A 72,089-nucleotide genomic window follows, 5' to 3' on the forward strand; every position below is an offset into this window, starting at 1 on the left:
AATAAATTATTAAATTACGAAAAAATATATTTAATAAATTAATTTAAAAAAAAATAATAAATTAAATAATAAAATTAGATAATTAAATTAAATATCGAATTAATATAAACACAAACTAAAAGCGAAGCAAAAACAACAACATCATTACAAATCCATAAGGGCGGGACCACGATTGTTTTTTTGTCCAGTTTCAATTTAACCGCTGCAGAGGCCGCGGTGTTGTTGTTGTTTGTTCTCCCTCTATCTTACATATTCTTTTGTCCGTTAGTTTGTTGGAGTCATGTTATTTGCGGGCAAGCGTTTTTTAAACCCTTCTTTTTGGCTTTTTCCACCGTTCTAAAATAACCCAGTTGTTTCAACCGGCTTCAGCGGCCGCATGCCATTTGGCTCTTCACGTAATGCGTCTCTTCTTGTCGCGCCAAGAGCATTAGTGTAACCGTCTGGCCGCTTCTTCCATGGCACCCGTTGCCCAAGTCAGGTGACAAGTCCTGATCAGCAGAAGTCGATTCTGAGAATCCGCTTGGAAAGGTCCCAATCCGCATCTCCGCGGCCGTCTCTGTTAAAGCCAAAGGCTACCATTCAAAGGCAAAAATTCCTCCCCAGGTCCTTCATCAAGGTTTACTCGATCGGTCGCAAAAATGGCGCAAAGTGCGGTAGATGTCGCCCTAAAAAGGTTCATTGCCACGACGGACCGAGTTAGCTTATTCGAGGCTAACCTCCACACTCCGGGCGCCTCGGAACCTGAGAGATTTTCCCGGCAACTGTGCAGAGTCCATCTGGACGAAATCTCCGGGCCTTATGGGAAAATGTGAAGAAGGGCTATTATAGCTGCTCCGATTTCCTTTCCGTGTCCGCCGAGGATCACGACACCTTCACAGTTCTGGAATCCAAATACAGCTACTGTTATTCCGTCTATTCGAGGTGTGTTGCCAATCTTCAGGATATAATAGAAAAGGCGGCAGTCCAGTCCATTAGGGCTTCCGTCAGTGTTCCCACACCTTCGACGACCGCCGGTGGACACCGAAGTTTTCGCTGGTGATTATCTTGGGTAGCCCACATTCCGAGACCTTTTCACCTCGATTTATATCCAAGATCCCCGACTCACACCGGTGGAAAGGTTGTTTCACCTGCTTGCCAAGACCAGTGGCGATGCACACGTGATTGTGTCGAAAGAGGGTTTAGTTCAGCGTGACGCGGCCTTACGGATCGCTATGAAATCAGACGCTTGCTGGTTAACAGCCACTTGAAGATTTTACACAGCCTCCCAACTGTCCACCAAGAGTCCGGGACCGCCTTAAGAGACCTACAAAGCACAATTCGAAGTTGTTTTACAGCCTTGAAGACGTTTTCCATTCCAGTCGAGGCTTGGGATGAGTTTTTCTTCACTCCTCCAGAATTGACCTCGGGGTGAGGGGGATGCACACGTGATTGTGTCGAAAGAGGGTTTAGTTCAGCGTGACGCGGCCTTACGGATCGCTATGAAATCAGACGCTTGCTGGTTAACAGCCACTTGAAGATTTTACACAGCCTCCCAACTGTCCACCAAGAGTCCGGGACCGCCTTAAGAGACCTACAAAGCACAATTCGAAGTTGTTTTACAGCCTTGAAGACGTTTTCCATTCCAGTCGAGGCTTGGGATGAGTTTTTCTTCACTCCTCCAGAATTGACCTCGGGGTCGTCGCGTTCAAAGCGTCAAGTCCTTTCCCAAATTGCCAAGTTATTCATTGTCCGAGCACAGACGTGTATGCAGGACATTTGGCTTCAAGATTCAGGCTGGGACGATGTCCTCCCTCAAGAATTCTGCAAGAGATGGGTTGACTTCCGGGAAAATTACTTGGCGCTCGATCAGATCCGCATTCCCCGCTGGGTCGCATTCCAATCACACTTGAAGGTAAAACATCATTCTGTGACGCCTCGCAAAAGGCGTATGGCGCCGCCACTTACGTCCGAGTTGAGGTCGGGTCTACGGTACCGGTGAACTTGCTAACGGCAAAGACACGGGTGGGCCCAGTCACAAGACGGTTGTGCTCCCGAGACTAGAGTTGTGCGGAGCCGTTCTATTGTCCGAGATGGCCAACGCAATTCTTCCGAAGATGCCCTAGCCTGCGTCCGCCCTTTATTGTTGGACGGATATAATTATTGTTCTCGCCTGGCCGGCGTTTCATTGGACAACATTCGTGGAAAATGGGGTCACAAGGATCACTCAGTGGCATGGTCCTGCCCGGCTGCAAGGGCCGCGTTGCGAGAGACGGAACTCGAGAAGCGAGCAGTCAAGGTCCATGTTGCGAAGGCCCCCCCGGAAGATATTCTTGAGCGTTTTTCCACCCTCGACAAGGCGTTGCGAGTCCTCGCTTACGTTCGTCGCTTTATCCAGCGCGCGCGAATGATCAAGGCTTCGTTTGAGAACTACTTGACGTCTACTGAGATTTCGTCGGCCGAGCGTCTCCTAACTTCCGTCACGCAACGCAGGTATTTCACCCTTGAGACTGGCTGTTTAAGCCAAAAGTGGCCGGTGCCTGCATCCAGTCATGTTCAAACCTTAAACCCGTTTCTCGATTCTCAAGGGTTCGTGCTTGCGGCCGGGTTACAGACTCCGAACTTCTCCAATATGACGAACGGCATCCGGTAATCCTTCCGTACAGCTGCCATCTGTCTCGACTCCTCGTCCATTTTACTCATCGCATAACGCTGCACGGCGGTACTCAATTGAAGATCCATCTGCTCCGTTCCAAATTTTGGATTCCGAAGGTGAGGAATTTGGTCAAGTCCGTTATCTATTCGTGTAAGGTATGCGTTATTCACAAAAAGAAGTTGCAAACTCAACTCATGGGAAGGTTACCCAAGGAACGGGCGTCCTTCTCGCGGCCCTTCACCCATACCGGTATGGACCATGCCGGACCTTCGAAGAGGATGCCCCCGTCAAGTTCAGTCGGATAAAGGAAAGACATTTGTGGGTGCAGCGGCCCAACTCTCCCGCGATTTTCTTCAAGCACTGAAAGGGGCTGTGACGGGTGCCTATAGTCACCAGCATCTGCTTTGTGAATTCATTCCTCCGGGGGCCCCCCACATGGGAGGCTTGTGAAAGGCCGGCGTCAAGAGTTTCAAGACTCTGTTCTACAAGTCTACGGCCACGCGTAAATACACATTCGAAGAGGAGTCCCCGCTTTTGGCTAGGATCGAAGCGTGCTTGAATTCGCGTCCGCTAGCGCCAATGTCCGAAGACCGCGCGGACCTTTTGGCACATACGTCTGGGCACTTTTTTGTTGGAGGGCCCCTTTTCGCAGCGGTTGAACCCGAGATAACGGGGGATACAACGTCCATCATAAACCGCTGGCATCACCTGAAGGCTCTGCTTCAGCAATTTCGTCTGCGATGGAAGAAAGAGTACCTTAAAGAACTCCATAAGCGAAAAAAGTGGCGAGTCCCTATTAGAGACTTCTGTGTCGGGGATATGGTGGTTGTCAAGGAGGACAACCTTCCGTCATATGAGTGGCGATTAGGCCGAATTGACGCGGTGTTTCCAGGATCCGACGGCCATGTCCGTGTGGTCGACATCCACACATCGCGGGGGCTCATCAAACTTCCCGTAGCAAAGTCATATCAAGCACGATATCTCCACGTCCGCGCAGCGCCACCGCATTGGAAAGCAGATGTACTCGAGGTACCAACTCCTACCGTTGCCGAGTCTGCAGTGGGATCCACCCGTTACGGAAATGTCGCCAATTTCTGCGCTTGAGTGCAGAGAAGCGGCTACGGGCTGTCCTCGCCAATAAGTACTGCCCCCGCTGTCTGGCCCACGAACAGTCCGACGGAACGTGTCGGCGAGGGGACTGCTGCAAAAAGTGCGAGCAGGATCATCACACGCTGCTGCACCTCTTCGAGCGCCAGCCGCGTCAGGAAGCGCGCTGGCCGCAGAGCCACAGCCCGCGGAACGGTGGGCCCCGGCCGCTCCTCGGCTCTCGTCCGCCGCTCCACGACGCTTCCCGACGTCTTTCAGCCGCTCCGCGGCCCTCGTCCGCCTCACCACGGCGTTCCTCGGCCTCTCATGAGGGTGCGTCTGTTGCGCCTAGGCAGTTTTCCGCCGCGCGTCCGAGTAGCCCGCCGAGCGCATCCTCCGCTCCATCGCTGTCGTCCCTGTTACAGCGACATAGCGTCAACCTGCTACCGACTGCAATTAATACCGGGACTCAGGTCTTCGACACGGCGGCGCTCATCGACCCGTGCACGTCTACGAGCTGCATCGAAGCGTCGCTGGCGACAGCGTTCAAACTGCCAACGACCAGAGTTGGGGATGAGCAGGTTTGCTCGGCCACCGTGAGCTCCAAACGGGACAACAGCGTCCGGTTCGAGCTGGTTTTCAAGGTCGAGCCCCACGTGCGCATTCGCACTCCAATCTGGGAGCTGAGCGAGACAGTGCGGGCCCACTTCCGGGACATTTCCTTGGCCGACGAGCGTTTCTACCTACCCGCAACGATCTCCGTGGTCCTGGGAGCGGACCTATATCCGCGAGTTATGCAGCCAGGCTTCCTGAAGATCCAGGACGGACTGCTGGTGGCCCAGAGCACCGTTTTCGGATGGGTCGTGTCCGGAGCCTGCCACCAGCCATAGCAAGAACCATGATGCAACCCGGGTGATTGCAAGGGGGGGTGGAATGTTAATGTGAGGGGCCACTGTATGGCCTCTGCGCACAGAGCATTCGCTCTCGTCCGCGCTCGCCCCTCTTGTCAGCACTTACGCTCTCGCTCTCATCCGAGCTCGCGCTCTCCAAGCTCACCAAGCTCGCAGAAAAAAACCTAGTTACGGACAAAGTTCGCCGAAGTTAACTCCCAAAATAGGGAAAATCTAGAAATATGACTCCTAGGTGGGAACACCTAGACCGCTTCCAGGGGGAATCTCAGAAAAAGTTCTAAGCCGGAATAAAAAGACCGTGGCTCACCCATAAAGTAGTCAAGACTGTAGAGTCAGCTCTCGAGAGCCAATACTGAAGAGGCAATACTCAAGAGTCAGTAGTCTGGACTCAATTCTCGAGATTCCCTTTTCGAGATATAAAGAAAAGTGCCGAGAGAAGCGAGGACTCAATTCTACACCAACCCTCAGGACACCAGGACTTCGACTGGAAGGATCAAGGACCAACATAAGGAATACTCAAGATGGGCGGCAAGGAGTCCAAGGCATCATACAACACCGCCAACGTGATCAACACTATAAAAGTCATCGACCACAAAGATGAGATATTAGGTGTGCAACATACCCTTGAGTTCATCGCCGTGATATTAGTGTTGCTGGCCCTATTAAAACTATTAAGGATTTACAAACGATCAGTGCAGCGGCGTCGGGATCATCACCACACCCTGGAACGAATCGTATGCAGTATTCCGCAACACCAACAGTGCATAGCGCGGGAAACGGAGTCCGCTTAACAGATATGAGCAGTGTATCGGACAAAAAACAATCCGTCAATGAAAACTCACTCGCCTACTAGCGAACATAACATAAAAGCCGGCCAAACAAATAAACAATGAATAAGTGAACCGGTGCATTTTTTTTTTATGTGGATATCAACAAAGTCAAAATAACAGCAGTGAAGTGAAACAAGTGCACAATTCAAGTAATCTGAGAATCGGGTAGCGGCCGAAAACATTCGTTCAAACGTATACATATATATACATATCTATATAGATGACCTTTACTTAGTGTATGTATAATTCCATCAGTATACATATAAATAGCAACATCCAGGATCCAACGCGTCGAGACCTCATCGCTCCGGATGAAAGTGGGGTAAGTTTGACGGAACACTGTTCCCGTGTTTTCTTATATCCTTATATATGCATATATTCTAGTGCCATTTTTATTTTTATACGCTTAGTAAATATACGTATATTTTTGTAATAATGATAACCGAAGGGTGTCCGGTTAAAAGAAAATACTTTATTGTTAGCCTCTTCCAGGCAATATTTCATTAATAGACATTGAATGTTTAACGTTCAAAATTGTTTAAGCGGCGAGTATTCTCCTTGTTATTTATATGCAAAGACCAAAGCCCTCAGAGCGACGTTTGAAGTCGTGAATAGCCAACAATTTTTGTTGACGTGCGCACCGTTGTCCGATGAAAAATTCGATACTCCCCGCTAAAAACAATTATAGTCAACTTCTCATAATCTTAGTATGCTAGCCTTTCATTATACCCGTTACTCGTAGAGTAAAAGGTTATACTAGACTCGTTGAAAAGTATGTAACAGGCAGAAGAAGGCGTTTCCGACTATATAAAGTATATATATTCTTGATCAGGATCAATAGTTGAGTCGATATGGCTATGTCCGTCTGTCCGTCCGCCCGTATGAACGTCGAGATCTCAGAAACTATAAAAGCTAGAAAGTTGAGATTCAAAATGCAGACTCATCATGCTGAGACATAGACGCAGCGCAAGTTTGTCGATTCATGTTGCCACGCCCACTACAACGCCCACAAACCGCTAAACACTGTCAGTGTTGAAATTTCTCCTACGCACTTCCACTAGCTCAGTAACGAGTATCAGATAGTCGGGGAACTCGACTATAGCGTTCTCTCTTGTTTTTGTATTACACATGGCACTAGCCAACAATTTATTAATCAATAAAGTTATGCTTTTATTTTAACTACAACAAAATGAGTAGGTAAAAATTTCGAAAAGAGACGCAAGAAGTGGAGAAGGTCAAAAACGATAACATAACGTTTGACGAACAACCTTGAAAAAAGGGGATCGTATTGCGCGGCCCCAGACGATCCATCAGGCATGCGAACGCATGAAGGGGAGGGAATGTGGCCGAATCTAAGCTTGGTGGGCTGTGAGGTCTGCTGACTGACGAACTGTACGAACTTTTACTGGCACTTATAATATTTATTCTTATTATGTTGGAGATTCGAGGGGCTTACCAAGATCCGACGACCCAAAATCGACGAGCTTACGTTGGCAACCTGGTGCCTCAACATCGGGAGCCCCTCCCTCGGCCTTAGTCCTTACCCAGGACACGGGCACTAATACGTCGACGTAACAAAATGGGATAGGGTTGATCCTTGAAGACTCGAGCTCCTACTACTACTGGAAAGCATGCATCTTCACGATAGACATTTATTCTTGACCTTTTCTAACTTCTCCCCATCTTGTGCCGACAGGCTTTAGGACTCAGTCTTCTCCTTCGCTTCGTCCATGTTTTTTTACTTGCAGTAGTGCTGCTTACTTCACCGGCTTCGGCACGAATTTTTCCATTTAAATATAATCATTAAGCGAACCGGAATTATTTACGGACGAACTTAACGTTGAAAGATCAAAAAATCACTCTGCACAAAGTTCTTGCATTAGCGCTCTCGAGGTAATTTAAAACTATAGCGGGGATGACCCGAAGCTTATCTTGTGCCTGCCAAGCAGCTCGCCGTTTAATTCGCTTACTCTTATTTCTGATCGAGGTCTTGATTTTGTATACTTTGTTTTTCCGCTTGCAGATTACAACCGGATGTCCTTGGCGCGTTACACTTCGCGCCAAGTATTACGCTCGCTTTCAGCAACTTGGCATTAAGAGACCATATGACTCACTCAGCACGTAGTTCCTGCGGAAGATTTCGTGTCCTGGCTTCGTGTGCACTTTTCGGGCTTTCTTGTCGTTGCGTTCTCAATTACCTTCTGATTCGCCGGAGACATGGGATACCGGTTGTCCTTGAACACTAACTCTTTCAAAAGGCTCGATGAAATGGTTCTCTAGGCTGGTGGTCACAAACCTATGCTCCTAAAAGGTAAAAAACACTTTCTCCTCGTTATCATCCTCCTGGTTGGCGCAGTGCTCTATCTGCCTGAGAATAACCAATCATGTTTACATCAAGCTATTTTGCAGATGGGTATAATTTTTACACGCACACAAAATTCATGGCTCGAACTTTAAGAACCTAACGAGCTGGTTTTCCGCTAAACTAGAGACATTTTTTAAAGTGGTAAAATCAAAATTCATTATATCGAACAAAGAAACAATGGATTAAATAAAAGGGGACAGGGGACGACGAAAAATTAACTTTCTGCTTGTTATAGATAATGTTGAACGTATGTAAATACGTGCAGGGTCACCTACTCCATTTGCTGTTGCAGCCGACTATCGACATACAGCTGCAGTCAAAATAATAGTAGTGCCCACAGAGGTTTTCAAACAATCCAAAAAAACACCTTTCAAAACGTGTTCAGAAATTTTTTTTTAATTTTCAATGAAAGTTAACTCATAGTAGGTGATAATAATGAAAATTGACTTTGAAAAATGCATGACTTTTCAGAAAGAAATGAAAATGTTAAAATGGACCTAAATTTGATCGGTCAAAATAATAGTAGTGCATTTTTTCAAACAGCATCACAGCCAAATAAAACATTTTAAGTTTAAATGATAAAAACTATGTAATAGCCCTATATTTAATGTTTATTTTAGTATTTTGTTGAATAGCCTTTGTTGGCTATAACAGACGCACAGCGCTTATGCCTGGAATCAACTAAATTCTGGCATCTTTGCACAGGAACAGAGTCCCATGACCTTTGTACAGCTTTCCAGAGTTTAAAGCTATTACTCGGTTTTATTTCTGAGATTGCTCTCTTAACGTCACACCACAAATTCTCACTTGGATTGAGATCGGGTGACTCTGCGGGCCACTGTATGACTTCGACTTGATGGGCTGCGAACCACTCTTTGGCGAGTTTACTTGTATGTATTGGATCAATGTCCTGTTGAAAAGTCCAAACAAGTGGCATGTCCTCGAAGGCATATAGGAGCATCATCTCGTTTAAAATTTTTACATATAAATAACGATCCATGATGTATTTTACCCAATACACTGGCCCAACTCCATAATACGAAAAACTCGCCCAAATCATAATCGCTGAACCACCGTGCTTAACCGTTTTTAATGTATATTTCGGGAAAAAGTCAGATAAGGGTGGTCGTCTAACAAACTCCCGAGAGCCATGGCCTCCAAACAAAACTATCTTGGACTCATCCGACCACAAAATATTCCTCCACTTCTCCAAAGGCCAATTCAAGTGCTTTCTTGCAAACTTCAAACGGAATGTTGCATAACTTGCTGCATGTTTTTTTGTTAGTAACGGCACTTTTCGTGGACTTCTTGAAATGAGGTTTTCATCTCCGAGACATCTTATTGTTTCCAAACTAAAATTAATTTTACAAGATTTTTTTTAGGGCTGCAGTGGACCCGAAAGGATTGCTTCTTGCCTGTCTTGTTAAGCGATCTACTGACCTTTTGGTCAATAACTTGAACCGACCACGAGTTTCATTTGTTGGTTCATATTTGATTGCATTTCTAATCATTGTAGAAGAGCATCCGATAATATTTTGCACCCTGACATAAGTCTTTCCAGAAAAAATCAGTTTTTTAATGAGTTACCGCCTCTCGGCATTACAGTGTTTGCCACGCCCCATATATTCTGTACCTAATTTCAAAGAAGAGTCTAAAAATGATAGAAACTGTTAAAAAACACGCAAGAGTATTGTAAAATACCACAAACCTGGCTAAAAAGCGATTAAATTTAATTATTCTTGTCAATTTAGCTGGCACTACTATTATTTTGACTGGGTCAAACAAGTGCATCCTTGCAATTAAAGCCGAAAAAGAATGTAAAACGAAGAGAGAACCGAAAATAACTTTACGTTCTTAGAGAGCAAAGAATTAACGTCACTTGTGTGAAAAAATTATTTGAATATGTGAAGGCATAGAGGAAATAATGAGAAATAACGTGTTGCTTCACCGGCACTACTATTATTTTGACCGCAACTGTATCTGTCCGAAGAGTTCAATGTGCGTTTGCAATTTGTAATGGTTTGCGGTTTGTAATGGCGATTGTAATTGGCCATGAAAAAAATCATCGCTATAAAACTAAAACAAATACAGGGCAATGCTAACCCATTATAAAGGAAACTAAAAGAAAATATAAAGGAAAACATAATTTCTGTTAAAAGCAAAAAAAATAATTAAATTTAAATGTACTCTAATATTATTTCGTTTAATTTTTAAATTTATGTTTTAATATTTGTATGCAAACAAGCAACACTTTTATTAAATACCAAGTTAGTGAACAAGTAAGTATATCTTTACAAAGTTAACAACAATTGCAGCTCTCTACAAAAAATACTGTTTCGGATACGAGGGAACGTGAGGCTATTCCTCATTTAATCAAAATGTAATTTTTAAATTTCATATTTTCTGTAGAATGGGTACATTATTTTATTGGGATGTATAAAAAAACTTGCTCTTTCTCAGATATGCATTCCGTAGTTTATAGCGTATAAGGCACTTTTTAGGGGTGGAAATGTCAACAAGAATTCCATGTTACTTTTAAAACTTCTTCAAGAATATTTATGCTAATTTGATAATTTAACGTACATTGGTGACTGGCAGATGCCTCAAAACGATGATTCACGCAAAATACTTAAAAATCTAATTTGTATACTCGTTATTCGTAGAATAAAAGGGTATACTAGATTCGTGATAACAGGTAGAAAGTATATATATTCTTGATCAGTACGAATCGATTCGGCCCTGTCCTTCCATATGAACGTCGAGATCTAAAAAAGCTAGGTTGGTATTGAGCATACAGATTCTAGAAACATAGACGCAACGCAAGTTTGTTGACCCATGTTGCCACGCCTACTCTACGCCCACAAACCGCCCAAAACTGTTACGCCCACACTTTTGAAAAATAATTTGATATTTTTTGATTTTTATTAGTCTTGTAAAGTTCTATCAATATGCCAAAGAACTTTTTGCCACGCCCACAAACCTACCATAACTGCCACGACCGCACATCTGAAAAAAGTTTTTATATTTTTACACATTTTTTAATTCCTATCGATTTAACAAAAAACTTTCTGCCACGCTTACAAGCCGCCAAAAGCTGCCACGCTTACACTTTTGAAAAATGTTATGAGATTTTTAAAGTTGTTTCTTAGTCATGGAAATTGCTATCGGTTTGCCAAAAATTTGTTTGCTTATGGAAAATTTTTAAATTATGATTTAATTTTTTTATATTTTTTCCATAGTTTTTACCGATATTCTAGAATATGTTGTAATTTCTTGTTCGCACTTCCACTATCTGAGTAAAGGGTATCTGATAGTCCGGGAACTCGACTATAACATGCTATCTTGCTAATATCCGTTTCAATATATCGATAATATTAATATAAATCAAAAAATCGACCATATTAAATGCATATGCATATGCTAAAAAGTTGTTATTTATATTATTATATCACAAATACCACGATAACTAAGTTTGCCGATGGGTTTGAATAGGTCTAAATGCACATAAAAATGCTGTAGTCTCTTTTTTTTTAATTTTATATATAGTTATTTACCATAGTTACCAAAAGAAGCTTAATTTCACGTATCTTAGGCATTGGAAACCCCAAACGGGTGTACTTCCCATTGAGAATAGCTCCAGCAAGTGTCAGCCTCAGGATTACAAAATTCTGTTTATGGGTCGTTTAAAATAACTACAAATTCTTAAATATCTTAAATTTGTTTGTAAGAATGGTGGTTTCTATTGAAGCATAAGAGCATTAAGGTTACGCTGAAGTATTGTGTCCTTAACAGAATTAAATACAACATTAATATTACGTGTATCTATGGCTGTGGTAAAGTGATGATAGATCCTACTTATGCTGCTACTGCGACGAACGCTCATAAACATTTGTAGTATGAAGTTCTGAACATCTAAAACTGAGTGTGGATTTCCGTTGAAATGTGGATAGTACCAGCGAATATCAGTCTCAGGATTACGAACTTTTTGTTCAAGCAAGTCTGTTTTGTTCAGAAATAAAATAATTGATATTCCTTTAAATGTCGCATTGTTGACAATTGTATCAAATATATTCTTTGACTCTTCGAGACGATTGGTTTTTCTGTAACGATATTCGTTAATTATTAATCGTTAATTGATTATAATTTACCTGTCTTCCGCAAGAACTTGATCAAACTCCGAACTAGATACGAGAAATATAATGGACGTTACGGAGCTATCAAAACATCTTGTCCATTTTTGACGTTGAGTTCGCTGACCACCAACATCGACGAACACAAATGGAATGTTCTAAAAATAACCCAGTCTTTAGAGGTAACTTTATGTCATTATTTAATTCACACACCTGAACTTTCACACAAAACTCATAAACCCCTTTAGTTGCCTTCCGGCAATGCAAAATATCTTTGTGCGTTGGCACATAATCTGGTGTAGCTAGCCGTTCAATCTCGTCTAGGAAATAGCTAACAGAATCGCTCTAAAAATATTATTGTAAAAGTTTAAACAATTTGCGATGCAAAAAAGCTTACAATTTGAAATTCTCGTCTTCTTTCAAAAGCTCTTCTAATGCCGCGATCTTGCCACAGTCGGCTTATTGGTGGTGCATACTCCATAAACTTGGGTAGGTCTAGTGAACTACATTCCATCAATTTGGCATAATAAGCATCCTGTTCTCTGCCGTCACTTCCCCACGCAATGTTTAGCTTTTCGCGAGCGTCCAATAAGACTTGCATACCTTAAAGGTTAGTTTACTTAGACAAAATCTCCTTTGGTGAATTTTATAATTAACTACGTACCTCGTATAACGTTTTGGTATATGACACTTTGGTATTCCAGCAGCAGTTCATAATCAAAGTTAACCCCATGAATAATTCGCATCTGTTTAAGAAAAGTTGACTTTCCAGATTCTCCAGCACCTAAAAGCAGCAGTTTTACCTACAACCGAGTTTTGTGTTGTATTCAAGCGTTAATAATATATATTTGTTTAGCAAGGCTTGCAAAAGTAAGAATATTAAAACCAATCAAATTTCCTCACAATACCTGGATTCATGGAGATAGGTGTATAAAATTTCATAATTAAATAATTTTTTAATGTTTTAATCCGGTATGAATATTGCCTGAGAATATTGTGTCAAACTTTTAAAAGCTAATTCTCGATATTGTGGAGGATATGCCTTCCGGAAGTTAATGGCGCCGAGCCAGTCTTTCCATGACTTTAACTTTATATTAAAATTGCGGCCAGCATCACTTACACAAATTATAATGTCAGCGGCGATATGACCCTTGGAAATAGAACTTTCACTTTACAAAAAAAAATATTTTTGTTTTTGCCTTAGGCATTACTCTAAATAAATATTATAGGGATATAAAAAGAATTGCCTTCATATCCCTAAAAAGCTACTGCAAAAGACTTTCTCTCGGCCTCTGAATATTTCCACCTTAAGAACTCTTTTTAATTTAGTTGTATCAGTTATTAGTTTTGGGATTATTTAAACTTCTAAAAATAATACCTTTAGTTGTTAGTTAATAATGTTTGAATTATCCCACTTGGTTCGCTTCATACATGTAAATATTGCTAATGAGGTGGTTGAATGACTTAATTAGTAAACAAATTAACTGGATTTGGAAATAAAAGTAAAGACTGAGGAAAAACTTAAGTCCGTCGAATATACGTATATGTACATATGTGTACAAGAAATGACAATTTTTTTAAAATATCTATAGAAATTGGCAAGAAAAACCATAAAATCAAAAACAAGAGAGAACGATGTCCGCTACATAGTTTGTCTTAGGCACTAGCCAAAGAAATTTAACATTTTTTTCTTACAGGGCAGGAAATGCTTCCTTAACTACCTGCAACAAAGATAAAACAAAATTTGACTAATTTACAAATTTTATATTTACCAGAATAGCAGCAACATTTCTTTATACCATATTTTTAAAAAACCTTTGCCCGGCAGCAACAAAACCTCAATTTGGTGTCCTAAAATCAATTTAAACAAATTTAAAAAAACTAATCTTCCAACGCCATTAACTGCTTAACCCCGTGACGATAAAGACTTTTTATATCTATGACTTTTTTTTTTGTTTGAAATAGCAAATCTAAAATTTAAATCAAAATAAAGCGCATGTTCACTTTTTGGTTTTTATATTTAAAACTGTGTAGGCCCACAGTCCTTAATATTCAAAAATTAATACATTAATATCTCTTTCGGCTGGAAATAATTCCTTGCGTTCTTTAGAACACACAACTGCAGTTTCAGATATTTTATCCAAGGTTAATAAGGGTGATGGTAACATTTAAATGTGATTAAAGTAATTCAATGATCCGTATGTATGTTAACCAATATTCTATTCCAACTTTTGAATATGGATCGCATGTCTAAGGTGCCCGAAATAAGTTCATTTGGATCAGTTTGATTTTGTTAAACAAAAAAAATACTTTTTGCTTTAGCGGGAATCAATAAAACCAAAAGCGATCGCTATTATCGAAAACTTCAAATATCAGATACCACTCTCTGCGAGGGTATGCAAGCAGCAAAGCGACTGTTTCCGAGAATGCACACTTGCTCAAAACAGTGACGGTTACTTTCTTTCTTGATGTTTTTTCACTAATATATAAAGTTTTTATATAGATGGATATTGATGGGCAAAACAAAGCACCATAAGCACGTTTTCAACAGCTTTTACAATGTGAAAGATTTAGGCATTATAAAGTGGGCTTAGTCAAAATGTTTTTCAAATAACGGTAGGTATTGAGTACATAACTTTATTTCGGTTTAAATAAGGCGATACTTATATTATTGGAGGGGGTGTTTTGATTTCAGTCAGATGTTTTAAACGCAGGTGACCTTTGCCACATATAATGTATATATTATTGATCAGAATAAACAAGCGAATCGAAATAGCCATGTTTGTGTGTCCGTTTATAAGCAAACTAGTTTCTCAATTTTAAAACTTAGTGCATGCAACTTTCCATATTCTTTCATATTGCAGGTTGTATTATAAGGGAAGAAGTAATATTTGTATTGTGTGTTTTATGAATTTAATTAAAAAAATATTTGTGCACCAGATATTGTTTTGCTTATCACCGAACAGTCAGTCTAAAACAGGGTGCTTTGGAATGAGAGAGAACATGAAGTGTTTCATGTGGCAACCTTGATAAGTCGTAAAAGAAATATTCGGCTGACACACTTTAAAACTTGTCCGTATCCGAGAAAAATCGTTATAGTGGCAAAAGTAGAAAATTGAAGCTGTTTGGGGCACTGGTTAAAATCCAAGACATTTAATAGATATTGGCTGTCTGTCCCAAAGTCCCAAGTAAACTAAATAAACCCAAACAATAAATCCCCATAACTTATGTAACTATAAAAACATGCTCTTAAAGAATATGAAGTTATGTTTGGTTCTCTTCTTCCTTTTTATTCATTTATATAAATATTCATTTAAATCACTTTTAAACAAAGATTGTGGTATTTTACAATACTCTTTGGAGTTTTTAAATAGTTTCTACCATTTTTTCTACATTCAGTCCTGACTACATGGGGAGAGACATACACTGTAATGCCGGGGGACTAATATTATTAAAAACCCGATTTCTGTTGAAAAAACTTATGTTAAAGTGCAAAATATTATTGGGTTCTCTTCTACTATGGTTAGATACGAAATTAAATATGAACAAACAATTGTAACTCGTGATTGGCCCAAAAGGTTAGGTCATTGCTTAGGACAGTCAAGAATTCTGCCTTTCGGGCCTACTGCATCGCAAAAACTTGTATTGGCCCTTGGAGAAGTGGAGGAATATTTTGGGGTCAGTTAAAACCAGAATAGTTATTTTTGAAAAGAGTGACCACCATATTATATTATTGAGTTGAGCCAGTATTTATGGTCAAAACCATCACGGATCGTTATCTATACATAAAATGTTTTGACAAGGTGATGCTCCCATATGCCCTAGAGGACACTACACTTGTTTCGCCGTTCTAAGAGGACAATGATCTAAAACATACAAGTAAACTTGCCAATCAGTACCACCAATCCAGTTGATGTCATGGAGTGGCCCGCAGTCACCCGATCTCAATCCAATTGAAATTAATTTGATGCGGGAGACGATGGGAGAAATACAAGCAAGTGATTATCTTTAACATTTTGCGGACTTACAAAGGTCCTCGAACCCTATTCCTGTGAAGAAATGCCAGAATTTAGTTGCTTCTATGCAAAGGAGCTAAGCGTCCTTTAATAAAAACCAAGGATATACAACAAAATACTAAACTAAAATTATCATATACATAGTAGTTGACATGTAAGTAGTTTATAATTCAAAAAAAAAATTTTTAACGTTGCAACAGATGTTTTTTTTTAATTGTTGTTTATGACAATCTGTGGGCACAATTATTTTGACTGCTTGATCAACGTGGCTGGTTCTGCTGATTAATAATACATATAACCATCCTAGAATGTCTAGTCAAAAAAGGACTTCACTTTTGACAGTGCCTTTTTCGAGATATTTGCTCTTAACTGAGTATTGACATTACATTCAAAACAAAACATATAAAATTTGTTCAAACATTAACATGCATATACCTAATTCGTGTCGAATATCTCTTACTCACTTCGTGGTTACCTTTTAAATAAAATACCAACGGCAAGGATATAAAAAGCTATATCCTTAGATCACCTCACCTGACGCCGAAATGTGTGTTTTTCTTTTTCCAGGAACTTATCAATCTCCTTGGACTTGTAACGCTGATCCAGCTCCTCAGGTGTACTACGCAGCCTTACTAGATAAGTGATAATGTTTCCGCAACATCGAAAGCAAGCAAAGCGAGAGTTCTGAAGCCGACTTCCTTGAAGTCGCAATCGCTCTGTTCCATTCGATATTAGTCCGTCTGTAGACGTGGTAGCTGCTTCTGGTCCAGTTACCGCTCCCACCCGCGTGCGATGCTCTTCCATAAGATGAGTCAGAGTACCACTCAGCGTGTCACTGTCTATGCTGTTTTCGACGCCGTACGTGATGACATTGTTGTTTGGAATGGAAATTCGTCCTTGAGTTAATTTAGTTAATGTAATGCCAGACATCGTTGGCAAGCCAACGCCTGATGCTCGCACTCTATATACACACACGAACACCAATGCGTCGTACACTCGATACACTACAGCTTTCCTTATAATTTCTGGATTTAGCAAATGTACAAGCACTTTCTAAATTGATCATATTGAAAGCGTAGGGGTTTAATAGTAGAAAAGGCGATACTGCCATCTCAAAGCCGGTGCCACAAATGTTAGCATTATATTTCTACATGGCATCACAACTAAACGCAAAAATTCCGAAATAAACACCAAAAGGACGGTGAATGTGAACGTTATAAGATTATTACAATGTCGGCCATTACATTACCGTTTCTTTCCGAATACGATTGTAAATATATTTGCTGCGGTGATTTTAAATATATGCCTGTATATCGAATATATACATTATGTGTTATAACCTGTCCCCACAAAGCACTTGCCTGTTGGAAAACGTAGAGGTTTCATAATATGATCCTCCAATTCAATTAATAATTAGTTCTACTCAGATCGGTCAAATCGGAACCAAATTAAAAATTATAAACTTTAAAAAACAAAATGGAAATATAACAAATCGGTTGTTCCAGAAGTACAATTTATAAAATCTATCCTATGCCAAAGTCTGCCAAAGTAAGGAAGTCTAAGTTTAATATTACATTTTTGGCTTTTCTTTATTTTTACACAAACAATGTAAAATACATTTTTGAGCTAAAAACACACATTTTTTACTTCCGAAGTCTATTAAAATTATAAAACAATTGTTAATATATTGTTCACGCAAACGACCAAGTACAGGGGCAGCATATTTGAACAGGTATTTTAGTTGGAAAAATTTGTTTGCAAACACCAAATTGACAACTATATTTTGACAACGTCTTATCTGACTGATACTTTTGAGAATCTGAAAAATGATGGTTAAATACCATAAGTGGAAACTCCGCATATGTTAAGTTAATGAAGTGAAAACGTTTTGTTAAAGCAAAAATCGTATATATATATGCATATGTTATAGAACCGATACATGTATAAAAATGTATGTAGATGTTATGCGTCTTCTTCTTACTCTTCTTCTTACTCTCAACAGTTACAAATTTAAAAACACACTGGAGACATGGAGGGCTTTACTTCTTTTCAATAGTTGATTATTCGTTTAACAACAAGGAAAACACACACAATTATCCGAGTAACACATTTCTATAAAAGCTATTAATAAATTAACATTTTATATCGTTAGCAATAACTTTAACTTCCATGTTGTGAAATGCAGACAATTTATACAAAAATCAACATAAATAAGGGTCGTTTTTATGGTTAGTACTCATAGGAGGAGACTTTTGCTCATTTCGTTAGCTACTAACTAGTCCGTAGAACTGCAGAGCAACCCCAACATACCATTTAACTTATTCATTAAAGTGAATATTTAGGCATGCTCCGGTAAACGAATTTGTAAGAATTTTACGATTTAGATTTAAAATGGGAAGAATTGGTGGAAGAATCTGGTTTTCGAATTCGTAAGAATTATTCGATTTGTAAAACGCGCACTTTTGTCTGGCCGAAATGAAAGTAAATGCCTTCTTTCAAATCAAATCCGATCTCATTTACTAAGGGAAAAAAATAGTTTACTAAATGTCTATTGATGTTTATTCAACATCACCACAAAACTATTCTGCCACTTAGTTATTTTATAAAAAAAATTTTTTTCTTACCCCACCCATATGACAAATTAAAATGTTGCCCCAAGCTCCTAGTCGCAGTGGTATTTTCAAGGAAATTTATAAAAATATAAATAATAAATCCAGTTGAAAGCTGAAATCCCAGTGGAACCGGCAGACAATGTTGCAATGCGTGTAATGACTTATGTCGGTAATCAAAAGCCGAACGTAATTGCTCGCCGCGGAAAGACCTGGGATGCTGGAATAAAATAAACCACAAAGTAATTGGTCTTGAAACGAAACAGGAAGGTAAAAATTTTAAGAAGGGCCAAAAGTATTGTTTGTCAAAATGGTCAAAGTACAGTAAAAAAGTAATTGCGAATATCGGTATTAAAACTGTGAAAAAGGTGGCAGCTCTAGATTTCCTCATGTCCTAAAATTTCTGCCGTCTTCTGGCTTCAAAACAATCAAGTTTATGTTGTGTCCAAACCCCTAAGAAAAGCCGAAGTTTGGATGGTATGTGCGATCGGGAGAGGTAAAGCATGGATGGAGTGCATCCACGCACACTAAGATAGGAGCGGAGCGCAGGCCTTGAAGTCGGTTCCCGACCTATCTGAGAGCGAGAGGAATGAAAAGCAGGAAAGGGAACTGGCAGAACCGAGCCCATACATATCTGGGCAAGGTGACCGCCATGCGGGCAAGCTCAAAGTTTTAAACCGGACGAACCAACAGCAAATATAAACGGGCGTGAAAAATACCAGGACAGGAAGAGACTAGGCAGACGGAAGAAAAAGGCAAAAGTGAGTCTGTTCCGAATAAAAAAAAACATAAAACTTAAACCTAAAATAGGAATAAATAGATTTATCTGGGGTTCAGAGAGACAGAACCGCCTTCGAGCGGACCCTGAAAAACTTCTTTTGTAGCCGGGTTGGTTCCACTTTGAGATCGGGACAAAATTTATTTGATCCGGACACCCACGCCGTTCCCAACTTCGAAGGCCAAACCCAATCCCGCAGCAAAACCAAGCCAAGAAAATTGATGCGGTAATATTCATTTATTATTTAACAAATACATATATTTATTAGCTCACTTACATACACTTACATATTTATTTATTTATTAGCCCTATTTAACTAGTTATTTATTGATCATATTTATTAATTTATTTTGTTATTTTTTCAAGATGCAATACGCAATATGCCATAAAAACACACACAAAAATAACAAGAAAAAGACAACAAAAATTACAAAGAGAGCACTTAAACGATTTATTATACAATAGACATCTGCATGAGTGGCGAAAAAGGCACATTCAAATGCACAATGCCGAAAATGAATGGAATGAGAATGAAAGCAAAGTCAAACTGGTATGAGTGAGTGAGTGAATTTACGTACGACTCAGTCGCACAACAACGAAACAGATGGAAATGAATTGAATGGAATGAGAACACAGTAAATTGAGACGCTTCATTCGAATGATTCGAGTGACAACTGAAAACAATGAAAAAGAAATAAAATTTATTTTTATAGTTGTAAATAGTAAATAAAAACAAAACGTTACAAAAATGCATACAGATTTGTCGGCTTCTTTTAAAAATAATGCGTCCATTATTGCGTCTTTGAAGTACAGCTGTCAAGAATAAGCAAAGGAATGGACCGAATTCGCACGCAACAACTCGAATCATTCGAATGTTCTAGGCATTTCCAAATGTTTCATTTCATTTTACGCTTCATTCATTTACGTTCATTTCGTTGCAGGTAGTAAGCTATGAGTGGAATGATAACCTCTCACTCATACAATGTCGTTTCATTTCGTGCGTTTCACTCATTCAATTCCATTCGAATGTATTCTATGTGACGTATGTTATGAGTGGAATCATGCAGATGTTTATTATACAAGAAGGCACTTAACACGATGATCAAATAAATACAATGAAAACTTAACTATCAAAAAAAAACAAAAACAACAAGAAACACAATTAATAGCAAAATGTAAAGCAAATCTTATGGAGTCCAAGCTAAAAAATTAAACTTAAAATCTAATTTATACTATACGACATATGTATATAAAACAAATCGGATGGAGTCCAGCTACAAAACTAAACTTAAAATCTAATTTATACTATACTATATAAGTTAGCGTCACCCAGTTGGTCACGCCTTAGCCGATCCATTCGGAAAATTGCGATTTTCGCGAGAATCAGATTTTTCAGTTTATTATAATATCTTTGGTTCTTAATCTAAAGGGTTCAAGATTTCCTGGTCAACTCCGCTCGCCATTCCAGACTGGACTGACTAAAGCTCCATTGGCCAAGCTTAAAAGAAGTCAATGCAAAGACGCTCTGGGAAATGTTGTATCAGCAACAGCAGGCCGGCCCGAGTAAATAGCTGTAGATTTTGCCAGATATTATTAGGTCAATCTTGATAACAACGGTGTCAAGTAAAATTCGCCTTTTGTTTTGAAACCGGTAATGGTAATAGGACCTTAGTATGAGTTATCTGAGTTTCTGTTATCTTATTTAAATATATGTGTCACATACACACCAAGAAATTTGGTTCGCGATGTATATGTGTGTAAGCTTTCAGTTTTTTCAGGAATTAAGCGAGTGGGTAGCGCGATTAATTATGTGAAAGAATGATACACGGAGTAAGGTAAGAATAAGTTTTAATCGATGTTAACGTTTTTGCCGCTCGTTGCAATCACGTCCGCTTTTATCGTTGGTTCTCTCTCGACTCTCTCATGGCATTTTATTTTTATATTTTGCAACACCGAATGTGTACATATGGAACTTATAAGGATGCCACCAGGTTGAGTTTTAATTGGAGTGAGACAGCTCGGCCAATCCTGCATTCGGATCGTCCTCGATTCGGTCATCTTCGTCATCATATACATCCAGCTCGGGAATAGTAGCGCACCATGGTTTCATCTTGTCGGAGGAGAACACAGAACTGTATTTACGTCCTGTAATCTGTATTCCGGGGATATCTCCGACGACGTAGCGATCTTACAGCACCTTGACAACTTGATAATAGGTCCTCGGTATCGTGGTTCTAACTTGCGTGATTCTCCCGTTGCAGCCGGCTCACTTTCAATGACTACGAGGTTACCTATGGAATAAATAGAAGGGTTAGAATGTTTGCAGTCGAATCTCTGCTTCCATTTGTTTCATTCGTTCGCATGCTATGTTAGCGACAGCTTGCGTTCGGTTGTCGATAACAGAGATCTTCTTCTTATCATGTTCCAGATCTGCTTGTATGGCTGCCGTTACATGGTTTTGCACAACGTCAAAAGCATTGAAGTTACAAACGAGATCAATCGGACTAAATCCCGACGTATCATTCTTTTGTTAATTGACACTCAATTAAAGATTATGTGAAGTTAGGTCCCAATCCTTCGGGTTCTCATTCATAGTCCGTACATAATTAAGGATTGTTTGATTCGCGCGCTCTAGTTGTCAATTTGCTTTAGGTGTTCGCACGGAATTAATGATGTGCTGAATCTGGTTCTTCTTACAATAATCTTCAAACTGCATTAAAGTAAACGCTGTTCCACGGTCGAATATAATAACGCTAGGCAAACCGAAATAACTTGATACTTCACTAAGGATGTTTAATACGGGTGCGGTTTTCGTACTTTTTACTGCTTTTACGATTAGGTACTTGCTGAACGGAACAGATATAGCCAGAATATGGGTATTTCCTCGTTTGCTGCGAATGAAGGGTCCCAGACAGTGGCGGACTAAGGACACTTGAGGCCCGGGGCGCGCTTAAGTCGGGGGCCCCCTCAGCTTTTCATAAATTCGTCATAAAATGATTATTGGATTATCAATTAATGAAATTCTTTGACAAGAAATAAATTTATTCAGAATATTAAATTACAATTCGACACGAGCGTTTTACAATCAAACAAATTGAAATTTATGCTTTCCTGCTTTAAGTGAAGCGAATTTGTTAATTACTTCGTCGAAATCGCGATGTTTCTCTCGATCGACAAGATGGCAAGACTGTTTAATCTTTGTTCACACATCGTAGACCTCAAGTAATTTTTAATGAGTTTCAATTTCGAAAAACTTTTTTCACATGAAGCTACTGACACACATATAGTTAAAAAGTACTTCAAAATGAGGCAAAGATTTGGCAAAGATTCATTGAAGTCCCACGTGACGATAAACTGATGCGTTTTCTTTGTCATCCATGAACTGGCTGTTTCGATCGTTGTATTCGTCACTCGAATATTTCTCCGCAATCTTTTCACTTCCTGACAAATCTCTTCTTCATCAAAATCATCATACACAAGATTTAGTTCTTTTACAGCAGATGAAATATCTGTCTCCGACGCAGTCATGAGAAAATTAGACTGGATCACTTGGAATGTATCAGCAATTTTCTGTGTTGCGCTTAACCTCTCTTGAAGTTCCTGAACGAAACGATCCAAACACTCGTACATTGATCTTCGATTTTCCTCTAGGACGGTCAAGTGGAATTCTGTGGCTAGCTCACCTGGTAAAAGTTTTCTCTTTCTGCGTTTTTGTCGATTTTCAATCGCAACGTCAAGTTCTCGACTCTTTTCAGTGCCAAAGGTGATAGCTTTACTGACAATGTCATCTCTTTCTTCAACCAAAAAAAGTATTAAAGATTTCATTTTCTTCAGAGTCATGTCAAGTGTTATCCCTTTCTTTTGTGAATATATCTGAGTAGAATCAACTTCAGTTAGAATTATGAACCAAAATTCCAAGAAACACAAAAATGTGAAGTTGCAGATTGGGGGCAGTAACGTGCCTGCAGCAGATTTACTATTTAAATTTTTATCTGGAGAATCACGAATTGTTTCTATAGTTTCAACCAAATTCACGATGTTATTCCTTGCTGCTTTCACACTTTGATGATGTGCGCTCCAGCGAGTGTCGGTTAATCTTTTCAAGGTCGTGTCTATGTTTTTTACAAGTATTTCCCATCTATGAGGCTTTGAAGCGTCTCTACTACGGCCAATGTCTCGAGTTCGTAGCTGTGTTACTTACTTTCAGCTGCTGTACAATGTCGGCTAAAATAACAAACAGGTCGCCAATCCTTTTGATCATGTGACTGTAGCAACACTCCTGCCAGACCTACAGCACAAGCGTCGGTGTGGACCTCGTGAAAGCGTCGTGTGCACAATGGAAAGCTTATTGTTGAACATTCGTCCAATTAAATGTTTCTGTTTCAGTTTTCCGTAAAAGAAGGGTTAGGGGCCTAGAGATTAAGGAGTAGTTTTCCACAAACTTTCGAAAGAATCCAGTAAGACCTTAAAATCGTCTGACCTCTTTGACATTTGTCGGAACTTTAAAATTTCGAATATCGCCCGGGGTAATTCCGTTTTTATTTACGATGTGTCCAAGGAACGTTATCTCCGATTGAAGAATCGGAGCGAAGTGTTAAGCCACTCTCCTTAAGAATTTTGAGAAACTTTTCGAGCCGTTAAATACCTTCATTAAATGTTTTACTCGGGATTATCACATCGTCCAAATATGCGAGTACTTCGCCTAGCTCCATGCCTTTGACTATTTTTTTTATTTTAGCTTGAAGGACGGCTGGAGGATTGACAAGACCAAATGGCATTCGGTTATACTCGTAGTTGCCATCAGAAGTGACGAATGCTGTGTACGGTTTCGATGATTCGTTTACCTCGATTTGATGATACCCCATGCGTAAATCCAACTGCGTGAAATATGCATGGCCTGCTAATTGGGCGAACTGTTCTTCCAAGTTGGGCATAGGAAATGGAATTTTTAGAGTAATACTATTAAGACGACGGTAGTCGACGCAAAGCCGATGCTCTCCATTACTTTTGTTGGCGATGACGATTCCCGAGGCATATGGCGAGTTTGAGGGACGAATAGTATCGCATTCGAGTAGTTCGGAGATTATATTAGCGACGATAGGCCTAAGGCCGAACGGGGTACGATATGGCGTTGTATAACATGGAATCTTTGACGTTAAATTGATTTCCATTTTTGTTAGAGAACATTTACCGAGTTCGCTTGTTTTATCCGCAAAGCCAATAGCTAGCATTTTATAAAAATAGTCTTGCGGTGATTCACTGAGATCTCGACGAATTTTTGACATGGATTTTCGTTATATATTTGACGATGTTTCGAATGTGTATTGTATCATTTAAGTCACAGTGTGGCTGTGAATATGTGCCGAAAGGTGCCGTTGTTGCGTTACAGTGCCCCAAATGAGCGTGAGGAATCGGAGAATTAATTTTTGGCTGTGACGAATAAGTATACGTTTGCGAATTAACGTGGTTTTGCGGTGTCGTTGAGAAATGAACGTGTTGCGAAAAGATCTAATGTTGCGGAAAGACAGCGACATTATCGTGTTGCTGTGACGTGATAACATTAACGTGCTGCGTAGCAATATTATCGTGTGGCTGTGACGTAACGATATTATACTGTTGCTGAGACGTAGCAACATTATCGTGTTGCTGTGACGTAACGATATTATCCTGTTGCTGAGACGTCTCAACACTAGCGTGTGACGCACTCGATCGCGAAAAGACTTGTTACGACGTGTTAGGCATACGAATGTTACTTAATTTCGTTTGCGTTTTGAGCGTTTTCGATTGGAGAGGAGATACCGCTCGGATGAAAAGATCTCTCTTAAAGTTCACGCAATGATTTCTCTAATTCGGCAATTTTTTTCTGCATTGATTGGTTTTCTGCACTCGCGTACTCGTCGTCACTGTTATGGGCATTTAGTCTCTTCAATAAGTAAGTGTATGGGAAAATTTAATTTGGACATAAGGCATTGAGGAGTTATGAGTTGCTGGACTTATGTATCCTGTTAGGGTCTCGAGGGCTTTTCTTGAAAATTTTTGGACGATGATTTTTTGTCCTCCTCTATATTGTGTAGAGTGTAGTGTTGGGGCTTAAATGAGTTGTTATTATTACCAGCTCCTCTATTGTTATCTCTGTAGTCTAGATTTTTCTGATATTGGTTAGAAGGTCTGGGTTGGTTTAAATAACGTGAGTTTCAGTTATTACGGTTACCGTAATCATTTCAATAGTTGAGGTAACTGTTATTCCGGTTATTACTGTTGTTGCGGTCAAAAGTATTAATGCGGTTATCTGTTGTTGCGGCCATAACTGTTGTTGCGGTTATAACTGTGGTTGTTGTTATAACTGTTGTTGCGGTTATAACTGTGGTTGTTGTTATAACTGTTGTTGCGGTTATAACTGTGGTTGTTGTTATAACTGTTGTTGCGGTTATAACTGTGGTTGTTGTTATAACTGTTGTTGCGGTCACTTCGATTATTGTAATCCCTACGCTAGTCTATTCGTCTTGTTTCGTTATAACGGTTAGGTTGGAATTTATTATGACGATACAAGTATTGTTCAATTTGACATAGTCCGTAAGATTTTTCCATGAAGGTCGGGCCTTTAAGTCTAATCAGGGTCTTTAGTGGTTTCCTTAGTCCTGAGAGGAAAGCATTTAAGCACGCTTCGTTACAAAAAACTTTTTTTTTGCTTCTATTATCTGATTACCTTGTTCGTTATTCTTTAATACTAAAAAGAGTTGGCTCCTGATGTTAGATATACCAACAAATAATTGTTTGAAGTTTTAATTATGGGAGAATGCTCCAAGTTCGTTTAATAGAGTGTTCAAGCGTAATAAACCCGAGTTTTTTCGACGATCTGTGACAATAGATGAAACATGGCTCCATCATTTCACTTCGAAGTCCAATTGACCATAATCCGAGTGGCCTACACACTATAAACCCTCTCCAAAGCGAGCAACAAGAACAGTCGGCTGGAAAGGTTATAGCGCCTGTATTTTAAGATACCTGTGGAATAATTGATAACCTTGAAAAGAGAATCGCCATTAACAGTGCCTATAAAATAGAGTTATTAGTTAGCTTGAAGGATGAGAAAGAAATGGCCACATTTGAAAAAAAAGTACTGTTTCACCAAAACAATGCACCGTCTCACAAGTCAGTGAAAACGAATTATGCATTGGCCCTCGAGTTGCTTCCGCATCGATGGGAAGAAATTTTCGTCAAATGAAGAGGTATTCTCCGAAACTGAGGTCAGCAAACTGTGGAGCAAAGAAATCGTACTACAAAAATTTGTCGTTATACCCGTTACTCGTAGAGTAAAAGGGTATACTAGATTCGTTAAAAAGTATGTAACAGGCAGAAGGAAGCGTTTCAGACCATATAAAGTATATATATTCTTGATCAGGATCAGTAGCCGAGTCGATCTGGCCATGTCCGTCTGTCCGTCCGTCTGTCTGTCTGTCCGTCTGTCTGTCCGTCTGTCCGTCCGTATGAACGTCGAGATCTCAGGAACTACAAAAGCTAGAATGTTGAGATTAAGCATACAGACTCCACGGACATAGACGCAGCGCAAGTTTGTCGATTCATGTTGCCACGCCCACTCTAACGCCCACAAACCGCCTAAATCTGCCACGCACACACTTTTGAAAAAGGTTTTGATATTTTTTCATTTTTGTATTAGTCTTATAAATTTCTATCGATTTAGCAAAAAACTTTTTGCCACGCCCACTATAACGCCCACAAACCGCCAAAAACTGCCACGCCCACACTTTTGAAAAATGTTTTGATATTTTTTTTTGATATTATTTCGCGGCCCGCGACGATCCATCAGGCTTGCGGACGCATGAAGGGGATGGGATGTGGCGGAAATATTGCCCGATCAAGCTACAGCTTAGCTTGTGGGGCAGTGAGGACTGCAGACTGAAGAGCGGTACGAACTTTTACAGGCACTTCTAATATTTATTCTCGTTATGTTGGAGAGGTGAGGGGCTTACCAATATCCCACGACCCAAAATCGACGAGCTTACGCTGGCAACCGGTGGCTGAACATCGGATGCCCCTCCCTCGGCCGTAGTCCTTACCAAGGACTCTGGCACTAATACGCAGACGTAACCTCTTGTATATAAGATAATACATCAGATGATGTTTGATCAGGGGAAAGCCGAGAAACGAATGTTTGTTTCTTTAGTTGAATCACCGTGAGGGGGTTTGGTACTGCAGATTGTATAGAAGGGCCAACTTGTGCCGATAGTCCGAAATCAATATTCCTTTGTGGTGCTAATCTATTCGGGACAGGTGGAATCACCGGTTGAGAAACCAGTGCAGATAAAACGGAATCTGTAGCAATCCCAGGCTGGCCTCCCTCCACAACGAATTGATCGAATTGCTCCGAATCTTTTATAGCTGCTGATCTTAGCAACATTTGACGATTGACTGCGATTGACAGCTGATCAGCTGTGGAGTCGTGTTAATCGTTGGGCAGTGGCTGCGGGGTGTTCCCCTAAGGCATACCACCAGCGGCTACTTTGCGCTTTGGAGATTCTTCTAATAGCTAAAGGCTGTTAAACTGTTAATCAAGCGCGGAAAGGAGATCATCAGCTCGACGAAAACTATATATAGCTACGCCAAAACTGCTGATCAGTCCTTTTAAGCCACCTTTAGTTTGGCGCATAAACAATTTCATCACGTTTGCAACCCCTAGGCAAGCATCATAATAGTATTTTAGATTTGGGGCCTTAGCTAGGTCATCACTTGTTTTGCCGTTTAAACCAGCGTACTCAGTGTGCACCATTGTATAACACAGCCAACAAGTCATATTTGGCTGCTTAGCCTTTTAACCTGGCGGCATTTGTTTTGAAAGCAGACAACATTAGTTTCCATTTGTCTTCCATGTGGACCACTATACAAAAAAAAAGGTAACTCCTCCCCAGCTATCTCGAAGCGACGGCCATAGCAAAGGAGTTGTCGATGCGTAGTTCGGCAAATTCAGTTAGGCTGGATAGTAGGCTTGTGTAGTAAGCTAACTAATTTGTATTCTAATAGCCTTTCCTTTGCATCCCATATTATTGTGCTTACAGAGACTTGCTTAAAACCGGAGATACTTAACTCCGAAGTTTTCCCAGGTATGTACACAGTATGCAGGCATGATCGTCCCTCCAGGCGCGGAGGTGGAGTCCTAATTGCTGTTACGTCTACCCTCACGTCAAAGGAGGTACTTTTTGACGAGTTCCGTAACTTAGAATTCGTATGCGTAAAGCTGTCATTTTCTGATAGCTATGTTTATATTGCGTGCTTCTGAATTTCCTGAATATATTAACCATTTGTCCGCTATCCAATCCGTTTCAAATAGACTGTCCAATAGGGACCAACTAGTTGTTCTAGGTGACTTCAATATGCCAGGCACTAAGTGGTCCACAGGAGAGCAGTCGAATATTCTCCTGCCTATAGCACAGCATGACTTCATTGACGGCTTGCTCGACATATCGTTGTCGCAAGTTAATTATATTCGAAATTCTCTTGGTCGTTTATTGGATCTATGTTTTGTTACAATTCCTGAAAGTGTGTTTCTGACTAGAGTAGCATCTCTTAGTCAACCAGAAGATCCATACCATCCAACTTTCGAGGTGACAATCGTCACAGGTACCGTAATAAAAGAGAGGCCAGATAAGTCAACCAAACGAATTCATTGTTTTCGTAAGGCAAACTTTCGGAGGCTTAATCTTTTTATATCTGGCTTTAATTGGTCCGATCTTTATTCTTGCAACATAATGGCCGATGCCATAAATATTTTTTATACTGCAATTAAATCATTTTTCAACTCTTGTGTTCCGATGTACTATCCGTCTATCTCTAACAAACCTCCTTGGTTTATTAAAGAGTTGACACATCTAAGAAAGAAAGAAAGACTTTAAATAAAATTTAAAAATACCGGTTCTCAATATATATTTTCTAAATATGTAAGTGCTCGGTTAAATTTTACCGTGCTTAATGCTCAGTGTTATAAGAATTATTTAAACCGTTGTAAGTTCCAGTTCGCACAGGATCCCAAACAGTTTTATAATTTCGTTAACACTAAGCGCAAAACAACCAGTTACCCTTCCTCGCTATTTTTTGAAAATACTACGGTAACATCGGATCAGGCAATAGCCGATCTATTTGCCAAGTTTTTTCAAACCACATATTCTACGTTACCTCATTCCGAACGGCCTTACTCTTACGCGGTGTCAAAGTCGAATTTAATATTCTGTCCCACTTTAAACGAAAGCTCGCTGCTTTATGATCTTCAGCGAGTTAAGCCTGTCTATTCGCCAGGTCCCGACGGAATTACTGGCTGTGTGCTTAGATTCTGTGCGGAAGCCTTGTGCAAACCTCTACTAAAACTGTTTAACTTATCTCTGGAATCTACACAGTTCCCTCAAATATGGAAGGAGTCCTTTGTGATCCCTCTCCATAAAAAAGGTAGCAAATTGGATGAAAGCAATTACAGAGGAAGCTCCAAATTGTCTGCTTTCCCTAAGTTTTTTGAAAGCACCTTTGTAGGTAAATTATATCACCATGTCAGCATGGGTTCATGAAACGCAGATCAACAATTACTAACCTTCTGGAGCTAACCTCCTTCGTAGTACAGGGCTTCAAAAATAATCTTCAAACATATGTCATCTATACGGATTTTAGTAAAGCATTCGACTCTGTTAATCATTCACTTTTATTACAAAAACTTGATTTATTAGGTTTCCCTGTTGATCTCCTAAATTGGATTCTAAGTTATCTGAATGGCAGGACGCATTAACTACCTTCCCTTAATAATAAATCATTCGCGTATTACGTATTAAACTTAAATGGCTCTAAGTGTAGAGTTATGACCTTTTGTCGTGCCAACTCAATGCAAGCGACTTACACTTTAAGTGGGTGCTCTTTGGACAGAATAACACATGTTGATGATCTTGGTGTTCTTCTGGACCCTAACCTTAAATGTTCAGACCATTTTTCGTATATTTTCAATAAGGCCAGGGGTGTGCTTGGTTTTATAAAACGGTGGTCATAGCAATTTGATGATCCTTACATGACCAAAACCTTATTTATTTCTCTAGTCCGTCCGATCCTCGAGTATGGATCACCTGTTTGGAGTCCACATTATGAAGTTTACTCGGACCGCATTGAATCGGTTCATAAGAACTTCTTACTTTTTGCCTTACGGCGCCTTAATTGGGACGCAAACCTTAGATTACCTCTGTAAAGGATCCAAATAAGAAGACTTTACTTGTGAGTTGATAATTTCAAACTGAATCTTTATTTTCTAAGTCCTATCTTAGGTAGCTAACATGAAATTTACATATTCTAATCTTATCTCTAACTAGACCAACGCAGTGGCCATCTGTTCCCCAGATGTGGAAAACTGTCTTAAGTGCAGGAATTTTCACTGCGCGATATTTCTTATCTTCAAGGAAATGCTACGTGACCGCTTGCATCTTTATTTAAGGGATGAAACCCACGCAGGAGTTCGTTGTTTATCCCAGATATCTATACCCTAACGCTCAGGCGTTGTTGTTTATTTTTAGATAAGGCATTGCTGTAGCGTTTCACTAGCTGTACATACATTTCTTATGTAAATCCTTTTATATATATTCATGTTCGTCTGAACAACCTCCTTATTCAAGTAGATTAATGTTAATTAACTTACCCTCCTTAGCTAACCGTAGAACGATGCTTGGAACAGTCTATATTTTTAACCTTATTCGTGGTGAAGTGGATAATCCCGACTTGGTTAGTCGGCTAAACTTCACTGTTCCAAGCAGATTTACTAGAAATTACGTACTTCTAATTTTAAATCATTGTAGATCTAACTATGAGTTGCATGATCCCTACAGAGTATTATGTTCTGACTATAATAGATTCTATCCTATTATCTCTAATTCTGACTCTCTGCCGTTTTTAAAGCGATCAATACTAACGTACTTAACGAATTCTTAGATATTACTACTAGTATACATATATTTCCTCGTCCTTTACTGTCTTCTATATCGCGTCTATCTTCCCGCGATTCGAGCCGTACGATACACGGCAGCGCCCCTCGGTCGGTTGGGCGGGAGGTGTGGCCGTGGGACTAGCGCGTTAAGAAAAAAAATATATATGTATTATGTGTTGTGTTCGTCGACACAAACATCCAAGGAGTGTCAATATTGTGGGGAAGGCAAATAAGGAGTATAGTGTCCAAGCGTGGCGATTGGTATAGTATATTTTATAAGCGCTTCCGACCATATAAAGTATATATATTCTCGATCAGGATCAGGATCAGGATCAGGATCGATCTTCCAATGTCCGTCTGTCTGTCCGTCCGTCCGTCTGTACGTTTATCTGTCCGTTCGTATGAACGTCGAGATCTCCGGAACTATAAAAGCTAGAAACTAGAGATTCAGCATGCAGACTTCAGAGACATAGACGCAGCGCAAGATTCATTTTGCCACGCCCACTCTAACGCGCTCAAACCAACCAAAACTGGCACTTTTGAGAAATGTTTAGATTTTTTTTATTAGTCTTATAAATTTTTCTCGATTTGCCAAAAATCTTTTTCCCACGCCTACTCTAACGCCCACAAACTACCAAAAACTGTCAGTGTTGAAATTTCTGTGTCACTGCTGAGATTTAATTAGGGGTTATTACAAAGCGTGTTTTGTTTTATTGGAAGGGGAACTATTTTGGCAAATTTATAACTGGGTTGCTTAAAAATCGGGATCTCAATATTAAAAATGATGTTTTGTTTATAATTTTGTGTATTTATGGTTAAAAAATTATACATTTGTTGTTCTGATCTTATTACTATATTCTGATTACTTAATATTAATTTATTTATTTATTTCTTGTTCATTTAAAATGAATTTTTGGGCCTATATTTACTCTTGCCAACAATATGCTTTATGTGATATCATTTATGTGGTTAAGTAATAATTCTATATTATAGCTTTTGTTTCTTTTTGTTCATTTAGTTTTTTATATATTTGGTTTTGAGTGTTTCCGAAGAATTCGCTTATTTAAACTTCTTCATTAATAATATGGTTGACAATATTTTCGATCCCGAAGTTTCGCTGACGTTTGCAATCTTCAAGGCAGATACCAGAGAGGCAGATGCCCTGGTCACTATATAAAGTTCTTCCAACTCGTCGCCAAATTTATTGCCACAATCTATGTCTTCTATCTGTTCTTGTAATTGATTTGCCTTATGAATTGAAGCATTTAAGTTATCGAGCCGATATTTTAATTCTTCCTCTAAGATCGGAATAGCTCCCTAGTGTAGTCGTATCTCTTCCAGAACAGATTTATTTTTCGTTTCTTGGCTAATTTTAAACTAATTATTTTAAGTTCTTACTCAAAATTAAAATATAATATAACGGCCCAAACTAAATTTCCCTGGTGTAGTCGCTTCTCTTCCAGAACAGATTTATTTTTTCGTTTCTTGGCTCATTTTAAACTAATTATTTAATTATTTAATATTTAATTATTTTTAATTAAAAAATTTTTAAATTTATTTTTCAATATTAATAGTGGGTGCAAAATGAGGTATATAAGAATATACCCGACGAATACAGGGTAGTGCGTCACTTGTTCCGCTAATCTAAGCGCGCCAAACTTTTGGCCACGCCCACTTTAACGCCTACAAGCCTCCAAAAACTGTCAGTGTTAAAGACCTCGCACTTCCACTAGCTGAGTAACGGGTATCAGATAGTCGGGGAACTCGACTATAGCGTTCTCTCTTGTTATACCCGTTACTCGTAGAGTAAAAGGGTATACTAGATTCGTTGAAAAGTATGTAACAGGCAGATCAGGATCAATAGCCGAGTCGATCTGACCATGTCCGTCTGTCCGTCCGTCTGTCTGTCCGTCTGTCTGTCTGTCTGTCCGTCTGTCTGTCCGTCCGTATGAACGTCGAGATCTCAGGAACTATTAAAGCTAGAAAGTTGAGAATAAGCATACAGACTCCAGAGATATAGACGCAGCGCAAGTTTGTCGATTCATGTTGCCTCTAACGCCCACAAACCGACCAAAACTGCCACGCCCACACTTTTGAAAAATGTTTTAATATTTTTTAAAAAATTGTTTTAATATTTTTTCATTTATTAGTCTTGTAAATTTCTATCGATTTGCCAAAAAACTTTTTGCCACGCCCACTCTAAGGCCCACAAACCGTCAAAAACTGTCAGTGATGAAGGCTCTTCTTCACACTTCCACTAGCTGAGTAACGGGTATCAGATAGTCGGGGAACTCGACTATAGCGTTCTCTCTTGTTTTTTTATTTAAAATTTTGAAGTGTTGAGTTTTAAATTTTAATATGGTTAACAAAAGCCTTAGCTTAAGTATAACATAAATTCCTAATGTTTTGATATTTTATCTTATTTTTGTTAATCTTGTAAGTTTCTCTCACAAATTTCACGCCCACTCTAACGGCCACTAACCGCGAAAAACTGTCAGTGCTAAAATTTCTTCTTTTCACTTCCACTAGCTGAGTAAAGGCTTAGATAGTCGGGGAACTCGACTATAGCGTTCTCTCTTGTTTTTACTATGGTTGTTACGATACGTTAGAGAATATTCAATATAAAAGTTCTGCAGTTCGGTTGTTAGAGTCCATTGGTGACAATCAGGCATGCTCCGGTAATCGTAATTTCTTTTCGAATTCGATTTTGGCCAAATCTTACGATTTCGTTTTTAGGTGCTCTGGTTTTTTAAAAATTTTTGCTATCGGAATGTTTTGTTTCTCATCGCTTCTTGCTGCTCACACCACCTGTTTTATTTTATTTGTCAAAATCAAACAACGTGAAAAATGCCTTTTATATTTGCAATTCCTTGTTTTGAAGCCAGGAGAAGGCAGAAATTGGAAGGCTTGAGAAAATCTAGAGCTGCCACCTTTTTCACAGTTTTAATTCCGATGTTCGCAATTACTTTTTTACTGCACTTTGACTATTTAAGTAATTAAATTAAATAGCATTATTTACAAACAACACTTTTGGCCCTCCTTTAAATTAATTATTAAATTCTTTTATATTTTATAAGTATATTTACCTTCCTGTTTCTTTTCACCACTTTTTGTTTGTCATAAATGAGGTGCGGTCAGAAATAATTTGTTCATAATATAACTAAGTGGCAGAAGGATTTTGTGGTGATGTGGAATAAACATCAATAGACCACTTTGTAAACTATAAAAAAAACTATGATATAGCATTCACTTTTTTTTCGATTACGGTGTACGTCAAAAGATGATACTAAATATAAATGTTTTATTTTAAGATTCTTAAGTGACCAAAAGTAATCCCGGATTGATTTGCAGAAACAAGTTATTGGGCGATTTTACTGCGACAACTCTTAAGAGCTTCGTTCGGAAAAATTGAGTTTTAAAATTTAAAAACTGGAATTGTATATACATATGTATGTATGTATTTTCAGTAAGTTGTGCGCCAATTCACATGTCTTAACATCTGACTATAGAAACACAACAACCCTCGCAAGTTGAAGAATATTTTTTACATGACATTTATTAATGATTAAGTAAAGTTGATAAGTTGTAAGCGAATGACTAACCTTATGTATATACATATTGATAAAAAAATATAACAGATCGCGGTCTATGTGTAAATATGTACATATCTATGTATTTATACGTATAGGCATGCCTACGTCCGCCAAACCTAAACATGGAAAATACAAAATTTAGTTTTATGAGAAACGAAATTAACGATTCTAGTTCACAAAATTTTAAAGATCCGTCAGCTTCATTAAGATGCCACGAAGCGGAAGCGTCTATTAATTGGATTGTTATAATCGGGGTTCGGTTGAACCAAAGACATTTAAATAACAAGATGCGTAAAGGCCATACATTGGTTTTCACTTTACAGCAACTTTTTTGGCCTCCACCAAAAAAAAATTGATCTCCTCTTGCCACTTACGTAAAATTGAGATTTTTACCAAATCTAAAACTTCGAATTAGCTATCGTTTACATAAATTTATTTATATGTTTATAGTTAACAATATGTAATATATGAAAAAATTTGTACCAAGGTAACACCCCGGCGAGGCCATTACAATTGTTGGGTCAAAACCCAATTAGAATAATCTTGTATATTTGAATTCCGCGCTTTTTGAATGATGTTAACATAACAGCTGTTGCGCTAGGCTGCCAACTCGTACTAGCGAATGAGTGGCAGATAGGAATTAGAAAAAAGAGAGAATATAACAAAAAACATATGAAAAATTGAAGTTGAAGATATAGCCACGAGGAGTTTAAGTGAGGAGAAATAATCAAGAATTGTCATTAAAATTTAACTATTAAACTAGCACCATCCGACTTATCATTTATACTCAAGAAAAAGCTCTTGTTTTTACATTTTGGCGACCGTGACAGGACTTGTGCTACGTTTTAGTTAATTTTGGTGATGATTGTGGTTACGTTCGCCCCCATTTTTACTTTGCTCTAAGTCTCGCACGCGCATTTACGACCTTTGCCCTGCCAAACTCTCGTACATTCGCGCATCGCGTTCGCTGCCGGTCTACCCAGCGTCCGCATAGGATTTTCGCTAGTGCATTTGCGCACAACTACATGCAGCGCAGCTGCCGGCTATACTCAAGGGTCTTCCGCCGCATCATTGGACATCGTTGGACATCCTCCAAGTGCCATCGCCATAGTTGGAGTCGACATCTCGGTCCTCCATCTATACATATTGCCCCCAGGAGCACCCCCATACATAACCTCATTCTGTCGCAACACTCTAGGTTGTACTCTAGGCTTGGCGAGCGAAAATTTTCCACCACATCTCGTCGTCTCGCTCGCTCTCACAGACCTTGTCAAGCAAGGAATTGCCAGATCGAAATTAAATAAAGTAAACAAACATCTGCAAAAATGTCTTCGCTGGAGCAACTTAAAGCTCAACGAACGAGTGCTCGAAAAACCTTACACGTATGAGCAAATCAGTGGAACCTGGTTTGAATTTATCTCCGTTGGAATTATCTTGCCGTTTGTCGATTTTGGAATCGAATTTTAAACTTGCTTTATCTACCCAGGAAGCCATAGAGCATATGGAGCCAGCTGAGGCGCAGCGCAATACTCGCTTCGAAATAGAGAAACTTTTTATCCACGCCAAGGTTTGCGTTCAGGAGCAACTTGGACCAGACGCTAACAGCACCGGCATTCATGAATCTACGGTTAATTTTGGGCACACATCTGCAGTTAAGCTCCCGCGCTTATCATTGCCGACATTTGACGGCAAATACTGCGAGTACCAAAACTTTATCTTGTCGTTTAACCAAGTTATTGGCCACCAGCCATCCATGTCTAAGATCGAGAAGTTCAACCAGTTGTTAAACTGTCTTCGAGAACCAGCCCTTGAAACGGTTCGAGCTTTCCAGGTGACCGCAGACAACTACACAAAGGCTCGGGACCGCTTAAAGCAGCGCTATGACAACCCGACTCTCGTATTTTTGGATAACATATTGTCACTCTTCGCATTGCCAACTGTCGCCAAGTCAAATGGTCAGCAGTTGCGCAGCCTAATCGATAATGCATCCGCATTATACAACTCGTTGCGTTCGTTGAGCACCGAGCCACAGATTTGCGAGGCCATGCTCATCTCCATAGTTATGGGCAAAGTGGACCAGGAGACTAAGAGGAAGTGGAATGAGTCGCTGGACTACACTACGTTGCCTTCCTGGGACAAATGCGTTGGAGTCGTTGAACGTCATTGTCAATATTTGGAATCGGATAAGAAGCCTCCTGCTGAAGCCCCTATGAGTCAAACAGGTGGCCATAGGTCGCGCTCGCAGAGGAATCAGGCAAGTCTGTCCTTCAATTGCACCACACAAACTTGTAACATCTGTTCACAGACAGACCACAAGACCTTTAGATGCCCAGAACTAATCAATCTCGCCCTAGATAATCGCCTCAATGCAGTAAAGCGCCACAAGCTATGCATTAATTGCCTTGGCAGGGGTCATCTTGTAGCCAACTGCCCGTCGACGCGGAGGTGCCACTCATGTGCACTACCGCATCACTCGCTGCTTCATCGGCCATCGCCAGGATCGGCCGCAGCTCCCTTTCCACTCCCTCAAGCGGAGCCTGTACAAGTTTCGGACGCAGTCGCGCATACTCACACGGAGTCTCGTTCCGACTGTGTCATTCTGGCCACGGCACTGATTCTGGTCAAGGATGCATCTGGAAGCTACAAAATAGGAAGAGCGCTTCTGGATTCATGTTCTCAGGTGAATTTCATATCCGAGGAGTTTGCCCAAAGACTTCGACTGCCACGGAGCAAGCTCAACCTCGAGATTCGTAGCATTGGTGAGACACAAACGCGAATTAAACACCATGCAACCACCAATATCAAGTCGAGGCACAATGGATTCGAGTTGCTCCTTGATTTTTGCGTGACATTCCACATCGCCTATCATCCAGAATCGGAAATTGACATTTCTGCGTGGAACCTTCCGCAGCACTCATCTCTTGCTGACGAGAGCTTCAACAAGTCTCGTCGGATCGATCTGCTTTTGGGGACGGAAACCTTCTTCGATATATTGGCAGTCGGCCAAGTTAAATTAGGAAAGGATCTGCCCGTACTACAAAAAACACTACTTGGATGGATAGTGTCTGGTCGATGTCGAGCTCATCCCAGAACACTTCATCAGTACTCGTCTATCGCATTAACAGAAATTGACCAAAAAATGGAACGGCTATGGCGCATCGATCATGTGGAGCCTCCTGAGATCACACTTACGCCAGAGCAGCGAAACTGTGAGGAGTTCTACACCAAAACGGTACGACGTAATTCAGATGGTCGATTGGAAGTATGACTTCCATTTAAAGATGAACCTACCGTTCTCGGAGCCTCATTCGACATTGCCAAAAGGAGATTCCTCTCCCTCGAACGCAGCCTATGCAAAAGGCCTGAGGTAGGTGCCAAATATGTTGAATTTATGCAGGAGTTTCAAAATCTGGGACACATGAGTCCCGTGAGCCATCCACAGTTAAACACTCCGCATTATTATATTCCGCACCACTGCGTGCTCAAGTCTAATAGCACATCAACAAAGCTCAGAGTGGTTTTCGACGCATCTTGCAAGACGACGTCCCAGAAAGCGCTCAACGACATTCTGATGGTCGGACCGACCATTCAGCCAGATCTTTATGCACTACTCCTGCGTTTTCGGATACATCGCTATGCCATCACTGCTGATGTGGTCAAGATGTTCCGCCAAGTCAACATGTTTGCCGAGGATCGCAGATTCCAATACATTCTTTGGAGAACGTCGCCATCGCAACCATTGAGCACCTTCAAATTGAATACTGTAACTTATGGCACAGCGGCTGCACCGTATCTAGCCATACGCAGTTTGTCATATCTAGCCGACAAATTCATGGACAAATTGGAGATTGGAGCTAAAGCCATCAAATCGTCTTTCTATGTGGATGACTTCCTAGGTGGAGCGGATACGGTAGAGGAGCTACATCAAATCAAAAGGGAAGTTACAGCGATTCTACAGGATGGCCAATTAGAACTCGCAAAATGGCATTCAAATCACTGCAAGTTTGTCGATGACGCTACAGTCAAACATTTGCAGTTGGACGACGAAATGCTAACCAGCACGCTTGGCCTAAAATGGGACCAAGTACGGGACACATTCATGTTCTCGTTCTCGCCAAGATTCGATTCGGACCACGTCACCAAGCGCTCGATTTTGTCCATAGCCTCTTCGCTGTTTGATCCGTTGGGATTAGTTACTCCCATCATCATAGTGGCAAAAATTATCCTCCAGGAGCTGTGGCTCCTAAAACTACATTGGGACGAGTCAGTACCCCAAGGCATTCATACAGCTTGGATGTCCCTGCTTGCATCGCTTTCGTCGTTGGAGTCTGTAGCAATACCACGATATTGCCTCCAATCAGCGATACATACCTTTCAAATACACGGCTTTTGTGACGCCTCCAATCGAGCGTATGGATGCTGCATCTACGCTCGCACAATCGGATCAGATGGGCTGACCAAGGTACAGCTAATCACATCGAAGTCCAGAGTTGCTCCCACCAAGAAGCTATCTCTGCCGAAATTAGAACTGTGTGGAGCACATTTATTAGCACAGCTCTACAAAAAAATCATTAGAATCTTCGCTGACAGAAAGCCGACTTCGTTCTTATGGTGCGATTCTCAAATTGTTCTACATTGGAATCGCCAACACTCGGCCACCTTATCAACCTTTGTCGGCAATCGAATTGCCGAAATTCAAGAACTCACGTCAGATTGCCACTGGAGACATGTTCCTACTCACTGCAACCCGGCTGATATCTTGTCCAGGGGCTGCACTATCACCGAGTTGGAACAATCGATATGGTTCGAGGGACCTGAGTTCCTAGGCCAAGATCATCAACATTGGCCAAAGGACAGTCGAGACAACAGTGACATTGATATGGAAACTGTCCAACTGGAGAAGAGAAAATCAGCCTTTGCCGTATCATCCGCCGCTCTATACGGAAACTCGCCTTATTACCTGTCTCTTGAAAGTCAATCGCATACTTTCAAGGAGGCCGGTATGTTGGGTCAAAACCCAATTAGAATAATCTTGTATATTTGAATTCCGCGCTTTTTGAATGATGTTAACATAACAGCTGTTGCGCTAGGCTGCCAACTCGTACTAGCGAACGAGTGGCAGATAGAAATTAAAAAAAAGAGAGAATAGAATAAAAAACAGATGAAAAATTGAAGTTGAAGATATAGCCACGAGGAGTTTAAGTGAGGAGAAATAATCAAGAATTGTCATTAAAATTTAACTATTAAACTAGCACCATCCAACTTATCATTTATACTCAAGAAAAAGCTCTTGTTTTTACAACAATTGTAATGGGGTCGTATACTTAAATGACCTTCGAGTTGACTTGAAATATTTAAATGTTAAATATATATATTTAGTTCCATTTTCATTTTTTTAAATATTTGATAACATTTAGGAATTATCACTCATTATACACGTTACTCGTAGAGTAAAAGGGTATACTAGATTCGTTGAAAAGTATGTAACAGGCAGAATGAATATATATATAATTGTTGGCGGAACTCATATTGTCGGTCGTTGTTTATTGTTTGTTGTTTATTGTTGGCATGTGAAGTAGAGCAAATTTGAAGTCTAGTGTAAGTTAGTTTAGGGCGAAGGCGGGAGCATAATAAAGTTCTCTCTCGCTCTTTGCGAATTCGCCCCGTCTTCGCCAACCTCTGTTAAGCTAGGCCTAAGAACACATATGTTAAATAGAAAGAGGTCGACAATTGAATTCAACACAAGCACACGCATTTTTTCGTTGTCGTTGTTCCGAAATTAAAGCTAATTATTCTTGCCACCAAGTTCGATCAATATTTTAATAAACTAATTAAAATCTTCATGGCGCCCCCGGGTGGAAAAGAATTAGTTTAAACAAATTAAAGTGACAGTGACACATATATAATATATAATGTAATATATATATATAATAATATTATATAAAAGTGCAACATAAAAAAAAATTGTTCTTTGTTTTTTTGTTGAGTGCAATAAATAAATATATTGTTGCCCGCGACGCGCTATTGTGTTTAAACAATAAATATTTCTTAAAAATATTCCGTGTCGGTCGCGAAATACCCGGCTTCCGGAATTGCCGCCACCACCGTGGGAACTTTAATGGAAAGTGGCCGCTAAATTAGCATTCGGAAATCAGAGGTATTTGTGCAAAAAATTGAAAGCTAGAGTTATAGACAAATTTAATGTTTATTGTCTTGTGCTGGAATATTGCACCTCGCTTTCAGTTCTTGGCACATATGTACGTTTCAATATAGTAGAGCTAGATTGCATGCAAATTATTCAATTTTTTGGTTGATAAAATAAATACACATACATATATTGAACCGCTTTTGAACGCAACATTTATTTATTATTTTGTACTGTATTATTGCAATCACTGTCGCCCCCCCCTTCCCCCTCTAGTTCGTTGAAAGTCGCATTAATAGTTGGGAAGTTAATCCAAGCTTGCGCACTAATACACAGACAGCCTTATACCTACCAGCTGCAGCGGTGAACTTTTCGTTGTCGCTTCGCTTTTGCACCGCTACCTGCGTTGTTGTTGTTTGGCCCTTTTTCGTTGGCGCGCTTAGATTAGCGGACCGTCAAGTGACGCTCCACCCTGTATTCCGCGGGTATACCCTTTTCGGCGTCATTTCGCACCCACTATTAATTGATACTGCGTGACTTGAATTTCAATTTAAATAATTTGTTTTCGTTGTTCTCATCAGAAAAATATTTAATATACATTTCGAACAATAAATTAATAATAAATAATAACCTATTTTTATACCCGTTACTCGTAGAGTAAAAGGGTATACTAGATTCGTTGAAAAGTATGTAACAGGCATAAGGAAGCGATTCCGACCATATAAAGTATATATATTCTTGATCAGGATCAATAGCCGAGTCGATCTGACCATGTCCGTCTGTCCGTCCGTCTGTCCGTCCGTCTGTCTGTCTGTCCGTCTGTCTGTCTGTCCGTCTGTCTGTCCGTCCGTATGAACGTCGAGATCTCAGGAACTATTAAAGCTAGAAAGTTGAGAATAAGCATACAGACTCCAGAGATATAGACGCAGCGCAAGTTTGTCGATTCATGGTGCCACGCCCCCTCTAACGCCCACAAACCGCCCAAAACTGCCACGCCCAGACTTTTGAAAAATGTTTTAATATTTTTTCATTTTTGTATTAGTCTTGCAAATTTCTATCGATTTGCCAAAAAACTTTTTGCCACGCCCACTCTAACGCCCACAAACCGCATAAAACTGCCACGCCCACACTTTAAAAAAATGTTTTAATATTTTTTAATTTTTGTATTAGTCTTGTAAATTTTTTATCGATTTGCTAAAAAACTTTTTGCCACGCCCACTCTAACGCCCACAAACCGTCAAAAACTGTCAGTGATGAAGACTCTTCTTCACACTTCCACTAGCTGAGTAACGGGTATCAGATAGTCGGGGAACTCGACTATAGCGTTCTCTCTTGTTTTGGTTTAATAAATTTCTAATTATTGATTCGAAGTTTATTAAATTATATTGCCGGTCTGATTTGATATAATTTCTTTCGGCCATTTATTTAATTAATTCGGAAATTAAATTTAATTAATTTAATTTAATTAATTTAAATATTGAATTTAAAATGAGCCTAGAAACCAAAAATAAATCTGTTCTGGAAGAGCTGAAAAGCAAGCTCCAAAGTCGGGTCAGAACAATTCGCCGTTCAAATGAGCGATTGGAAACGGGATCGATTCCGCTATTAGAGGAAGAATTGAAATGTCGACTAGAAAACTTAAATGCTTCAATTAGAAAGACAAATCAATTACAAGAACAGATAGAAGACATAGATTGTAGCGATGAATTTGGCGACGAGTTGGAAGAGCTTTGTATAGTGACCAAGGCAAAAATAATGTCCCTGTTGTCTGCCTTGAAGGTAGCAAGCGTCAGCGAAGCTCCGGGATCAGCTGCTGTAGCTCCAACTCGTGCGCGACTTCCGAATTTGGCATTGCCAAAATTCAGTGGAGATTATTCGGAGTTGAAAATTTCATCAGCCTTTTCGAAACTTTGGTTCATAAAGACGCCAGCATTCCAGTTATCGAAAAATTTAACCATTTAATTTCATGTCTCTCTGGTGAAGCTTTAGGAACAGTTAAAGCTTACCAAGTCACCGAGAGCAATTACGAAAAGGCACTAGCCAGTTTAAAAAAGGTTTACGATAACGAATGCCTCATCTTTATGAATAATATATCAACATTGTTTAGTCTGCCTAAAATATCGCATCAGTCCGCTTCCTCCTTGAGAAACCTTATCGATACTGTTTCTTCGATTTATGGTTCTCTGTTATCGATAGGAGATGATACAAAAATTTCGAATGCAATGTTGATATATTTGGTATTGAATAGAGTCGACCCAGTGACCAAACAAAAATGGGAGGAACAGCTCGATTATGAGACTTTGCCGCTTTGGGCCGATTTTGAAAAAATGTTAAATCGCCGATATCAGCATTCATCAGCTGAAGAATCGACAAAGCCGAAGCAAGATAATCGTCGCCACATAATCGTAGCTCATTCTCGTGTTCCTTCTCCAACAGCAAGCCTCAGCAAACTTGTAGCTATTGCAATGCAGCAGATCATTTGCTACAGAATTGTAGCCCGTTTGGGCGTCTCTCTGTAATGCAAAGGTTCGAGTTTGTTAAGTCTGCCTCCTTATGTATCAATTGTCTGCGAAAAGGCCATACTGTTTCGAAATGCACTTCTGTCATGGGTCTCCGAGCGACAAAACGGAACATACTATCGGTGACATCGAAGCTATTTGACCCCCTCGGCTTGTTAAGCCCCATTGTGATTAAAGGAAAGATCCTATTGCAGGAACTCTGGCTTAATAAGTTAGATTGGGATGAGTCAATTCCGATGCATTTGGAAACAGCTTGGGATATGCTAAGAAGCACTCTGTCTCAACTGGATGAGATATCGATTCCTCGGTTCGTGCATTCCGACCCATTGTCACCGGTACAGCTACATGCCTTTGCCGACGCCTCCATGAAAGCTTATGGAGCTTGCGTCTATATACGTAGCAAAACTGCCGAAGGTTTTAAATTATCGTTGTTGACTTCTAAGTCAAAAGTAGCGCCGCTCAAGACCGCTCACCTTCTCGCAGATCTCTGCCATAGAATCAAACCCTTATCTGACTCTGAAGTTACTCATCACTGAATTCGATCTCATCCATCTTCGTTGTCGACATTCGTCAGGTCGACATGGTCAGGAGAAGCTACATGGCGGCATGTTCCCACAAAGCAGAACCCAGCAGATATCGTTTCGAGAGGTTGTGACGTCGGCGAGATAGGGCAGTCGATCTGGTTCACTGGCCCACCATTTCTAAAGGACGAAGAAGAGAACTGGCCCAAAAATGCGCATTTCGAGCATTTCAGGAAGCTAGGAAGACTGTGGTCGGGATGACCGCTGCTGTGCAAACTTCCGATTTGCTGGATGTCATCGAGGGGTTTTCGTCACACCTCAAACTGCTTAGAGTGTTCGCTTATATGTTCCGCTTTATAAGAAAATGTAAAGACAAGAGTATAGTTTGCGAAGAAACTCTGTCACCGACTGAATATAATAAAGCGTTTCATAAGATTGTCGAAATAGTACAAAAGCACGAGTATCAAGTATAAATTGAAAAGGTTCGTAAAGGCTCCAAGGTCGGCCCAAGTCTTCAGCGATTGAACCCATTCATCCATGAAGATACAGGCACTTGGTGCAACTTTTCGGTGTTGCGAGTTGAGGGGGCGACTAGGTAACGCTCCTATATCATATGATGCCAAGTTTCCCTTGCTGTTGACGAAACGCTCGCAGTTTGTGCAGAGCTACGTCCGGCATTTGCACCATTCCCATTTTCATGTCGGCCCTCGAGCACTTGTGAGCATCCTACGACAGCGTATTTGGACCGTAAACGCTCAGGAACTCTGCAGTCAGACAGTTCGATCATGTGTGCGCTGCTTCAAATGCAAGCCTCGACTGATGACACAAATTATGGGAAATCTACCCGCAGATAGACTCCGTGCTCTCCGCCCATTTGCGATATGTGGCGTTGATTTTTGTGGCCCTGTCTATACGATATTAAAAATTCGAGGAAGGCCCCCGTATAAGTCCTACGTTGCCTTATTTGTTTGTTTTGCGTCCAAGGCGGTTCACTTAGAGATTGTCTCAGATCTAAGTACTGATTCTTTTCTATTGGCTTTTCAAAGATTCATTGGTCGACGAGGATGTCCGCAGACGGTGCATTGCGAGTCGCCACTTCCTGGCTCTTCGCGATCGGATCGAGGAGCAGGCGGACGCAATTCGCGAGTTCGCATCAAAAAGCGGATGCGAATTTGCGTTCACACCCCCTCGGGCTCCGCACATGGGCGGACTATGGGAGGCAGTGAAAACTGCAAAGCACCTACTCCTACGAGCGGTGGGCAGCGCACTCCTCAACGCCGAAGAGCTGGCAACAGTCCTCGTCGGGATCGAGGCCACGATGAACTCGCGGCCCCTCGGAGCGCTCAGCCAGGACCCAAGCGACGGAGAGGCGCTAACTCCCGGACACCTGCTGACAGGCGGGCCGCTCATCGCAGCACCAGCACTCCGGACCCCGGACCAGGTGGGTCTCAGTTGCTTGCGGCGATGGCGGCTTGTCTCGTCAGTCAGGAAAACGTTCTGGCGGCGATGGTCCCGGGAATATGTCCTGGGCCTTCAGGTTCGGGGCAAGTGGCACGAGGAGAAGGCCAACGTCGAGGAGGGCCAACTCGTCGTCGTGGCAGAGGACAACCTGCTGCCTCAACAGTGGCTCCTGGGAAGGATCGTCGCGACGCACGCAGGAGAGGACGGCAAGGTCAGGGTCGTCGACCTTAGGAGGAGTGATGGAGCCATCTTCCGGAGGGCGATCCACAAGCTGGCGCCGCTGCCGATTTGTTGAAGCCGTGGAAGCGTTCAACGGGGCCGGTGTTGGCGGAACTCATATTGTCGGTCGTTGTTTATTGTTTGTTGTTTATTATTGGCATGTGAAGTAGAAAAAATTTGAAGTCTAGTGTAAGTTAGTTTAGGGCGAAGGCGGGAGCATAATAAAGTTCTCTCTCGCTCTTTGCGAATTCGCCCCGTCTTTGCCAACCTCTGTTAAGCTAGGCCTAAGAACACATATGTTAAATAGAAAGAGGTCGAAAATTGAATTCAACACGAGCACACGCATTTTTTCGTTGTCGTCGTTCCGAAATTAAACCTAATTATTCTTGCCCCCAAGTTCGATCAATATTTTAATAAACTAATTATATATAATATATATATATATAATAATATATATTCTTGATCAGGATCAATAGCCGTGTCGATTTGGCAATGTCTGTCTGTCCCTCCGTCTGTCTGTCCGTCTGTCCGTCCGTATGAACGCTGAGATCTCAGGAACTACAAGAGCTAGAAAGTTGAGATTAAGCATACAGATACCGGAGACATAGAAACAGCGAAAGTTTGTCGATTCATGTTGCCACGCCCACTCTAACGCCCACAAACCGCCCAATGCTGCCACGCCCACACTTTTATTTTTATATTTTATTATTTTTGTATTTTTTTTTTTTTTTAATTCCTTCTATTCCTCTCGGGAACTTGGGGCTTCTACGAGAGCTTTCCATCTAACTCTATTTTGAGCTGTCTGTTTTGCACTTTCCCATGTGGTGTTTATTTGGGCTAGTTCTTGGTGAGCGGTTCTTCTCCAGGTTGCTCTTGGCCTTCCTACTCGCCTGCTTCCTTGGGGGTTCCAGTCTAGTGCCATCCTCACAATGCTACTCGGGTTTCTTCTGAGAGCGTGCCCTATCCACGTCCATTTTTTCTTCCTTATTTGTATGTGAATCGGGGACTCGTCTGTAACGCGCCACAGTTCTGTGTTGGCTATTCTGTTTGGCCAGAATACCCCACATATGACTCTCAGGCATTTGTTGCAGAAAGCCTGTAGCTTCTGCGTTATTTTCTTCGTGGCGAGCCATGTCTCACTTCCGTATAGCAGTATGGATTTCACGCACGCATTGTAGATCCTGAGCTTTGATCGTCGGCTGATTTTTCGGTCTCTCCATATGCGGTTTAGTCTCCCAAATGCTGAGCGGGCTTTGCCAAGACGACTGGAGACATCATCATCCACTCCACCACTGTTGGATATGATGGTGCCAAGGTATGGGAAACTGGTAATGAACTCGATTGGGTTCCCATTTATGTTGATGTTTCCTTGGCTGGAGTGGTTGAAGCGCATAGCTTTTGTTTTCGCTATGTTTATCTCGAGCCCTACGCTGCTGGCTATCCTGACGAGGTCGTCACTTTTCCTCTGTATGTCGCCGAGTCTGTGCGATATGAGACAGATGTCGTCTGCGTAGTCCAAGTCCTCAAGGTGTCTGGTGAGGTTCCACGAAATTCCTCGCTTGGAAGAGCATACTTCGCTCATTAACTCGTCGACTACGATGTTGAAGAGGAGTGGTGATAGCGGGCATCCTGGCCGAATTCCGGTGTTCGTCTGGAAAGGTGCACTAGTTTTTCCATTGTGCAGTACCGCCAGGTTGGCATCGTCATACATCGATTTGATGATGGCGATGAGGCTTGCAGGTACTCCTTTTCTTGCAAGTGCTCGCCATATTGCTGCTCTTTCAACTGAGTCGAATGCCTTCTTGAAGTCGATGAACAGGAGGTAAAGCGGGGAATGGAATTCCACAGCTTGCTCGGTTATTATGCGTAGTGTATTTGCCTGGTCTACGCAACTCCTGTGTGGTCTGAAGCCTGCCTGTTCGTCTCGTATTGTTGGCTCAATTTTTTCCTGGAGGCGTTCGTTCAGAAGTGTAGCTAAGATCTTGTAGCTGGTGTTGAGCAGTGTTATCCCTCTCCAGTTGTTGCAGTCACTAAGGTCGCCTTTTTTGGGAAGCTTCACAATGATTCCGCTTTTCCAGGAGTCTGGCACCGTCTCGCCCTCCCATATGCGTGAGAAGTGTGGATGCAATGCTTCAGCCATTAGTTGGGTGTCAACTTGAAGCAATTCGGCTGGTATGTTGTCCTCGCCAGCTGCCCTGTTGTGCTTCAGCTTCTTTATTGCATTCACCATTTCTCTTACATTCGGGGGTGCAGAGGGTATCCTGCTACTCCCACTTGGCGGCACAACACTCCTGTAATCTATGGCCACGTTTGGTGATGTGGTGTGGCTAATTACCATGAAGTGTTGGCGCCATCTTCGGATTTGTGCGTCATCATTGGATAAGAAGTTACCTTCTAGATCTCTGACTGGTTTGTTCTGTCTGTGATGGGTTCCTGTGATCCGTGAGATCTGCTGGTATAGCGAGCGCATGTTGTTCTCGCCGGCTGCTCGTTCTGCGTCTGCCGCAAGTCTATCCAGCTGTGCTCTTTTGTCCTTTCTGGCCGACCTTTTCACCGCTCTGCATAGTCCGCGATACTCCTCACGGTACTGCGTACGGTACTGCGGTACTTCAGATATCCAGTCCGTTCTTCCGCGTTGTTGCAGGCCAAGTATTTCCTCCGCCGTGGTCCTTAGTTGCCTGCAGGTGTACTCCCATGGGTGGTCTTCTAGGGGGATCAGCTGTTCTCGCAGCGTGGACGTCATTCTCGCCTTCAGAGTAGAGTCGCTAAGGAGGTGCAGGTTCAGGGGGGGCGCACGCCGGTGTTGACTGTTGTTCCCAGGAAACCAGTGCCTTCTTTATGCGCTTGGACACGAAAATTCCCACTCCATATCTGCTGCCGTCACTGTTGCCACTGTGTAGGACTAGATTGCTATCTGATGTTGTTGTTTCCCCACTGCCAGTCCACCTCATCTCGCTGATTCCAGCTATTGCAATGTGGAGTTTCTCCATCTCCGCTCCAAACTGTGCTAACCTAGATGGTTATCTTAGAGTTCTAACGTTCCATTGTCCAATTCGTGTCCGTTATGAAATGCATATGGTCGTCATTGAATTTGGGGAGCCGTTTATGTTTAAATTTCTCGTATTAGTTTCAGTAAGTAATCGTTGTAAGTTTTTAGACCGATCTGGTGATTGGCCAGATGCGGCTTATCCCAGTGGTGGGGCTGCCACCTGTCGCCATCGGGGAGTGGCGTCTACGGTGTTGTGTTGTTATTCGTAGAAAAGCGAACAGTCTGGTAACGCGATCAATTTTTTTTGTATTAGCCTTGTAAATTTCTAACGATATGTCAAAAAACTTTTTGCCACGCCCATTCTAGCGCCCGCAAACCGCCAAAAAACTGTCAGTGTTGAAGACACTCCTTCGCACATCCAATAGCTCGGGGAACTCGACTCTTGTTTTTTATTTATGAAATAGAATGCTGAGTTTATCATCTAAGGTAAGTCGTGCCATATTGGGCGACTCGTGCCGCATGCCCGCGCCGATATTACCTTAGGTTGCGGAGCTTATCCAGCGTTGTAAATCCTTGGAAATACCTTCAATTTAAAGACTCAGAGCAATAGGTTTTGACAATATACGTTCTGTTCTGTTGATACGTTCCCCGTCCAATTCGAGCTAACCCCTAGATATTTCTACCAGGTTCAACCAGCGCCAAACATGCTGATCAGCTATTTTTGCCGTGGCTGAGGCCGTTGCGCAATTCGGTCGGTTAAAGCGTGTGAGCGACTTTTTGTTTGTCAGCAAATAGAATTTGATCGGAATACCAACTTCTGTTTGGCTTGGATTTTGTCGTTGCTACTTGTAGCAATCGCTTTTAGTGGAGTCAGTTGGGTAGTTAACTGTTCAGCAATCGTGTTAAAAAAAAAATATGTGTAGGAAAGACCGTTGGTAGAATTTAAATCAAATTGACTTCGAAATTAAAATAGTTTGATTAAATGTTGGTATTTCTTTAAAAAAGCAGCTCTGGCGTAAAACCAGTACTTGCAACGCAGGGAAGAGAATGGCATTTTGCGGCGAATGACACTCTTCTTCTTTAAAAGTGTTTCCCGGGTATAAAACTGCGAAACACGCGGAATGCGACCTATTTTGTGGTAAAACGCAGTGAAACAAAGTTCTGAAAGAAATAGCTACGAAAAGAACGCGATTCCCATTGGAAGCTTTGGTAGCAACGGAAGCCTAGGAAACTGGCAATGAGAGCAACACCAGTTGGTACCACCGAGCAAAGGGCGGAATCTTTACCACTACCACTACCAGCTACCGTCGGTGTTCGCACATTGGGTACTTACCACATTGATTATAATGGTGCCTGTGGTGGAAAAAAGATAATTTCATTTCAATTTACGTTTAAGCCAAATTTTGGAACCATCAATTTTGTTAGGTAAATACTAAAGTACGGCACGCTGAAGTCGCTATGATAAAAAAAAATAAAATATATTTAGAAAGAAAGTAATAATTTAAGTAAGCTTAACTTTTGTCATAATAATTTATAATGAATTTATAACATAACATAAAAATATTTGTTCTTTATATTATGGAGAGGTAACGGAAAAAGATCTTCACAGTACAAAATAGTAATCTAAACACCTTTGGGAGCTAACACATATACATTCGCACCGAAGGGCTCATAGGTAGGGTGGGTTAAGACGCAATGTCTACGAACAACATCCTCGTAGAAGCGCAGATAGGGGGCAATGGCAATTTAAGGTCTCTATTCAGAAATAATAGGCAAGAATATACACGTTATATATATCGTGTAGGTGCCCATAGCTCACAGAGACGGATTTTTTCAACGACCCCCGCCATAGGCTGTTTGGCTGCTTTTTGAAGAAAATTCATCACGATGGTCGTCCGTCCGAAAGAAAAGACAATAATTAGGGAATAGCTCTGGGAAGAATGTTGTAAGGAGTTAAAACTCCGCACAAATGCAGATGAAGTTTGCATGAGGAGGGCCTGCCGTGGCCAGTTACGCAACAAGTCAACGCATAGTAACGTCAGTGAGAAACCGAGGAGAAAGAGAGTTTGGAGAAACTGAACTGGAGAGCGAGAGGGAGACGGCAAGTCAACAGTAGGCGTCGACGTGCCAGGATAAGGAGAATAACGGTACGAGCTGGACTTTGGACCGGGCCAACGGTAAAACCGTGGACTTTGGATCCGGAAACTGGAGACAAGAGGGATAAGCCGTTAAAGGAGGCTTATATATGCAGGCCGAACGCTGGAAGCTAGACAGTCAAGGAGAACGAGTATACAAGTCAACAACGTGTAGAAACGAAGTCAGCAGAGGAGCTACAGCCGTGATAGTCAGCAAGGAACAAGACGTTCGCGACAAGAAAAGTCTCCGAATTGAGACACAGGTAGCTGAGGTCCAATTCGACGAAGTTAGTCCGGAAGCATTCAACAGGCGGGGCCAAACCGAAGAGGGTCCCGAAGAGGCGACCCAGCTCCATGCGATCCGAACAGTCGTGGTACCGGCGCCACCAGTCAGAGCAGACGTGGGGTTGGCGTGTTGTTGTTCCACCAGGCGTTTGCCTTGAAGATCGCAGCCGTTAGCTGCCGTGAGTCCGCATACGACGACAATCCTCAGCCAAAGTGACGGGCGACACGGTCCGCACCACTCAGAACGACGAGAGCGGCGAGACAGCAGAACGAAGCTGCTGAGCAGACCACCCAGGACCGTCCGCACCAGCTAGAGACAAAAAGGTAGGGTGGAACGTTCGTCTTTCACTGGGCGTCGTGCTACAGGGACTGCGGAGTAAATCGGACGATTGCGCGGAGCGTCGGTAGGAACTGAACAGGCATCTGGCGGGACCGGCCGGGACAGAGCAAGGGACAGGAGGTTGCGGTTAGCGAGGCGTACGCCTTGAGAGCCCAGCACTTGTTCACCCTAGTAAGAGAACGGTGACGCTTCCCTAAGCCCACAGCCTTTCATCTCGCCACCAACCACGTGTGGCCGCAGCAGTACCAGGCGAGGGACCAGCACTACGACGGGAGAGCGGAGAGGTCCGGATAATCATATCACATTATAAAGCTAGGCAAGAATAAATACCCAAGAAACGAAAACTGCAAAGTGTTGTTACTGATAACCGGGTGAGCACGTATTCCGTAGCGAGCAGACCAATAAAATCAGTTCGTTACAATGTTAAGTTTTTCTCAGGAGAAGCAACGAAACGTGTGGCGCATTACATATTATATTTCAGCCATATTTTTCACAATTGGGTAAGAGATAACAAAAAGAGCTACTAAACCGATTTTCATCATCTAGCTATCAGTTCACATTTGTTGTGAAAATCCCGAATTTTGTTTTTTGGAACCTGTTTGACAGGGTTACTTTTCGGATTACAAAAACATTCTAGTTCATAGAAGACAACAAATCATAGCGAGTAAGAAAATGTTTGATTTGCTTGTTGTTGATTTCAGCATCACATACACAATCTACGTTGTCCGTACAGATATGACTTAAAAATTTCTTAAAAAATTTCACTTATGACAAAAAGTTTTTTTTAATACCGCAGGCATAAATAAATATTGAATGGATTTCAAAAACTGCCTTCAGCAACTGCTAAAAATAAATATTTTATGGATATATTCTTATATAATTATATATTATATATATATACATATTAATTATATATATGTTTTATAAAATGTATGGCCCAATTATTGCAGTCAGAACGTCAGCGATGAGAAAATCCAAGCTTCTTTAAAGGTCCAAATCGAGCGATTTAACTAGGTTTCCAAATTTGTTGATTAAGGTTTGGTTGGCTGCATACAATAACACATTGCTTCAATGTTCAATATGTGGTTTAAAAACTCGTTTGGTTTAGCTTGATAATCGCTGGTGATGTAGATGCTTTCGTCAACCAGCGTGATTAAAGACAGTCGTTACAATTTTTAGGATGTGCTGAATGAGCACGCTTCCCTGCACTTCCTATTAATGAAGTCAAACCTTTGGTGGTAGTAACAAAGCTTAAAATTAGGTACTGCCCAACCGTTATTTCCAGAATTATGCGATTTATCAGAATATCGTATGCTGTTTATGCCTTGATACACTTACCTTTTTTTTTTAAGTTATTTAATTCTTGGGACAAAAAACCTATCGAATTACATCTATTATAGTCCCAGCATGCTCGACTGTGTTTACAGCATTATCCAAAGGCCAAAGTAGAAGCAGTCGTCAGGTTCTGGCGTCAGGACTTGCAGCCATCTTGTTGTTTTGGTTCTCGTTGCCGGTGAAACTAAGTCTTCTTGGAATCACTAATCGGTGAGAAGTTTCTGCTAGCCTTATGCGTACAATTATCAAAATTCAGCGAAGCGAGAGCGTTTGAAAGGATTTCCTAATTATGTTTCTTACTTAGCGTATCTTGACAGATTTTAGTTCTTGCCAGCGCTACTACAGGAATCATACGGTTTGAAATAGCTTTTAAACCTGACTATCACCACCTCGCTTACACGACCTTTAGCTGTTCTTTCATGCTAAAAAAAAAACAAGATAGAACGCTATAGTCGGGTTCCCCGACTATCTGATACCCGTTACTCAGCTGGTAAAAGTGCGAAGGGAAATTACAACACTGACCGTTTTTGGCGGTTTGTGGGCGTTAGAGTGGGCGTGGCAAAAAGATTTTTGGTATATAGAGTTATATTTACAAGACAAACAACAACGTGAAAAAATTTCACAACATTTTTCAAAAGTATGGGCGTGGCAGTTTTGGGCGGTTTGTGGGCGTTAGGGTGGGCGTGGCAAAAAGTTTTTCTGCAGATCGATAGAAACTTACAATACTAATAAGAAAATGAAAAAATATCAATTCATTTTTCAAAAGTGTGGACGTGGCAGTTTTGGGCGGTTTGTGGGCGTTAGAGTGGGCGTGGCAACATGAATCGACAAACTTGCGCTGCGTCTATGTCTCTGGAGTCTGTTTGCTTATTCTCAACTTTCTAGCTTTTATAGTTCCTGAGATCTCGACGTTCATACGGACGGACAGACAGACGGACAGACAGACGGACAGACAGACAGACGGACGGACAGACGGACATGGTCAGATCGACTCGGCTATTGATCCTGATCAAGAATATATATACTTTATATGGTCGGAAACGCTTCCTTCTGCCTGTTACATACTTTTCAACGAATCTAGTATACCCTTTTACTCTACGAGTAACGGGTATAATGAACTTCCTAATATCACTAAGTAAAGAATATATTTTTGTATTATTTTTGTATTTTATTTCGGATAAAATATTGGATAGTGTTATGTAATATATAACGTTCGCATACATATCTATTGCTTTTACAGTAACTATCTGATCGACTGAACTCGACTATAGCGTTCTCTCTTGTTATTCTCTTTTTTTAACAAAAATACGGAATTTACCAATGTGCCTCGTAGAGTAAAACAGGCAGAAGGAAGCGTTTCCGACCATATAAAGTATATATATTCTTGATCAGGATCAATAGCCGAGACGATCTGGCCATGTCCGTCTGTCCGTCCGATTCAAACCACCCAAAACTGCCCCTCCCACATTTTTATACCCGTTACTCGTAGTTTAAAAAGGTTTTGATATTTTTTCTTTTTTGTATTAGTCTTGTAAATTTCTACCGATTTGCCAAAAAACTTTTTGCGACGCCCACTCTAACGCCCACAAACCGCCAACAACTGTCAATGTTGAAATTTCTCCTTCGCACTTCCACTAGCTGAGTAACGGGTATCAGATAGTCGGGGAAGTCGACTATAGCGTTCTCTCTTGTTATTCTCTTTTTTTAACAAAAATAAATAAAATATCATGTTAGGCAAGATGCTTTCTTTAGCAATATTTTAAAATATTATCAACAACCAAAGTTTGTAGCTTTAACATGTATTTCAATTTTAAAGCAACCGTTTTTCAATATGAATATGTATTTAAATATTTTTTGAAATACTAATTATATAAAGTTGCAGTTAATTTGCGCAAAACATTCAAGAAACATTACAAGCTGTTTTTGATAATTTTACAAGCTGTTCTTGATAAGAGGGAGATATCTAAAAAAATTTTGCAATTATGATACATAATGATAATGATTTATTAATTTAACAGTGCGCTTTTAAACTAAACTGTATTTATCAAATGTAAAAGCAATGTGACATATTTCAAAATCAGTTTTATATCTTATAAAATACTAAAGGTCTCAAAAGGCGGGGACATCCTATTGGAACTTGGACATCAGTGACTATGTATCTCCATAACTTGTGGTCTTTTACTCAATTTGGAGTCAATGAAGCCGAGCCTTAAATATAGTGAGGGTCTAGTGGCCTGAATACAATTAATGGGTTATATCTTAACAAGGCTGTCCAAATATGAATTGCAACATTGATAGGTCCACAGCTTAAAAAGCAAGGCTTCCGATCTCCTTTCAACGCTGGACATGCCAAACAATTATTAGAAAATGAGGTGGCCGCCTGTGGCGGTATCGTCAGCGAATGTGGATGTTGTCAACTGGTGGTCTGTTGGGATGTCTGCCGTGTGCAGGGTATATAGAATTGGGCCCAGAATTGGGCACTCCAGCTTCTATGGTACAATCGCTTGAAGTTCTTGAACTGCATCTGACCGCGAACACTCGTTGGTATAGGTAAGAATTTAGAAGCTTATGTATGTTTTGAGGTAGCAGTTTAATTATTTTAAACATAAGGCCATCCAACCATACCCTTTCGAATGCTTGTGCATCGTCTAAGAATAAAGCTGTGCAATATTCTCGATGTTCAAAGGCAGAGCGAATTTCTGTTGTGATGCGGTTAACCTGCTCATTAGCTCCATGTTTTGCCCTAAAACCAAATTGATGCGATGGGAGTGTATTGAGTGTTTTGAGGTGGGGACTGATACGTACAAGCAGCGTTTTTTCAAATAACTGGGACAGACAGCTAAGTAAACTTATTGGCCTGTATGATGATGGCTGTGATTTGTCTTTCCCAGGATTAGGGATCATAATTATGATTGATTTCTTCCACTTCTGAGGGAAGTATCCAATTTTAGTGATTGCGTTGAAGAGCAAGCGAATTTGTAGAACTGCACACATTGGGAGCTTGATGATCATTTTCGGGGTTATTAAGTCGAAGCCAGGTAATTTTCCAGTCTTCAGTTGCTCTTTAATGACTTTCGTTATTTCGCTGGGCTGAAATTCGATGGGATCTTGTGGTGTCAAGTCAGATGCAGTTGAGGGTGGGAGAGTGAATGAGTTAGTGGCTGGATTTGGTTGGAAAACTTTTTTGAGATGATCAGCGAAGGCCCTTGCTCTGTCCGTGTCACTGCTCCTGCCACTCCCTTCGAAGTCGTCGTTTTTTAAGCACTAGCAGTTCAGTATTTCGACTTGTCATGTTAAACTTTATATTGCGTGCGTGCGTGACTTGTGGAGAGTACTCTTTTGCTGCAGCGACTAGTGTTGATTCCAGGTCACCAGTAAACTGATCAATGTCTTGCTCGTTTTCCAAAGGTCGGTATGGGAAGAAACATATTTTTTGTACCTCTCCCAGTTGGTCTTTTGGCTTATAAGCCTATACGGCCGCTCGATGTGTTGCAGTTGGTGCAAAAGATGAAAGAGTACCGGACAGTGATCAGAGGAACGTTCTGGAAGTGCCTCAGCTGTAATCATTGATTGGGATATCCTTTTGGTGATGGCGAAGTCAATCAGATCTGGAAGCTTCTTAGGATCTGCTGGCCAGTATGTAGGCGATCCCGGGGAAACATAATTAAGTTTGCTTTGCGGTTTAATGATTGCGTTGTACAGCTGTTTTCCTTTAGGGGTCGCTATCCGAGATCCCCAGTACATGTGCTTGGCATTCCAGACGCCAGTTCCAACAAACTTTTCATCAAGCGAGTCGAAAAGTGTTGAGAATTTGTCCTCAGAGATTGTGAAGCGTGGTGGGCAATAGAAAGTTGCCAGAGTGAGAGCACCGATATCGCATTCGAGGCTTATAGCGGTAGATTGTAGGTAATCTTCTTGCCAGTTACTAAAAAAGTGGTGCTTAATTTTCGATCGTATAAGTATGCCAGTACCTCCATGGGTTTTGCCATTCGGGCGATTTGTAAAGTAGAATTTATATTCTGGTATTTGGAAATTATACTTTTCAGTAAGGTGAGTCTCTGAGAATAGCATAACATCAATCTTTATGTAGGCTTCAACGCCAATTGGCTGCTGTTGCATGTTCTCGTGAGTGTTGTTAGTTATTTGAACGCTGGCAGTGTCTGCTGTTGGTGCATGGATCCCTGATTTCAGCGCACTTGCAAAGGAAAAATTTGGTACTGTACGGTGGCTGGCAGGCGAAGGGATGTTAGTCGGTTCCACTACTTTGTGAATTATTGGTGTGGCTCGATCTCGAGCTGAAGCCACTCGTTTGTTTATACGACTCTTCTTTCTTGTAAACAATGCATCCTCGCAAGTTGGCGGTGTGTTCTTCGCCACAGTTGCTGCATAGTTTTATTGAACTGTCGTCTTTGTTCTTAGGACAGTTTGCGGTACTGTTAGCATCACTGCAGACGACGCAGATGGATTTTAGGGTGCATTATGCTTTTGTGTGGCCATATTCTTGCACAGGTTGCCTGCGCTTATGTGGCTCTTCGACGGTTATTCTTCGGTGTAGTAAATACTGTAGTTTATATATAGGATGTTCTTCATTTTTGTTGTTCTTCTGACTCGATGGCTCCAGTTCGACTTTAAAGAGTGCCTGCGGTTCTTTGTTTCTGTTAAGGATGTTGATCACCGTTTTGGCGTTGAAGCTTTTCTCCTTTAGTGCCGCGATAATTTCGGAAGTGGTCACTGATGACTCTATCCCTTTAATGACAACCTGCAGTTCCCAGCTTCTTCCCAGCTTCGTCCAGGTACTTGGTCACTGATCGATGACTTGCCTTATCCTGAGTCTGCATTTTCGTTTCTTGTATGTTGCCCTTAGTACGAGGTATAACATGGAACTTGTTTTTTCCGATAATTGCAGCTAGTTTGTTAACCAGCGCACTTGAGGTTTTCTCCCCTATGTATATTGGTGGTGGCTTAAAATTCTTCGGCTCCTGCTCATTGATTGGATGCACTTCGCAGTCATCAAGTAGTGCAAACATATTCGAGCTTGTTATACCCGTTACTCGTAGAGTAAAAGGGTATACTAGATTCGTTTAAATGTATGTAACAGGCAGAAGGAAGCGTTTCCTATATATATAATACAAATAAGTATATATATTCTTGATCAGGATCAGTAGCCGAGTCGATTTGGCCATGTCCGTCTGTCCGTCCGTTTGTCCGTCCGTCTGTCCGTCCGTCTGTCCCTCTGTCCGTCCGTATGAACGTCGAGATCTCAGGAACTACAAAAGCTAGAAAGTTGAGATTAATCATACAGACTCCAGGGACATAGACGCAGCGCAGAGGGCGTGGCAAAAAGTTTTATGGCAAATCGATAGAAATTTACAAGACTAATACAAAAATTAAAAAATATCAAAACATTTTTCAAAAGTGTGGGCGTGGCAGCTTTGGGGGGTTTGTGGGCGTTAGAGAGGGCGTGGCAAAGAGTTTTTTTGGCAAATCGTTAGAAATTTACAAGACTAATGCAAAAATGAAAAAATATCGAAACATTTTTCAAAAGTGTGGGCGTGGCAGTTTTGGGCGGTTTGTGGGCCTTAGAGTGGTCGTGGCAACATGAATCGAAAAACTTGCGCTGCGTCTATGTTCCTGGAGTCTGTATGATTAATCTCAACTTTCTAGCTTTTGTAGTTCCTGAGATCTCGACGTTCATACGGACGGACAGACGGACGGACAGACGGACATGTCCATATCGACTCGGCTACTGATCCTGATCAAGAATATATATACTTTATATGGTCGGAAACGCTTCCTTGTGCCTGTTACATACTTTTCAACGAATCTAGTATACCCTTTTACTCTACGAGTAACGGGTATAATGAGGAAAACATTCGGAATGGCCATTATTTTTTATTTTTTAAGTGCAGTTTAAAAAACGACACTATCGATAGTATCGAATGACGTCACTATCAAAAGTTTCTATGCTCTAGTTTATCACTGGTGGCTAAAACATGAATGCTTTATCTAGCGGCATGTACCACCGGTGGTAAAAAAAAATAGAGACATTAGACAACCCCCAGATGGTGCATAATACAACAAACTGCGCCGTCCATTATACAGAGATTAGTCAGAGTGCTAGGAGTTTAATCCGCAGGTCACCAAGACTCCGGAATTTTGAATATGCGATAATATTAAAGTGTTTTTCATAAATTAAGTAGGCAAAATAAAATTAATAAACTTTTATTAATAAATAAGACATGAATTTAGATAAGTTTATTTAATGAAGATTTAATGAAAATCTAATGGTAAAAAATACTGAAAATCAATAGAAATTTCTCTCTTTTCAAAATTGTTGGGGTTTTTCTTAATATAAGTGATAAAAATTGATGAATAGTTTAATTTTTTACTAATTAAAATCTACATAAAATAAGTGAATTATATAGATGATTTTGCATTGTTTTGGTGCTGTTATTGTAATAGTTTGTCATACTGATTAATCCTTAAGACATGCCAATGTTAAAATCATCTGTAGTATTCATACAAATTGAGTGGTGAGCAAGTTCTAGAGATGAATACTTTCTGGTGACTTACTGATTTAAAAAAAAAAAGGACCGCATTAAATAATAATACATATTCATTTGAGGTCATTTACAGAGCTGCATTGTAGCAAAAGAAGTTTCACATCTATCACAAAAAAAAAATATCGTTTCGCAATGTAATGTATTTAACAGTACTAAGCAACCTTAATATTGTGGCTTTCCTGTTATGGAAATATATTTCCTTGTGTGAACAGGTCTTTAACAGAGTGATTGTGTTTTTTTTTTGCCTTTCTAGTGAGCATTGTAAGAGCTGTTTTACAAGCGAACGACGTATAACTTTCTTGCAATCGTGAACTGCTAACTATTTGCATGTTGCGTTAGTAACAGGGTGGGGCTGCATAGAGCTCTTAATGTTTATTTATTATAACAAGAACTAAGGAGCCTCCAACAAATCAACCCCCGCTAGGATAGTAAACTCGACGTAAATCAACTTTAACCATTATTTGAAATTACGTCAGTTTCGGATAAAACTGACACCTGCACAAAACTATAAACGTGTATCCATTTATACTAAATATTTCCTTAGGTTAAACCAATCAATTCATGGAGCAAATTTCTACTGTGTCTGGCAACGCCAACCCTGCTACAGTTTCTGCCAAAAGGGGGACGCAACAAGGTCGCAAAAAGTCTGGGCCCAAGTTCGAACTATCTGATGCCCAAAAATCCGACATTAAGGAGGCCTTTGATCTATTTGACAACGAAGGCACGGGCTACATTGAGGTAAAGGAACTTAAGGTGGCGATTAGGGCTCTGGGATTCGAGCCAAAAAAAGAGGAGATTAAAAGGATGATTTCCGACATAGACAAGGATTGCAGCGGACGTATTGCATTTAACGTCTTTCTGCAACTAATGACTATAAAGATGGCTGAAAAGGATACTAAGGAAGAGATACTTAAAGCTTTTCGGCTTTTCGATGACGACGAGACTGGAAAAATCTCCTTTAGAAATCTAAAGAGGGTAGCTCGCGAACTTGGTGAAACACTGACCGACGAGGAACTACGAGAGATGATAGACGAAGCCGATTTGGACAATGACGGAGAGGTAAATCAAGACGAATTTCTGCGAATCATGAAGAAGACCAGTTTGTATTAAAAAGCTATATCATAGCTGTATTTGAATATATTTCGTGTTTTTCTGCCCATGAAACATGCAAGACATGTGGATTTACACTTTAAACAACAAAGAATAATTCACAAAATAATTTGCAGTTCTAGTCATTAATTATTAATGAGCTAGTTTGATAGATAATTTGTAATTATACATATGAATACTAACAGCAAACAAATTTGTCATCTTGTTTTGAATATAAAAAAAAATACTTCTTCCCTAGGTATGATAAAGAAACGCAGCAAAATCAAATCACTTGTGCAAACATTTCTGATATCAAATTCCCTGACGATAAATAGTAACATTTAAAATAAAATGTATAAGAAATAATTATTAATTTCCATTAGTTAACAATTATAGTTTTTTACAGCTTTTTGCTAAAATCGAAACTAAGTGTGCCACTTAAGTCTTGATAAAACAGCCGATTTAAACTTCTAATCGAAACAACTTTTTTATTTATTAACGTAAGAAAAAAATTAATGGCGAGTTTGCTTTATGTTACATTTTTTTGTATTGCTGAGTATTTTTTAATCACAGACTTTGACAAAATGAGTGTAGTGTTGAAAATTAAAAAATAAATGACCGTATAGTTGCAAAGTTTGGCCATTTATTTATGAACCACAAAATGTGCATTGAGATCCTGAAGAGAAATCTGAAACAAATCGCAGATTGCTTGGAATTGATTCGTCATTTTACTTTTATCATGATAATAACCCAAAGCACACGTCTTTTAAAACGCGCCTATTACAACATTCCTCATGTTTTGAAAACACCCCCGCAGAGTTCCAATCTAATTCCCAGTGAGCATTTGTGGAATAAATTTAAGCATAACTTAAGGGAGAAGGAAAAAGGAAGCTAATCAGATTCAAAAGCGTCCCTTTGTAAGGAGTGGGTGGAAATGGACCAATTCTATTTGGAAACTTAAGTTTCTTCAATGCCAAGACGACTTAATGAAGTCATCAAGATAAAGGATATACCACAAAATATTAATTTTTTGCTATAATTAACTTAATACATTTTTTATGAATGAACTATGAGTTGGTGCCAAAATTGCGTGTTAAATACCAAATGGAATTATTTTTTTTTTTTAATTGGTAACATAAAAATGTTCAACAACGCGCCAATAATTTTTTGTATACCGTTAATTAATAAGTTTTTTCGATTTTAAGTTTAAATAAGGTGGTATCAAGACTAAAGTGGCACACTCAATCTTGACTCTTTTGTTACATCGTCAAGTAATATATTGTCGATATCAAAAGTGTTACAAATTATGTTGGTATTAGTATAGCTCAATATCACCACTAAAAAACTAGAACACGAAGTTTTTTATAAACAATAAAGACAAAACAACAAGTAATAGAATCTTATACATTTTTAATCCGATTTTGGGAAGATTATTACTTAAACCGATATGTTTTTAAATTCGATAAATTAAATCGTATGCTAGTTCTAAATATTTTATTTTAAATATGGGATGTATTAGGAATTGTTTTTTGCATAAGTATGTAAAAATAATTTTATTAATAAATAAATGATTTATAAATTAATTAATAAATGAAAACATATACATATATTATATATATGAAAACAACTGGTGTGTTCATATTAAGAACATTTAATTATTAAAAATAATGAAGGAAACTTGCAATTTCAATTTGTTTTCCGACTAGTCCTATAGAAGCTACATGATAATGTTATCCGATTTTGATTTAATAAAAACCAAAATAGAATATTGTTAAACAAAAAAAAAATCCTAGACAAAGTAAAAAATTACCTTACTAATAAAAAAAGGCTATATCAATGTAAGTTGCCAGCGCCCACAAACCGCGCAAAACTGCCACGCCCACACTTTGGGAAAATGTTTTGATATATTTTTTATTAGTCTTGTAAGTTTTAATCGATTTTCCAAACAACTTTTTGCCATGCACACCCTAACACCCACAAACCACCCAATACTTTTACGTATGTATATTCTTGATCTCGATCAATAGTCGAGTCGATCTAGCCATATCCGTCTGTCCGTCCGTATGAACTATAAAAGCTAGAAAGTTGGCATTCAGCATGCAGAGTCCAGAGACATAGACGCAGCGCAAGTTTGTCGATTCATGTTGCCACGGTCACGAAACATAGTCTTCTTATATTTTTCACACGTCGCAAACTAAATAGTGACAATGACAATTATTCTAATATAAAGTCTTTTTTAAAAAATGTATTATGTATTATTATGTACATATTTTCGGCAATTATTATTTATATTATGTTGTATTCGAATAATTTTTATGTTATGGCAATGCAAAACTAGAGTTTTTACATGGTGGCAATTTATGAAAAATAATATTGATTTGAAGTCTAAGAACTTCTGAAATGAACGGCATATTTTGTCATTATACCCGTTACTAGTAGAGTAAAAGGGTATACTAGATTCATTGAAAAGTATGTAACAGGCAGAAGGAAGCGTTTCCGACCATACAAAGTATATATATTCTTGATCAGGATCATTAGCCGTGTCGACCTGGCCATGTCCGTCTGTCCGTATGAACGTTGAGATCTCAGGAACTATAAAAGTTGAGATTAAGCAATCCCAATGCAGAGACATAGAAGCAGCGCAAGTTTGTCGATTGATGTTGCCACGCCCACTATAACGCCCAAAACTGCCACGCCCACACTTTTGAAAAATGTTTTGATATTTTTTCACATTTTTGTTAGTCTTGTAAATATCTCTCGATTTGTCACGCCCACTCTAACGCCTACAAACCGGAAAAAACGGTCAGTGTTGAAATTTTTCTTCGCACCTCCACTATCTGAGTAACGGGTAGCGCGCCTCCCTCAGTTGGTCGAGGATGTAATTTATTCGTGGCATTAGATAGGAGTCCTTTATGGATTTTCCGTTTATCTGCCTGAAGTCAACGCACAGTCTCCATTTTCTCGTTTTCTTCTTCACCATGACTATGGGCGAGCTTTACTGATGCTATTTAAGTCCCTTTTCAGAAGTTCGTTGACCATTATGCAATGGTTATTATCTCTGCTTAATCGGTTTGTCATCCATGGATATCGTCTTCGGCTATGCTTGGTGTTCCGGCTATAGAGCGAAATTCCGCGAGCTCTGTTTCCAGGCATTTACTACTTCTGGTAGTAAAGGGTGGCTCATCTAGCATTGATCTCGCCGCACCTTCCATCTGCCAACCTTACTTGCCGTCTTATCCTTGCCGTAATCGTTCCTCGGGCAGCCAGCTTGTCCGCCAGTTCTTCACTTACGCAGATTGCCCCGAGTTGCCCCCGGGTGACGTTCAATTGTGTCTCTGGACAATGACTGGCAGCCTCCATAGGGCTGTTTTCCATCGCCTGGACTGGATCAGTGTGCCCAATTTTCCTGGGCCTGTAAGCCTAGTTCGTCTGCGTCCTCACACCTTCCACAGATGACCTGTGTTGCGGCTGGGGCTTTGATTTGGCTACATTTGTGTTCTTCCTTGTGCAGCTCTTCGTACCTGTCTGCCGCGGTCATGAGTGTTTCCTGGTTAACCATGTGGTAGTATTTCAACGCTATTGGTAGGTCTGGCGTGCAGTTCCCCCTGACAATCTCTAGCGTTTCCTTCTTTTCGTATCCCAGAGGCCTTATTAGGGTCTGCATCTCGACCATGTAGTCCTTGAATGGTTCCTTAAGCCCTTGCTTCCTTTGCCTCACCTTATCTGCAAGTTTCGCAAAGTATCCCCTGGGCAGGAAATATGCCTGAAAACCCTTTACGAACTCGGCCCAAGTCCTTCAGTGTTTGTTGTTGGAAATTAACCATTTCAGAACTTTTTCCCTGCATCAGTTCCGACATTGCTCAGGAAATAATGTTTAGGTCCAAGCCGTGCGCGTTTGAGGGTTTTTCTCCTCCGTCAAAACTGAAAGACCATTCTCCGACTTGTTTTGCGATTTTCGCGTAAACCGGTTGGCTGGGCCTGAAGAAAAAATGAGTTGGTAGCAGGATGTGGTCGGAATACAGTTTGTAAATGGTCAGCGAAGGCACTGGCGAAACCAGGCGCCAAAGGGACTTCGTTGTGGCATAATTGACGCTATTGGATTCTTTAGGTTTCTGTAAGCTCTTTACAAAGGGTGCTTAGTGGGAGAGAGTTGCTAGATATATAAACGTTGGCTGTTTTCTTCCTCTTGTTTAGGAGCATTGGTAAGCCTGCGTGTGGCTATTTTAACCATGTGCCTTGTAGTTTGTGTACTATTAGACTGCCACGCCCTTCGTAGGCGTCGTTTATTTACTACCAGGCGCTCGATTTCTCGGTTAGTTCTCATGTAGTTTGGTTTTGCATACGTCACTGGCGGGGTTGAAGTCTTTGCAGCCGAAAGTAGAATATTTTCAAGAGTGTCCGTTGACTTGTCTATATCCTCCTTAGAAGATAATGCCGACGTTAGTTCTATGTGTGATCAGACATACTTTTTATATCTCGGCCAGTTTGTTCTAAAATTTGTGAGTCTATAGGGTGGGTCGACTATGTGGGGGCGACTTAGCATATTTAGACCATGTTGCGGGGGCTTTTTTTAGGAATTGCAAAATCGATCAGGTCTGTGATTTTTCTTGGGTCTGCTGGCCAGTATGTAGGCCTTCCCGGGGATACATAGTCTAGGTTGTTTTTCGGCGTCACAAGTCGAGATCGCCAATGGGTGTGCTTGGCGTTATAGTTATCCGATGCGATGAATCTGTCACCTATTGTGTTAAAGAATTCCATGAATTGATCCTCAGAGATTAGAAAGCGTGGTGGGCAGTAGACTGCCGCTACAGTCATTGAACCATTGTTGAGTTGTAAGGATATGGACGTAGATTGTAAGTGGTTTTTGTCAAAATTGTTTAAGTAATGGTGTTCTATGCGATTTCTGATGAGTTTTCCAGTGCCTCCATGAGTTTACCATCTGAATGATTTATACCATAGAACAAGTATCCTGGTATATGAAAATTGTATTTATTTGTAAGGTGCGTTTCTGATTATAGCATTGCGTGGATGTTTTTTTCATTAATGAAGTTCTTTTGTAACGCCATTTGCGTTCCACAGCCATTATCGGGTTTTGAAGATACAAGTAGTTGTATTAAGATATTTATACCCGTTACTCGTAGAGTAAAAGGGTATACTAGATTCTCTGAAAAGTATGTAACAGGCGGAAGGAAGCGTTTCCGACCATATAAAGTATATATATTCTTGATCAGGATCAATAGCCGAGACGATCTGGCCATGTCCGTCTGTCCGTCCGTATTAACGTCGAGATCTCACGAACTACAAAAGCTAGAAAGTTCAGATTAAGCATACAGACTCCAGAGACATAGAAGCAGCGCAAGTTTGTCGATTGATGTTGCCACGCCCACTATAACGCCCAAAACTGCCACGCCCACACTTTTGAAAAATGTTTTGATATTTTTTCACATTTTTGTTAGTCTTGTAAATATCTCTCGATTTGTCACGCCCACTCTAACGCCTACAAACCGGAAAAAACTGTCAGTGTTGAAATTTTTCTTCGCACCTCCACTATCTGAGTAACGGGTAGCGCGTCTCCCTCAGTTGGTCGAGGATGTAATTTATTCGTGGCATTAGATAGGAGTCCTTTATGGATTTTCCGTTTATCTGCCTGAAGTCAACGCACAGTCTCCATTTTCTCGTTTTCTTCTTCACCATGACTATGGGCGAGCTTTACTGATGCTATTTAAGTCCCTTTTCAGAAGTTCGTTGACCATTATGCAATGGTTATTATCTCTGCTTAATCGGTTTGTCATCCATGGATATCGTCTTCGGCTATGCTTGGTGTTCCGGCTATAGAGCGAAATTCCGCGAGCTCTGTTTCCAGGCATTTACTACTTCTGGTAGTAAAGGGTGGCTCATCTAGCATTGATCTCGCCGCACCTTCCATCTGCCAACCTTACTTGCCGTCTTATCCTTATCCGTCTTATCCTTGCCGTAATCGTTCCTCGGGCAGCCAGCTTGTCCGCCAGTTCTTCACTTACGCAGATTGCCCCGAGTTGCCCCCGGGTGACGTTCAATTGTGTCTCTGGGCAATGACTGGCAGCCTCCATAGGGCTGTTTTCCATCGCCTGGACTGGATCAGTGTGCCCAATTTTCCTGGGCCTGTAAGCCTAGTTCGTCTGCGTCCTCACACCTTCCACAGATGACCTGTGTTGCGGCTGGGGCTTTGATTTGGCTACATTTGTGTTCTTCCTTGTGCAGCTCTTCGTACCTGTCTGCCGCGGTCATGAGTGTTTCCTGGTTAACCATGTGGTAGTATTTCAACGCTATTGGTAGGTCTGGCGTGCAGTTCCCCCTGACAATCTCTAGCGTTTCCTTCTTTTCGTATCCCAGAGGCCTTATTAGGGTCTGCATCTCGACCATGTAGTCCTTGAATGGTTCCTTAAGCCCTTGCTTCCTTTGCCTCACCTTATCTGCAAGTTTCGCAAAGTATCCCCTGGGCAGGAAATATGCCTGAAAACCCTTTACGAACTCGGCCCAAGTCCTTCAGTGTTTGTTGTTGGAAATTAACCATTTCAGAACTTTTTCCCTGCATCAGTTCCGACATTGCTCAGGAAATAATGTTTAGGTCCAAGCCGTGCGCGTTTGAGGGTTTTTCTCCTCCGTCAAAACTGAAAGACCATTCTCCGACTTGTTTTGCGATTTTCGCGTAAACCGGTTGGCTGGGCCTGAAGAAAAAATGAGTTGGTAGCAGGATGTGGTCGGAATACAGTTTGTAAATGGTCAGCGAAGGCACTGGCGAAACCAGGCGCCAAAGGGACTTCGTTGTGGCATAATTGACGCTATTGGATTCTTTAGGTTTCTGTAAGCTCTTTACAAAGGGTGCTTAGTGGGAGAGAGTTGCTCGATATATAAACGTTGGCTGTTTTCTTCCTCTTGTTTAGGAGCATTGGTAAGCCTTCGTGTGGCTATTTTAACCATGTGCCTTGTAGTTTGTGTACTATTAGACTGCCACGCCCTTCGTAGGCGTCGTTTATTTACTACCAGGCGCTCGATTTCTCGGTTAGTTCTCATGTAGTTTGGTTTTGCATACGTCACTTGCGGGGTTGAAGTCTTTGCAGCCGAAAGTAGAATATTTTCAAGAGTGTCCGTTGACTTGTCTATATCCTCCTTAGAAGATAATGCCGACGTTAGTTCTATGTGTGATCAGACATACTTTTTATATCTCGGCCAGTTTGTTCTAAAATTTGTGAGTCTATAGGGTGGGTCGACTATGTGGGGGCGACTTAGCATATTTAGACCATGTTGCGGGGGCTTTTTTTAGGAATTGCAAAATCGATCAGGTCTGTGATTTTTCTTGGGTCTGCTGGCCAGTATGTAGGCCTTCCCGGGGATACATAGTCTAGGTTGTTTTTCGGCGTCACAAGTCGAGATCGCCAATGGGTGTGCTTGGCGTTATAGTTATCCGATGCGATGAATCTGTCACCTATTGTGTTAAAGAATTCCATGAATTGATCCTCAGAGATTAGAAAGCGTGGTGGGCAGTAGACTGCCGCTACAGTCATTGAACCATTGTTGAGTTGTAAGGATATGGACGTAGATTGTAAGTGGTTTTTGTCAAAATTGTTTAAGTAATGGTGTTCTATGCGATTTCTGATGAGTTTTCCAGTGCCTCCATGAGTTTACCATCTGAATGATTTATACCATAGAACAAGTATCCTGGTATATGAAAATTGTATTTATTTGTGAGGTGCGTTTCTGATTATAGCATTGCGTGGATGTTTTTTTCATTAATGAAGTTCTTTTGTAACGCCATTTGCGTTCCACAGCCATTATCGGGTTTTGAAGATACAAGTAGTTGTATTAAGATATTTATACCCGTTACTCGTAGAGTAAAAGGGTATACTAGATTCGTTGAAAAGTATGTAACAGGCGGAAGGAAGCGTTTCCGACCATATAAAGTATATATATTCTTGATCAGGATCAATAGCCGAGACGATCTGGCCATGTCCGTCTGTCCGTCCGTATTAACGTCGAGATCTCACGAACTACAAAAGCTAGAAAGTTCAGATTAAGCATACAGACTCCAGAGACATAGAAGCAGCGCAAGTTTGTCGATTCATGTTGCCACGCCCACTCTAACGCCCACAAACCGCCCAAAACTGCCACGCCCACATTTTTTAAAAATGTTTTCATATTTTTCCATTTTTGTATTAGTCTTGCAAAATTCTATCGATTTGCCAAAAAACTTTTTGCCACGCCCACTTTAACGCCCACAAATTATTCTTGCAAAGTATTTTGCATGAACCTAATGAAGTCCTTCATGCTTTGCTGTAGGGATAGCATCATAGCTTCGATGCCACTTTGTTGAGTGTGTTGGATATTTGTCAATGTATGTTCGGAATGAGCAGTTTCTGTCGGTGGGGCGGGGACTTATCGTCCGGATTTTAAGGCGCTAGCGAAAGAAATTCTACAAGTAGTGCTTGGGACAGTTAAGGGTGGTTGAAACATCGCTTGCGGAGAGTAGAAATTGACTTTGTTGTATGTATGTGCTGTGGCAATACGTTTGCTTAGTCGGATCTTCAATTCTTTGTACTGTGGTTGGTTAAAAAAATGTCTCCTTTGTTCTATTAACATCGAAGAGGAAACCACGTCCTAATTCGAAGAGTCTTAATTTTATATTAACTTCTTAATATCTATGTTTTTAATATCTACGCTGTCGGCGTAGCTGCCCTCGACAATTCGTATATAGCGTGTATTTATGTATATGAAGTGTATAGCTGAGAAGCAGCGTTGAGAGAGTACGCGCATGTATATATCAGCGGTTGGTAAGCGTGGGATCGCTGACTCCGCACTTAAGCCGATTTGATTATGAGTGAGGTCTCATGTTACATATGCACTTGCGTTCTGCTGTGCATTACAACAAAGTGCTACAATGCATTGTAGGCATTTAGTATATTACGTAGACAATATATGCGCTCACTACACCTCCCTCGTTTTGAAAAATACGGAAATATAGTTGAGTTATTTTCTGATATAATTTTAGCTTAATTATACTATTATTGAAAAATTTCTTTTTATTTTTTAAAATTTTATTTCTACTTTTATTGTTAAAATGGAATAAAGTATATTTGTATATTAACAAAATAAATGCTTTAAGCCCATCTTTATGAACTAATTGTTCTTTATTTTTCAAGTTTTTAATTTTTACGTTAATTCTATTTTATATGCTTACTACTTCAAAAGGTCCTATATATAATATTTACTCTCTAGCTTATGACCTGTTTCGTTTTGTAAAAGTACTAGGCTGCCTACCTTTAATTCTACATCTCTATTTGTTTTATCGTAATCTAGCTTTCTATTCTATTTTGCGCAACTTCTAACATAAACTTTTGAGTAATCCTCTATGTTATATATAGGGTTGATTTTGTTTAAATTATTAAATTCAATAAACTGTCTTGATGATCCGCCAAAGACAAGTTCATAGGGGCAGTATTTGTGTACTGTTGATGGAGTTGTAATGAAACAATACGTGAAATAATTCAGCGTACATATTCATTGAATGTTCGATGACTTCTCTTCACTGTTCCCAAAGTTTGATGATGATGTGCTGTTGATTTGCTTTAGGTAATTAAATGCGTCATTGCATTCCTGAGTCCATTCAAATGAAACATTTTTTCTGCATAACCTGGTTAAATGACGAGAATGTCGTACACTATCCGCATCTGTGGGTAAAGGATAGTTATACCCGTTACTCGTAGAGTAAAAGGGTATACTAGATTCGTTGAAAAGTATGTAACAGGCAGAAGGAAGCGTTTCCGACCATATAAAGTATATATATTCATGATCAGGATCAATAGCCGAGTCGATCTGGCCATGTCCGTCTGTCCGTCCGTATGAACGTCGAGATCTCAGGAACTACAAAAGGTAGAAAGTTGAGATTAAGCATACTGACTCCTGAGACATAGACGCAGCGCAAGTTTGTCGATTCATGTTGCCACGCCCACTCTAACGCCCACAAACCGCCCAAAACTGCCACGCCCACAATATTGAAAAATGTTTTGATATTTTTTAATTTTTGTATTAATCTTATAAATTTCTATCGATTTGCCAAAAAACTTTTTTGCCACGCCCACTCTAACGCCCACAAACCGCCCAAAGCTGCTACGCCCACACTATTGAAAAATGTTTTGATATTTTTTCATTTTTGTATTAGTTTTATAAATTTCTATTGATTTGCCAAAAAACTTTTTGCCACGCCCACTCTAGCGCCCACAAACCGCCAAAAACTGTCAGTGCTGAAGACTCCTTCGCACTTTCACTAGCTGAGTAACGGGTATCAGATAGTCGGGGAACTCGACTATAGCGTTTTCTCTTGTTTTTAATGTAAACTGTAGTTTTATCTGCTAATCTTAATTTTTGTCTGTAAAAATTATTAATATTGGGTGCATAGTTCAGTAAGCTGTGTCTTGAACAGCTCTGGGAATTTAAGTTTACTTAGTACTTCGCTACTTCTGGTGGGGTATTTGATATTGTCTTTAAATAGTTCGTTATCTCTTATCGATTCAAACCTTACCTGGGGTTTTTCTATTTTAACTATTTTATTTGTTGTGTTTAATATTCGGACTATTGCAGTTTTACTTGCTACGACACTATTCGCTATTAATACCCCCGGGTGTATTTCTCGGTTAGGTATTAATACAGTATCTTGGTCAGTTTGTATTATGATTTTCCTCATAACTGCTGACCTAGCCGGTAATAATATTGAGTTATCAATATCACTGTGTACTAATGGTACGTGAATTTTGTACTTATTCGAAGATGGGTTTATTAAAAATGTATCGTTTTGATAATCTATCTGACAATAAAATTTTCTAATAAAGTCGAGTCCAATGATTCCATCACAAGGTATGGGGAGTTCATTATGGACTCTTTGGAAGTCGTGCTCTATTATAAAATTGTCAAAAAGTAAATCAATTGAAGCTTGTCCAATTGATTGAATAGTTTCCTGTTCTATGCCTGTTATGTTTGTTTTGTTACTTTTATTTACTTTGTATTTATAATTGTATTTTAGCAACGATATATTTGCTCCTGTATCTACTAATAGTGTCAAGGATTTATTGTTATTATTAATTCTTATTTTAATTAGACTACTGAGGCTTAGATTTATATTGAATACCTTCACTGCTGTTGGTTGCTCAAGGGGGCTACTTGGTTTTCCGAGCTACTCTGGGTAACTCTTACTTGAGTACGCTGATTATTCCCTCTATTTAAGTTGCCTCTATATAGGGAGTTTCCTCTGCCATTATATTGGCCACCTCGGGAGTTTCCTCTGCTATTATTATTATTTAAATTGTTATAACGATGGCCGTCTCTGTAATAAGGGCGGCTACCTGAATTATAACGACCGCGGTATGTACCGCGCTGAATCTGATTTTGGTAGAAAAAAACAGTGTTGGAATGTCCAGTTGCCTCTGTGCAACTGTCTATAAATTTAGATATGGCATCGTTCATGCTGTTAAACGTCCCTGCTTGCATGATAATTTTTACCTTCCCAATCGAGCAATTCTTTGTCATTGCCTTGACGGCTTGGGTGG

General features: G+C 40.5%; 3 protein-coding genes across 8 annotated transcripts; 2 read left to right on the forward strand and 1 right to left on the reverse strand.

Annotated features, from left to right (window-relative positions):
* Positions 1-8,903: 8,903 nt before the first annotated feature.
* LOC122613353 (guanine nucleotide-binding protein subunit alpha homolog) lies at positions 8,904-17,226 on the reverse strand. Of its 4 annotated transcripts, XR_006325682.1 has the most exons (8): positions 16,505-17,223; positions 12,619-12,757; positions 12,352-12,557; positions 12,168-12,299; positions 11,973-12,112; positions 9,533-11,924; positions 9,265-9,475; positions 8,904-9,176 (listed from the first exon to the last, which is right to left on the reverse strand). XR_006325682.1 is itself a non-coding variant. In XM_043787487.1 (6 exons), the coding sequence occupies exons 1-6, from the start codon at positions 16,898-16,900 to the stop codon at positions 11,564-11,566; spliced, it is 1,374 nt and encodes a 457-aa protein (XP_043643422.1). In that variant the 5' UTR covers positions 16,901-17,223; the 3' UTR covers positions 8,904-11,563. The 4 variants fall into 4 exon arrangements, 2 of the variants coding, with proteins under 2 accessions (XP_043643422.1, XP_043643423.1); XR_006325681.1 differs by having other exon boundaries at positions 8,904-9,475; XM_043787487.1 differs by having other exon boundaries at positions 8,904-11,924.
* Positions 17,227-24,373: 7,147 nt separating this feature from the next.
* On the forward strand, positions 24,374-45,853 carry LOC122612735. The gene is made up of 4 exons (XM_043786546.1): positions 24,374-24,475; positions 36,399-38,121; positions 38,194-39,912; positions 45,144-45,853. The coding sequence occupies exons 1-4, from the start codon at positions 24,374-24,376 to the stop codon at positions 45,851-45,853; spliced, it is 4,254 nt and encodes a 1,417-aa protein (XP_043642481.1).
* A 13,788-nt stretch (positions 45,854-59,641) lies between these two features.
* On the forward strand, positions 59,642-60,879 carry LOC122613078 (caltractin-like). 3 transcript variants are annotated; one of them, XM_043787066.1, is made up of 2 exons: positions 59,642-59,685; positions 59,969-60,879. In XM_043787066.1, exon 2 carries the CDS (start codon positions 59,986-59,988, stop codon positions 60,532-60,534), a length of 549 nt encoding a protein of 182 aa, XP_043643001.1. In that variant the 5' UTR covers positions 59,642-59,685; positions 59,969-59,985; the 3' UTR covers positions 60,535-60,879. The 3 variants fall into 3 exon arrangements, with proteins under 3 accessions (XP_043643001.1, XP_043642999.1, XP_043643000.1); XM_043787064.1 differs by lacking the exon at positions 59,642-59,685 and adding an exon at positions 59,692-59,895; XM_043787065.1 differs by lacking the exon at positions 59,642-59,685 and adding an exon at positions 59,692-59,863.
* The last annotated feature ends 11,210 nt before the right edge of the window (positions 60,880-72,089 follow it).

Source organism: Drosophila teissieri, chromosome 2R (assembly GCF_016746235.2).
Source record: "Drosophila teissieri strain GT53w chromosome 2R, Prin_Dtei_1.1, whole genome shotgun sequence".
Classification (NCBI taxonomy): Eukaryota; Metazoa; Arthropoda; class Insecta; order Diptera; family Drosophilidae; genus Drosophila; species Drosophila teissieri.

Coding starts and splice junctions, on each gene's coding strand:
- LOC122613353 (XM_043787487.1), bottom strand. CDS start 16,900: ATGTCTGGCATTACATTAACTAAATTAACTCAAGGACGAATTTCCATT. Junction 12,758..16,504: donor AACACACATTTCGGCGTCAG/GTGAGGTGATCT, acceptor ACTCGGTTGTAG/GTAAAACTGCTGCTTTTAGG. Junction 12,113..12,167: donor AGTTTTGTGTGAAAGTTCAG/GTGTGTGAATTA, acceptor GGTTATTTTTAG/AACATTCCATTTGTGTTCGT.
- LOC122612735 (XM_043786546.1), top strand. CDS start 24,374: ATGACGATTCCCGAGGCATATGGCGAGTTTGAGGGACGAATAGTATCG. Junction 24,476..36,398: donor TAGGCCTAAGGCCGAACGGG/GTACGATATGGC, acceptor TTATCTACCCAG/GAAGCCATAGAGCATATGGA. Junction 38,122..38,193: donor TACGCCAGAGCAGCGAAACT/GTGAGGAGTTCT, acceptor TTCCATTTAAAG/ATGAACCTACCGTTCTCGGA.
- LOC122613078 (XM_043787066.1), top strand. CDS start 59,986: ATGGAGCAAATTTCTACTGTGTCTGGCAACGCCAACCCTGCTACAGTT.